This window comes from the organism of the source record quoted next, unplaced genomic scaffold (genome assembly GCF_019419815.1).
Source record: "Pyrus x bretschneideri cultivar Hongxiangsu unplaced genomic scaffold, Pyrus_bretschneideri_v1 Contig50, whole genome shotgun sequence".
NCBI classification, from domain to species: Eukaryota; Viridiplantae; Streptophyta; class Magnoliopsida; order Rosales; family Rosaceae; genus Pyrus; species Pyrus x bretschneideri.
In genome coordinates, this window is record NW_025999788.1 from 2,689,487 (window position 1) to 2,759,158 (window position 69,672).

The following is a 69,672-nucleotide window of genomic DNA, read 5'->3' on the forward strand; positions in this document are numbered from 1 at the left end:
CTACAACAAACTAGTATAAATATGGGGTCTTAGTATTCTGAACACACACCCACCTATAGATTTCCTCGAGTATTTGGCTTTAGACATCTTCAATTGACGTTCTGTTTGTTGCATAATAGTGCAAGCTTTAGTCGATTTTAGTGATCAAGATGTTTGAAGCAGGTTCAACAACTCTAACAGCCAAAGGAAGTAGATTAATGAGACTGTAAGATGTGTCATGCCCACCGGCATAGAAAAAGTACCAACCTCCTAATAATGGAGTTACTCCTAAGAAAACCCCTAAACGTGATTTGAATAAAAGCTTCAAAGAAGGAGCAAATTGAGTTAAGAAGTAATATTAGGCTACAAAGAGAAGGATGTGGAGTTCGAGTTAAAGTTAATTAGGATTTAAGAGTTCAAGTTGTTGTGTTTTCTTGGTTTGCTTATCCTATTATTAATTATGCTACTTTTTTATGATTACAATTTTTAATCTGTTATGTTAGTTTCAGGGAGCTAATAGTTATGAATAAAATTTTTACTTATAATGGGTTTCATATATCTATACATGAACTGATTTAATGAAGCTTAATGTTTTTGCATAATGTTGTGTGAATTCAGTTGGTGGTGGTACCATGGAATGGAGCTGCTGGTGAAGAGCCTGCAACTTTAATTTGATAATTTGTTCGGTTCCTCAGATTCATGCTAGCAGTTTTCTCTGCAGGCGTGCATCTTAGAAAACCCTTGACTAAAATTATGGTGCCACTGTTCAAACTTTCCAATACAAAGTACTGCACTTTACAATATTTATGAACCCACACCCAAATAAATTTGAACCAGAAAGCAAAAAGAAAGACAGTTATATTGCAATATAAGACAATACTCAACTGAAGTTTTTGCATGATGATCAACCAAGCTTGGAGCTTAAAGGGTTCTAGTACAACTTCGGTATTACCCTGCTCCATAGCATAATTGGTACGAACTCTTTGTAATTAATGGCTTTATAGAAGTTCATCCCGGAAATACCCAGTTTCGAGTCCAAGTCCTCCACTGATTAGCTCCAAAACGTTCAGAGCCACATCAGTATCTTTGAAATACATATCATATCAATCATTAGTATTTGTAGATACAGAAAAATATGTTACATATATGCAACAAAAAAATGGAGTTTTCAGAACATGAATCTGTATTTCTTTGGTACCTATATATCTACTAGGCTTTTGAGGCCTGCTGCATGTATTCTGCTAGAGGATGGCAAGGGTAGCGTAGGTAACCGCGCCAAAGATGAACATCTTCCCAATCAAAATACCCACAGCTGGTCGTCAGAGTAGAGGTTTGCCTTGTCCTCTACGGGCAACTCAAAGAACTACTTGAACACACCACTAGTACAAAAATATACTTGCGTGAAAGAGCAAATTACATTGCTCAAAAACGTTTTGTGCAACGTTGACAAAGACGCGTCACACAATGATATTTTGCGCAGCGAAGCTTTCCGTTGCGCAAAACTGTTTAGCGCAACGAAGGTGTACTTTCGTTGCGCAATATTTAGGAAAAAGCAGTAAGAGTCTTGGTTTGGCGCCAGAAAATTACGCGACGGACAATCTGCATTGCACAAATAGTCTTTGCGCAACGATGAACCCATCTCAACCTGCTTTGTAAATAACATTAATTGGATGACACTAACATAGTAATTGAAAATCTGAAGCTGAGGTTACTTGATAATCAAGAAAGAGTATTTAATTACCTGGGAAAAAAATATAAATAAATAATAATTTAAAAAAAAAAAAAAAACCAAATTCCTGGCTAGCCTTGAGTATTTTCTGAATTATATTGGTTTGATCACCGCCTTCTGCTCACCCAGATAAATCACCGGAATGTTGTTGCACCAGGGTTATTTTGGGTTGTTACTAACAATTCTGTACTTGCACAAACATTTGCCTTTTCCAATAAGCATTAAATGAGTGTTATGAATCTTGTTATTTGCCTATGGCGGACGCAAGGAAGTTAAATGCTTGTGATGGTGGACTCCATTGGATTTCAGGGGGATCGATGCAAATGGGAGGTCGACAAAGCATTACATGTTTTATGAGCGTTCAAGAAGCTACACTGGAAGATAGAGAGGATTGAAGAGGTCTCAGGTTCCTTTTCCAAATCAGGATGAGTATAAAGCTTGCGCTATACTAGTTTTCTCGTTTCTAGGTGTATTTGTTTCATGTGGTAATTTTTTACCGAGGTCCACTGCATCAGTGTACCAAGTGTAACTTGACATTTCCACGATATGATTGTAAACACTTGCATGTGTGTTTTTGTTTATTTCTTTGTTTTGCCCCATGCTAGTGTTCGGGTATAGCATCTTTTGACACCGCTTTTGTTCCTAATGCTTATGTTGACTTTCGAATAGAGTATTTTGAACTGTTAATTAGAGGATCTCATGGTGTTTGAATAAAACGTCTTATTCCAACCAAAAACAAAATTTCTTATATAGTCTCGACCCTCATAGTGCATAAAGAAGAAACAAGATAGTTGTATGAGAATCCGTCTATTTTCTTATTCAAGTAGAGTGTGTAATAAGCAATACAAAGACAACAGAAAACACGGATAAAGGAAAGGTAAGGCCAAAATGAAAACAAATGTGAAAAATTAAACTAGGGTTTTTCCCCTCTACTTATTCGTCTATTTTCCAATCACATTTGATGTATCTTATTAGGTTGGGATTTCTGTACATATTTTTAATCGACTAAATGATTTATGATCTGTAGCCACGCCGAGTAGTGATCTAGCCATGGCATTATAAGGGTATGCATCATGTGGAGAAGGCGGGGTTGTAGTGTGGCCTGCAAAGTTCCTTTGGTTGATCGTTGAACCGTCAAGATCAGTAGACCAAGCAGGTTTCGTTTCACTAGGTCCATTGGGAGGAGGATGGTCGACAACCCTCGTCTTCGACTCCATCAACACGATGTCTTTGCCCATCGTCGTCATCATCCTCATCAAGTTTTCTTTCTCATCATGCAACACCCTGCCTGCGCTAGCTAGCCTCATGCGAGTTCATGCTCATGAGAAATACAACTGTTGTAACTGTGAATAAAACATTAAGAAACCTCATGGTGATCTTATATTTGTAGATATTAAACAAACAGTGGGGGGGAAATGAGAGAGTCTGTTTGGGTCCTTGGTATTAAAGTATGTATGGAGTAAATACTCGATCAATCTACAAACCAAGAAACCGCATGTAACACGAAAAAGATTGATTAGCGCACAAGCAACAAACCTATATAACACGTCTTGGTATACATATATAAATATATCTGTTCTCTGAAAAAAAAATACAAATATATGAAACCCAAATGTATTCCACCTTAACTAATGACCACTTCACTAACAGTTAATTTATTTATCTCGGTCTGCTGTACATTCAAGACTATACAAATATACTAGCAGCAATGACCCCAGAGAACCAATATAGACGGCGCTGCACATCAATCGGTACAATTATCAACACAAGTACAAGCAATAAGAATCGAGATTCACAGGCGAATGGTGCTCATAACTGCAGTATTGAAATCCAAGCCGTAATGGAAAGGTGACTTTGTTATGAGAGATCTCCATGTCTTCTTCTTTGGATGGTAGATTTGGATGTAAAGTGTTCCTGCTCTCTGACGCAGTCGTGACCTCCGGATTTCTGCTGGTTCAACTGCCTTCAAAAGGGTTATTACATGCAACTCTCCATCCAATACAACGAATCCAAATTCTGAGTTGCATGGGACCTGTCTTGGTAGACGTGACTCCTCACACCAACGGTTTGAAGCCATGTCGTATCTGCAGTGCAGTAGACAGGAACACTTTTAACCATTATGTGGAAGCAACATAAGCAAAAACTTCAATAAAATTATCACTCAAAGATCAAATATTATGTGGAAGCAACAGAATTACTTGTACTAAACCACTGATAGTCCCAGAAAACCGTGCATCTCTCAACATTTTTAATATGTTACTTAAGAATGACAAAAAAAGAATTTCGCTTGTGTAAACCACAATCAATCAAATAGAAAAGTAAACTAAAACATTGCAGCATTATGTCCCGGTAGAACCTGTGCCATTTAAGTCATAAATTTAAATTGCCACAACCATCCAAATTAAGTCACATAATAAGTGTTTCGTAGTTCAATATAAATGAACACATAAAGATTTCAAGCTCTGTCTTCTGCATTCTCCTTGTGGTGAAAAATAGAGAGAAATTTCAACCTGAAAAGGTTGAAACACAAACAAAATCATGCCAAATCAGAATGAGTTCAAAACCACCCCTCTCTTAGTTGTTTCTTTCCGGAAAAATCCAAACACAGTATTAAAGTGGAATCATATATCACATATGATCAAGCCACCCGACAACTTCCAGAAAGCCACATCGCTCGGATCTTCTTACAAAAATCATCAAGAGCTAGTATTAGCACATTAGGATTCATAACCAAATAAAACGTTGATACTTTCAGTCAGATCTCTCTGTCTGACTCTCTCTCTCTCACACACTAACACATACAAAACATGTTTTGCCCATGGTGCAAGGAAACAATGGCCACACTCAATCCAAATTCTTATACCCTGATTTCGTCACTCCATTTACAACAAACTTCTTCAGGAATCTCCCTGGGTAGGTACTTGCTCTGAGCAACCCTGCACGCTGATTTCCCTTCCTCCCCAAGTTACGGTTGCAAGATCTAGTCACACTAGCATTTCGAACCCTATATTCCCAATACGGAAATCCAAAAAACAAGCTTTTGGCACACCTCTCGGTCAAAATTCCATTAACCAACAAAGATAAATTCAACACCCAGTGAGGTCTAAGAAAATGTAATACACATCGATACACCAGAACATGAGGCAGCACCAAGTATTCCCTATCTAGATCACACATAGTACATTCAAAAAACCAACTGTTACCCACTAAACTAAACTTAATTGACATCCAATTCAAACCAATCCAATAATGATACCGAAAGACACTTGAACTTGAAGCTTTGTATAAATATTTAATGCTGACACTAACATTGGATTGTCACTAGCAGAACAGAACAAGCAATGTTACTTCAAGCCCGAGATTAAACACAAAACCACAAAAGCTAAAGATAATGGAAAAACTACCTGAATATAACATTCCGATCAAGCATGAAAACAGCAGGTCGACCGCGATCATCGCCATCTTCCACGACAACAGTTTTGCCCAGTCTCATCCTCTCCCCTGCTTCCCACATATCTCCAACCTCTCGCCACCTGCAACCACCATTCCCATTCTTCAATTCCATTACCACGGCATCTCTGTAATGCTCGTCCACCGGAAAAAGCCCTGATATTGTTCTGGACTCGCCGTACCCACCCATAACCCAGAACTCCCTCTCCTCGCCATCCCCAACAAAGAACCCCGCGCACCCAGCCCGAAAACCTGGCAACCCGTCCATTGCAACCCATTCATTTCTACCAATGTCATACCGCTCGACTGAGCTCATTCGGCTTCCAGCCGCGCTGAACAGAGTGTGCCGGGATCCGCCGCCAGCGACGAGAATCTCTCCCGAATTTGGAACTGCGGCGCAGGCGAAACTTCCACGCGGCGTGAGCATCGGAGCGAGGAAGTCCCACGAGGAAGTGCTGAAGTCAAATCGGAAGACCGCGGAGGACGGCGAGGGGCGGTCGATCGGAAACGAACGAGTGTCGAAGAGCGAGCCGCCGATGACGTAGAGATGGGGCCCAATGGAGAGGGAGGTGAAGTTGCAGAGGCCGTAGACGTGGGGGTTGCAGGGCATGGGCGGGAGGGGGCACCAGGCTAGGGTTCGGGGATCGAAGAGGTAAGGGGCGGCGACGGAGGGGTCCTGGGGGAAGATGCAGAGGAGGTGGGAAAGGTTGCTGCGGTGGTGGGTCTGGCGGAGGGCGATTAGGGTTTTGGAGGAGAGGAAGAGCCTCCATGATTTGCAGATGGGTCGGAGACGGGCCTGGTGGGAGAAGGGGATGAAGGAGAGGATCAGCGCAGCGACATCGTTTGGGAGGCCGGGAATTAGGGTTAGGGATTCGTCGATCGGAATCAATAGCGAAGAGGAAGAAGAAGGAGGAGGAGATGGAGGTGGAAATCGGGTCATTTCTTCCTCTTCGGGTTCCCAGTGGGCGTTGAGCTTTTTACCTTTTTTTTTTTTTTTGGGAGATGCAAATTTTGCAGAATGTCCAAAATGCTACAGTTGAGCAACACGTGGATTGGCGGTTGATAACTCCCTCTATTTTTACAGCTCATAGTTTAAAGTTAATTTACAGCTCATAGTTTAAAGTTAATTTTTATACAATATAATAAAATATTATGTTAAAAATATGAGTTAGCAGAGAATTGATGGAGAGTGCCACTTTTTTTTAACAAACAATATCAACTACACTAAGAGGTGAAAAAGTAAGTTAAGCCTCAAAATGAACTAGCAATAATGTGGTTCAAATTCTTCTGCAACGAATGTCAAGTTGTCTTCTAATCTTCTTTGTCAAGAGCACAAACCAACAAGAAGCACAAATGAGTCACAATCTATGAATTGTTTGAAAGCATTTAAAAATGACAGAAAGTGATTTTTGTGAAAAAAATTTTAAAGCTAAACTTTAGTAAAAATGTAAATGAATTTAAAAAAAAAAAAAAAAAAAAACTTAAAGTACTTTTAGAACCTAAAAATATATATATATTTTTTTTAAAACATTTTCTAAACGAGCTTCTAATCTCTCTAAATTGATTCGAGATTGAGCAGTAAGTTTGGACCAATACGGAATTCATTTTCCAAGCCGTTGGATCCATTATTTGGGCCCAATAAAAAACCAAGGAATTTAACAGCGGTCGTCTCTTTCTTGTGAAGAAAGAGTGAGAGTAAGGCGCGAAGGGAGTGAGAGGGAGCCACAAGAATGGCGAAAATGTGGGAAGTGCGAAGACTGCCACTTCCACAAACCAAACGACACGAACAACGCAACCCCAAACCAACGAAGGACAAAAGGAAGAAAAGCAAAGAGTAAGCTACTTCTGCAAGTTTTTTCGTTTCCACTCTAAAAATCTCTGATTTTTTACGAGAAAATGGGATCCGAATCGCTGAAATCTTGATGGGTTTTGATTCTTGTGTAGAAGGGTATCTGCGTTTCTGGGTTTCTCGTTGAGAATCAATCGTAATGGTATTTTTAATTTCGAAACTTTGTTTACATTTCCGGTTTCTATTTGTGAATTTCCCATGGACATGTAATTTGATGCTGAATGCTGCTTCTGTAGTATGTGGAAAATGGGATCATTGTAATTTTTCTGAAAAGATGATATTTTGAACTGCTCTAAACTACGGGAGGTGGATTCGAACTTGGATGCAAAGGGATATCATTGTAATTATCTTAGATTGAAATCTTAGGGGGATAAATTATGAGATCCCATTAGTTTTTTTTTGTTTCGTGGTCAGTAATCCGATGAGCTTATTACCTACTATTACCTACTGAAGGCTTAAACTGACTATTGTGGTACATATTGTGCTAGCAAAATGTGAAAAAGGAGATGAACTGATTATGTGGTTAAAAACTTTTAACTGCTGCAGGCCAATCCAGTGACCATTGTTGTTGGTTCTCATATTTGGGTTGAAAACCCAGTTTGGATTGACGGAGAAGTACTAAACATTAAGGGTGATGACGCTGAGATTCAAACTAGTGATGGGAGTAAGGTAATCTATTATTTGCTAGTTTCATTTTCAAGGATTTTGGGTGCTGAATCTTCATTGGTATTTATATGATTTTGTATGTGTTTGGTTCATTAGGCAAAGATGTAGCAGTTTGTAATGTGATTTTTTATTTTTGTATTTTTGGCTTACTAAAGGGAGAGTTAATAATTGGAATTCAAGCACGATAAGGTTTTGTATGTGTTTGTTAACCCAACTTCGGGCAGGAGTTTTCTGCATCATTCTAGTTTCTGCTTAGAAATATCAAGATGTCATTTAAGAAGAGACCGAACCTGCTGTTATATGGTTCTTCTTCTGCATGGTCTATATCATTGTGGTTTGCCCCTTTTTTCCATCCTTTTCCTTCTCCTCTTCTTTTGTAAGATTATCTATATTCTCTTGGAAGATTTCATAGGCATATCCTTTTTCTTTTTTTTTAGTTTTTTGCAGGAAAACATGCAGTTCTGATATCATTTTGGGACTGACTAAAAAATCTCATTAGAAGCTTCTGTTCTATTTTTCAGTCATTAGTTTCCTTATAAAAAGAGACTCCACGAGTTATGTGCCAAAATATCACTTAGTGCAGCTGTACTGAAAGGCCAATTTGTTATTTTGTTAAGTCGACCTACTTTGTGTTGTCCAGGTTGTTGCAAAGCTGTCAAAAATATATCCAAAGGATACAGAAACTCCTCCTGATGGAGTTGATGACATGACTAAGCTATCATACTTGCATGAACCCGGAGTGCTTCACAATTTGGCAACTAGATATGAGATAAATGAAATTTATGTAAGATTTTTCTCATCTTCTGTTTTGTGTTAATTAATGTACACCCTGGTGAAGAAAGTGATTAATCACTGCAGCTATGGGCGTCTCTGTTATAATACTTTGGCATCATGGCAGACTTACACTGGAAACATTCTCATCGCCATCAATCCTTTTCAAAGTCTCTCACATCTGTATGATGCTGATATGATGGAACGGTATAATGGAGTACCATATGGAGAACTGAGGCCTCATGTTTTTGCAATAGCCGATGCTGCATACAGGTTAACTGTGTTTCTTTTGCATCCTACTCTTTATCCCTAAATGATGATGCAGTTACTTAAGTGAATTTCCCAAATGTGATCAGGGAAATGATTAAGGAGGGAAAAGGAAACTCGATTCTGGTTAGTGGGGAAAGCGGAGCTGGTAAGACCGAAACAACTAAAATGCTTATGCGCTACCTTGCCTATTTGGGTGGTAATGCTGCAGCTGAAGGGCGGACTGTTGAACAAAAAGTTTTAGAAGTAAGCTGTGTATTTTGGTATCTAACGTTTTTAGTGAGTAGAGTGAGATCTGAAACCTTGCATAACTATCCTTTCCCATATCACTAAAGAAAATGATGTTAAGTGCCAATCCTTTATTTATTTTCTCAACTGGGTAATATTCATTTTATTGTTTCCACTTGTACCATTCTAATTTGTTTTGGTTGTAACTGACATGGTGCAGTCAAATCCAGTTCTTGAAGCATTTGGTAACGCTAAGACTGTTAGGAATAACAATTCCAGGTGAGAAATTTTTAAATGCTTTAATATTTTGTGTTGTTTCTGCTGTTAGTACTTTTGTAGGCTCCGCATGACTTTTGATAGACTTTTACGTTTTAGATTCATGGGCATTCAGTGTATATTTATGTCAAGAGTGGAGAATGATACCGGTTTGCATGTACACTCAAAAAACCAGGGTTGCAGTTTGTTTGTGATGAGATTCCTGGTGGAAAAAAATACATTGAAATTCATAAAACCCTTCTTCTTCTTCTTTATTTTTCTTTTTATTGGGTGGGGGGTGATTATTTGGCAACATGATCTATTTTGAACTGAACGACAGTGAAACTTTCGTAGTCTGTAACTAACTTTTGTTCTCTTGAAAATATTGGTGAAGCCGCTTTGGGAAATTTGTCGAGATTCAATTTGATAAATGTGGTAGAATATCAGGGGCAGCCATTAGAACATATCTCTTAGAGAGATCTCGTGTTTGCCAGATTTCGGATTCAGAGCGTAACTATCACTGTTTTTACCTCCTCTGTGCTGCTCCGCCTCAGGTAGATAGCTCAATTTTCTACTTTAGTGCATGTATATGATATTTCCAAAATTTTCCGTTCACAGAATTTAATCTGACCAGGAAATAGAGAAATATAAGTTGGGAGAACCTAAGTTATATCACTATCTTAATCAATCAAATTGCTATGAACTTGATGGCACGAGTGATCAGCACAATTATCTCTCCACTCGGAGAGCCATGGATGTTGTTGGAATAAATGCAGTAGAACAGGTATTTTCTTTTGATTTGAATCTAACATTTGTTTACTGCTAAGTTAAGCATCATTATACAGAACTGGGAATAATTCTCTCTCTCTCTCTCTCTCTCTCTCTCTCTCTCTCTCTCTCTCAGGAGGCTATTTTTAGAGTTGTAGCTGCAATTCTTCATCTTGGGAATATTGATTTTGCCAATGGGGGAGATAATGACTCATCTGTTCTGAAAAATGACGAATCCCTTTTTCATCTTCAAATGACAGCAGAACTTCTCATGTGTGTCTCGAGCTTTGCTATGGACACAATTCCTTTTTCTTTTTATTTTTTTATGTCAATCAGAGTGCAGTTTTGATCTGTCTTATTCGTATTTCAGGTGTAATCCTCGGGCTCTGGAAGATGCACTGTGTAAGCGTGTAATGGTTACTCCAGAAGAAATTATTAAAAAAAGTCTTGATCCCCATGGCGCAACAGTTAGCAGGGATGGATTGGCCAAGACTATATATTCTCGTTTGTTTGACTGGTAAGATGCTAGCTTCTGAATCATTCTCACTCAAATGATTACCGTGGAAATGAGGCATCTAACAATATTGGTTTTATCTATTTATGTATTATTTACTTTTTTATCTTCAGGTTGGTGGATAAGATCAATTTCTCAATTGGACAGGACCCTAACTCCAAATGTCTGATTGGGGTTCTTGATATATATGGTTTTGAAAGCTTCAAAACTAACAGGTAATGGTTGAATACAGAAAATGTTTCAACCAGATTATGTTCTGTGCATGTGAAAAAACAAAAACTTTCTAATCTATATTTGGTGCACATAAGAAGACCTGACACTACCTAGCATCAGGTGACTTGAACTCCTGATCTGCACTAAGGTACTTGGGAAATCGTCCATATATTGCTGAATCCAAATTCACTCAGTTATAGATAATAAAAAATTGAGGAGATGAAATTAAATTTACCTAGACTCTCACTGAGTATTTTCACTCCTAACTTATTATGTCTCGTTAATGCAGTTTTGAGCAGTTCTGTATTAATTACACTAATGAAAAGCTGCAACAACATTTCAACAAGGTATGAGGTTAGTCATACTTGAAAACTTCAGTTTTAAGTAACTTTTTTTAATATATAATCTAAGTGGTATGATTTGATTCAGCATGTATTCAAGACGCTGCAAGAGGAATACACTAAAGAGGAAATTGATTGGAGCTACATAGAATTTGTCGATAATAAAGATGTCCTTGATCTCATTGAACAGGTCTTCTTCTTACTCTCTCTCTCTCTCTCTATGGGACATCATGTTTGTTGTTGCAACCCTTATTTTAGAACCCCGAATGTCTTTCAATGCCATGATAATAATTGGTAAAATTCTGCATGTGTTTCTGAATGGTACATTGAATTTACTCTCTTGGTTTTATTTTAATGTATTTCTGATTTGCTCGTCCAGCAGTTAATTTATGAGTAGTATACTGAATTAGCTGCCATACACCCATACACTCATCACTAGTTGATTTCGTTTCTGCAGAAGAAAGGTGGGATTATTGCTCTGCTTGATGAAGCTTGGTATGAACATCTCTTCATTCTTAACTGCAGTTACATGCACGCACACACTTGCTACAAAATGGTTCTTGCTCAGATACTTCATATTAGGTGAAGTTAAGATAGAAAATCTCCACTTTCTTCACTGAAATGCTCACACGGGCACAGAGATTCCTGCTCAGATACTTCATATTAGGTTGGATGGCACATACATGCACAGGATCTCCACTTTCTTCACTGAAATTGAACATTATTGTGTTGGATGGCACTGAAGTTTTCGGTTCATCTATATTTCTAATCACATTTTTCTTGGACAACATTTTCGCATTGCAGTATGTTTCCAAAATCAACTCATGAAACATTTTCAACAAAGCTGTATCAGACATTCAAAAATCACAAACGCTTCATCAAGCCAAAACTGACCCGCTCAGATTTCACCATTGTTCATTATGCAGGAGAAGTGAGCTTGGTTTCTGTATTTTGCACTGAAATCTATCTTTTGTAATGTGGTTTCCACTGAACTGTCTTTTCTTTTTACACTTTTTTTTTTTCAGGTACAATATCAGTCTGATCAATTTCTTGACAAAAATAAAGACTATATTGTTCCTGAACATCGAGATTTGTTAAGTGCATCAACCTGTTCTTTTGTAGCAGGCCTTTTCCCTCCACTTACTGAGGAGGTGGCCAAATCTTCCAAGTTTTCATCCATCAGTTCTCGTTTTAAGGTATCTTCTATTCAGGCCATCTGCCTACAATTGTGGTCTTGGAAAGAATGTGTATTGGTTGTTTTGGATTATACCTGACAAAATACTGGAAAAGCAGTTACTCATGTTTTTTCTTGTGTCATGAGATGATTTAATTCACAAAAGGTGAAACTTAATTTTTCTGACCGTGTTGATGCAGCTACAACTCCAACAATTGATGGAAATACTAAATTCTACAGAGCCCCATTACATAAGATGTATAAAGCCGAATAATGTTTTAAAGCCCGCTGTATTTGAGAATGATAATGTCATGCAACAGCTACGTTCTGGTGTAAGTATAATGTGAACTGTGTGTATACTACTATGACTTATAATGAATTGGTGGCCTTAATACTTTGTCATTTGCATAGGGTGTTTTAGAGGCTGTCCGAATAAAATGTGCTGGATACCCTACTTACAGGAGTTTTTCTGAATTTTTAAGTCGATTCTGTGTCCTGGCCCCAGAAGTTTTAAAAATGGAGTAAGTACCAACTTGCACTTTCATTTTTAATTTTTTTCACATTTTCATCTTCAATCTCGTTGGTATCTTTTCTGCTATTTCACTGGTATTTTGGTTATGTTCCCATTTCTGAACTTAATGCCTATATGATCAGTTGTCCTGAAAATGAAGCCTGCGAAAAGATTTTGGTGAAGATGGGGCTTAGAGGTTATCAGGTAATAAGAACATTAGTGCTTATCAATCACGTTTACATTGACAATCACACGACAAGTTCACAACAGAAAATTGTGGAACTCCAGATATACTTGGATTTGCCGTGGTGGTTCACTCACCACAACTATCATATAGTAGGAAGCTCCTAACCTATGACTATTATTGATTGGATAGCTATGATGCAGAACCCAATTGAAATAACTGAAAACAGAGAGAAGAGGGAATGAGGAGGGGAGGAAAGAAAATGGGAGGACCGATAGAAATTCAAGACACAAGATTCCTTTGCAAATAATGAAAAGCTTCCCCCAGATTTTGATCATGGCTTATTTATAAAGCCAGTGTGAAATCACCTTAAAATCAAAGATTACATCATTTAGTTGCAAGATATCTTTATATATTCAACTAAGCTTTATTTATGTATTATTTTTGCAGATAGGGAAAACAAAGGTTTTCCTAAGAGCTGGTCAGATGGCTGAGCTAGATGCAAAGAGAATACTCTTACTTGGCGACTCATCTAAGGTGATTCAAACGCGAGGCAGGACTCGTATAACTCGTAAAAAGTATGTTTCTACACGGGAGGCTTCTATTTGTGTACAATCATTTTGTAAAGGTGAGTGCATAAAAAGAAGAGGTAGCCATTTTCTTGAGATGTTCCTTTTTTTTCTCTCTCTTTTTAAGGCAAAATCCTGAAAACTTTTAGTAGATTTGATCCTCCTGATTTTATGTAGATTTGCATTACCCTAGCAGTTAGTGCACTTATCAGCTATGTATACTGAATACCTTTGCAATTATCTGCATATACTCGCTAGTTTTTTATATACGATATTTTACAAGTATTTCATTGTTATGATTCAGGAGAACTGGCTCGCAAGTTATTCAAGTTCAAGAAGAGGGAGATTTCTGCAGTTAAAATTCAGAAGACTGCCCGTAAACGCCTGGCAAGAAAAGACTATCTCAGAATCAAGTTCGCTTCGACTATCTTGCAGGCAGGTGTACGGGCAATGGCTGCCCGTGATGAATTTAGATATAGGGTTAATGCGGCAATTATTATTCAGGTGATTATCCAGCTTCCTGTATTGGTAACTTTCTATGGACAATATACGTAGTTTGTTGCTTTTCACTATTTTAAAGTTTAAACAAATTGTCTTAATGCCTGGTGAGGAAAGACTCTCAACTTTGTTCCCCTTGCTCTTACAGACAGGTTTACAGGCAATGGCTGCTCGTGATGATTTTAGATGTAGAACTAATGCGGCAGTTATTATTCAGGTGACCTAGTTCCTGTTTCTCCATTACATATTTGGTTGCTTTTCACATTGTGAAACACCTAGAGAAAATCTCAAAATTAAATTCTCCTCAATTGTCTACAGACAGGTTTACGGGCAATGGCTGCTCGTGATGTTTTTAGATGTAGAATTAATGCGGCAGTTATTATTCAGGTGGCCTAGTTTCCTGTTTCTCTAATTTTACATATTTGGTTGCTTTTCACATTCGCTAAGGATATGTGAAACACCTGGAGAAAATCTGAAAATTAATTTCTTCTCACTTGTCTACAGACAGGTTTACGGGCAATGGCTGCTCGTGATGGTTTTAGATGTAGAGCCCAATCTAAGCCTAAAGTTATTGTTCAGGTAATAAGAAACTTAAAAGAAGTATCAATAATGCAGCACCAAATTTTTTACTTCTAAGCTCTTGTTTAGAAATCATGCTTCACATGTGAATGTTAAACCTTGATGCTACGGTTAATGTGGCACCAAATATCTTCACTTCTAAATTCTTGTAATGGAACTATCCTATTTACAGACGACTATTGTACTTTCAAGTTCGTTAACTGGTTTGCTCATTTGTACAGACTGATTTGGAGACAAAAATAGCAGAAACACTGAAGTTGGAGTCCTCCGTGCAAGCTAATGTAAGCACAGTTGATGGAACAGATTTGTTGCTTTATTATCAGGTTTCACTGATAGAAATTAAGAAAGCGTGCCCTATTATTAAATAATACCCAATTCCTGATCAAAGTGCTGAAATCAATGGATGGCACTGACAATAATGTGGCACGAAGTATCTTTACTTCTAAATTCTCATGATGAAATCTATTTTCTTCAGACGAGTATTATACCTTGTACAAAATCAGGAGCATTATGCAAGGTAGTGTTTTTTAAGTGTTTTTACTTTTTACTGAAGTTTAGATTATGTTTGCAGACTGACTCGGAAAGAGAAAAGGTTGAAGAGGCAACAAATGCAGAGTCCTCCTTGCTTACTAATGTAAGCAGAGGGTTTGAAATAGATGCGTTGTCTAAAAGTCAGGTTGCACAGGTAGAAATTGAAGATGCATGCTCTATAACCAAAGATCTTTCAAGTCCTGATCAAAACGCTGAAAGAGTTAAAATTCTTACTGCAGAAGTTGAAAGTCTGAAGGTAATGATATTAAACATATAGATAAGAGAATTACCATTCTATTTATTCCGTTATTGTTGTCATCTTAAACTGGCTTAGGAATTACAGCATCTACAATTTGATACTCCTGTCTGTTTTCACATAGGTCATGTTGCAAGCTGAAAAACAAAGAGCCAATGAGTGTGAAAGGAGATACGTAGAAGCTCGGGTATCAAGTGAGGAAGGACGTAGAAAGTTAGAGGAAACTGAAAGAATAGTTCTTCAACTTCAGGAATCTTTGAACAGGTAGTATGAATTATACTCTATCAGTATTTCGGTTCTCATTCATCTTGTGTATGTGCTGGTCTAGTTCCTTCACAAAAAAAAAAAGGAATCAAATATAGTTTCTATGTGTTAGGACTATGAAAGCCTATTTTTGCAAGCGTGTTATAGGTTTTTCTTTTTGAAAAAAAAAAAAAGTAATTCAATTCAGAATCACTGTAATGAGATTCCCGATATAAATTTCTTTTGACCATTAATTAAGATTTTTTTTTTTTTCTTTGGGTACATGCTGCAATAAGCTGGAAAGCACCAGAGACAGCATTTCAGTGATGGGAATTTTGCTTCTAATTTGTTTAGATTTGTGCATATATGACAACTTGCAATCTTTCTGATGTTTGGAAAGCTGCTCATAAATTCATTTGACTAATACTAAATATAATTTAGTGTGTTTCAGGATGATATATTGCATGTCAAACCAAGTTTCCGAGCTGAAAACAATATTATCTACAGCATCCAAGTCAAGTTCAACAACTTCAGGACCTTTTGTTAGACACGAAGGGTTTGATAGCATTTCCAGTAACTCTGATTATTCATCCACGGACTCAGATTTCACTTTTCCGGCTCCAGCTACAAGTTCAGCAAACTTTTCTTCTACTGGCCCCAGTTCTATCCAGCTTATAGTTCAGGACGTTTCAGGCGGAGAAGTTTCAGGTTAGTTTAGTTGTATGTATTTTGGTTTTCTGGTCATATGTAGGTACTTTTTAATTCGGAACAACCATCAATATTCTAAGTAAGTTTGCAACTGGTCCCCCACTTTGTAAGTGATTTCACCAAAGACAGTGGTCCTATATCATACAAAACATGTAATGTTTCTATGGCGAGACTAATTTGCCACAATTCAATATGTTTATGACTTGTGAGTTGTGTTTCAGTGTTTTACGTTTTCATTTTTCCCTCGATGATACATTGCAGGATCTGAAAATGAGAAGGAGGGGGCTTTTGATGACTTCTTCTGACAGAGCTTGTTCTAATTATTTTCTTCTTTCTTGCTTAGACATGGGTCTCTCATTAACCGTCGGACTTCTGGCACTGTAAATAGATCACCAGACTTGAACATATACGTCCCATATGCTTCATACCGGTTCATAGACCAACAAGTTTCTCTCAAGAGTATACAGATCCATTGGCCAGGTAGTGTGTAGCAAGGGATCAATTGTAGTAAATTTGGAGTAGTACGTAGTCGGAGCTCATTTACTAACGTCCTTTGTGATTTCAGTGTGCCTTGTTAACTGGCCACGGCCCTAACGTGCACAAGAAGCTTCCTCCAATTTTACTTTAGCATTTCACTGTAATTGATTTTATTAGACAGCTTCAGGGTGTTAAATTATCTCAACTCAATGTATATATTGTGGTGCTTTTTTTTCAGACAACTGCTCAAGCCAAATTTCTCGTTTTCTCATAATTTTTTTGGTGTAACTGTAGCACCGCCATGTGAGTAAAATCTTAGAAATTTCAGGTTATAGTCAGATTTGATAACGGGGAACTATCCCGGATTTACTTGTAAAATTCTCTTATGTTTTGATTATATTTTTCAGCATTTTGGTTTTTGGAGTAAAATCCCAAATCCCTTTCATGCGTAGCATATAAGTGGCAACTTGTAATTATATGCGGTATAATCCTGTAATTCATAATTATAAGGCTTCAATCATTCATAATGCAATAATTAAAACCGGCATTAAAACTCAACTTGAGCCTGATGCTTAAATTTTGCTACTTAATCCCTTAAAAATCAAACTCGCATCTCACCTTGTCCATATCGTCAAAATATGTTAAAAATCCAGCAAAACTATTTTTGTGGCACACATCTCAACAACAGGTCCTATTTGTACCACGTAAACAGCTGCAACGGATTTGTCAACAAATTTGGACTGTAGGTAGTAAAGTGAAACACAAGTTGAGTTTCAAATACGTAAGTAACCAAATATGAATTTCAAGAAACTGAAGTTGAGTTTAGAGGAGTGTTTCTGTTTATAGGCCATATATAAAATATGGCTAAAAATTAATCACATTAGTGTATTATATTGAGTCCACCAATAGAAGTATGCCTACTAGAGAGGTTGTACACAACTACATTTGCTCCAACTTAATCATGTTGTGGAAAATCAACAATAATGAGATACAAAACTTGTTTGGGCCTTAAACAAAAATAAGGCATGCTACGCGGCCAATTTATTTTTAGGAAACTTTCATGAAAATGGTTTGAGTTAAGTTTATTTTAATAAAAAATTATGATATAACTTAATTTAATGAAAAAGAATTAAATAGTAATGAAAAACCCTTACATTTTAATAAAAAAAGACAAAAGAACTTAAATTATAATGAAAATGACATAATTTTAATATAAAAAGGGTAAATTACAAAAAACTATCTCAACTATGGGTCGAACATAATCTCATACCTCATGTTTGAAAAATGACAATATCATACCTCATTTTACGAATTCGTTTCAATGTAATACCTCCCTTAGTTTTTCTGTTAAGTTTGACCATCAAGTTATGAGCTAGCAGGCGTGAAACCCACATCCTTACCCAACTAAATTGAAAAATTAATTAAATACTAATAAATATATTTCAACAAAAAATAAAAACAACTAATAAATATAGAAAATCATTTTAAAAAATTATTAAGAATTTGTGGGACCCACCCTTATCCCCACCCTTATCCCCCACCTTTTCCCTTCTCCATTCGTCCTCTACCTTTGTCCCCCCTTCTTTCTCCAGAACCCCCTCATTTTCGAAGATTTTCGACCCAAACCCTAACCCTAATTCCCCAATTTCAAACTGGAAAACCCCAATCCCCCCCCCCCAAAACCCTAACCCTAAATTTCAATTCTCCATGCCAATTTCAAACACAAAACCCCAATTCCCCCCAAACCCTAACCCTAAATTTCAAATTGTTAGCCCCAATCACCCCCACAACAATGTCTACACCACCACTACCGTCGCCCACAGCCTCCGCTAAGAAGCCCCAGCCACTGATATGGACCCAAGAGGAGACGGTGCAGCTAAGGAGGGTCCAGCAAAACTCAAGTTAGTGGGAAGATTTAGTGGTGATTGTGGCGACTAGATGCAACTACGAGTACAACGAGCCGTCAAAATCCACACAGCATTTTCGAAGATCTTCAACCTATCCCACATCGCATTTGTTACCGTCGACTGGTACATTCTCGGCTAGAGGCTAATAGGCATTCGGGTATAACTGTTGTGCCCATCTTGGGCCGAATGCGGGTTTTCTAAAAGGGAAGAGAGAGTGGCGAGGATGGGAATGGCAGTGGGTGAATTGGGAGTGGCAGGAGAGGAAGAGAGTTTCCCCGAGGACCAAGAGAGGAAGAGAGCGAGTGAGTGAGTGAGTGAGGAAGAGAGTTTTCCCAAGGACCAAGAAGAGACAAAGGCGGTGGGTTTTGTTGTTGGGGGCTGCGGGGGATAATTGCAAAGGAAAAAATGGGAGGGGGTTCTGGAAAGCTAGGGGACGGATGGAATAGGGATAAGGGTGGGTCCCATAATTTCTTAATAATTTTTTTAAATGATTTTCTATATTTATTATTATTTTTTTTTGTTGAAATATATTTGTTAGTATTTAATTAATTTTTTTAATTTAGTTGGGTAAGGATGTGGGTTCCACACCTGCCAGCTCATAACTTAACCGTCAAACTTAACAGAAAAACTGATGGAGGTATGACATTGAAACGAATTCATAAGATGAGGTATGACATTGTCATTTTTCAAACATGAGGTATGAGATTGTCATTCAACCCATAATTGAGGTAGTTTTTTGTAATTTACCCAAAAAGAAAATTAAAAGCCCCGCCCAAGAAAGAGAATCAAGGCCTAATAGCCCTGCTAAATGGTGATTCTTTTGAAAGAAGCTATTCAGGAACAGATGAAACGTTGTCTACTTCAGGAACAAGTATAAACAAAGTAATTACTTTGAATCTTCATCAATCTTAATTTTATATAAATAAAAAGAATTTCAAATAAATAAATAAAAATTCGGGGTTCTTTTCTTGATAGTGTGCTTCTTCCCCTTTTGGCCACTAATGTGTGTGGTGCCCCTCTATTCACGTAATAGACTATTGTTATTGGGTTGTAAAAACCTGACGCGCGATACCTATGTGTCCATCATAGATACTGTTTATGAAACTGAACACTATTTATGAAACTGAATGGTACTACACTATTTATGAAATTGAACGATACTACACTATTTATTGGTCCAATTTCATAAATGGTGCTTGGTTCTTGGTTCACTTTCAGAAAATAGTGCCTAGTTCTTGGTCATGTTTCATAAATAGTGTCTAGTTATTGGGTTCAGTCTCATTAATAGTGTATAGTAATTGGTACAGTTTCATAAATAGTGTATCTTTCTTAGTCCCATTTCATAAATAGTGTCTAATTATTGGTTCATTTTCACAAATGGTGCTTAATTCTTGGTCATGTTTCATAGATAATGTCTAGTTCTTGGTCTAGTTTTATAAATAGTTTCAATATATTGGTTTAGTTTTAGAAATAGTGCCTAATTATTGGTTTTGTTTCATAAATAATGTCTGCTTATTGGTCTAGTTTCATAAATAGTGTCTAGTTATTGGTCTAGTTTCATAAATAATGTCAACTTTTTGGTTAAGTTTTATAAATAGTGTATAATTCTTGGTTCAGTTTCATAAGATTTGAAACTTAGACCATTTTTGGTCCTATAAAAGGGACCAGGATCCTCTCCTAATCTAAGGATGAGGATCTTCATGACCAAGGGATGTGGGCCGTTGGATGAAAATCCAACGGCTACAAACAAGGGGGTTCCTTTAAAGTTATAATAATTATAACCGTTGGATTTTCATCCAACGGCCCACATCCCTTGGTCATAAGGATCATCATCCTTAGATTAGGAGAGGATCTTGATCCCTATAAAAGCACCTATTACGCTGAAAACGATGAACCTATAAGTGGTCCTTTATATTAAAACCTTGAGAAGATTATTACGTTCTCAGTAATTATATTTAAAAATTATTTTCAATTACCAAATTAAAACTCCCTCACATTTTTACATACCTAAAATAATAAATGGAGCTCTTCATCCAATTTCTTGATCATGGGTGTCGTCTTAGAGAAATTTTTCCTTGTGCCGGTAACACAAATGGTACATCACGTGTTAATATATAAGTGGTGAGAAAATTTAATATTTTATTTTATCAAATTTTTAACAAAAGAATCTCACCAGTTATATAGAGACACTTGGTGTACCACCCACCGGTATTTTAGGTACATTGAAAAATCTCTCGTCATCTTGACTACTATTGGGAAACAACACCACAAAAATAAAACTAAGGAATGTAATTTAATTTGAAGTTTTTTTTTTCTTATTCTAAGCAAAAATAATAATAATCCTAATGCAACTGACGATGGGAGAAAAGAGGGAAGTGTGGAAAGGGCCCAATGCGAGTTGGATTTTTGGTGTTTCTTTTTTTTTTCTTTTATTATTGTTATTAAATAAAGTTAGTGGATGGTTTTTTTATTAAAACACAAAGATTTGAAGTCATTTTCTTTAGTTTTTCTTTATGTTTATGGTTTTTATCACAAATGATTTTTGAAATTGAAACAACCCATTAAGATAGTCCTTAAAATTGAAAATCGATCAATATAGGCCTTGAAATTGAGTGTTGCAAATTAATTTGGTCATTCCGTAATAATTTCGTTAAAAATTTTGTTATGTGCTGATGTGTCACATAAGTGGGTCCTACAACTCTAATTAAATATTACCATGGAATTAAAAATATTTAAATAATAAAAAATAATTTTTTATGTCAAAATAAAAAATAAAAAATTTAAAAAAAAATCTCCTGTCGTCTTCACCAAGCAAACTTGGTTGTCATGGCAGTCTTGCCCATCGTGGCAACCAGTGGAGGATCTATAGAGGGATCTGGGAGGTCCCAGGACCCCTCAGTGACCCTAAATCCCTACTAGAAATTTTTCAGAGGACCCCTCAAACACAAGGTCTGACCTGCTGTGCAGGATGCAGGTAACAGCGGAGAAGAAGACACCGCGGGGAGAAGAAATAAAATAGGGCTTTTTAACAATTGGTCCAAAACGACAGTGTTTTGGCCAATTGTTTTAAGTTAAAGAAAAAAAAATAGGGAGACAAACGATGTCGTTTGCCATGCCTGATGACTCAATATTATTTTAATTTTAAAGCCCAGCCCCTGAGCCCCGCATCTTTCCCCAAAGTTCTCTCTTTCCCCGCTGCTTTTCCCCCAATTCCCCATTATTTGGTTCCCTCTTTCCCCCCATTTCAAAACCTTAAATTTCTAATCCCACCCGTGACCCAATCCCATGTTATAATTACATAAGTCCAATATCATACCTCCACTTGTTTTAATTCTCCACTCCACCACTATTTGGTTCAAAATTCAAGTAAGTTTTTTGGAATTCTAATCTAATCTCAATTAAATTATATTAGATATTGATGGAGATTTTTAGTCTATTATTGATATGATTGTTGATATGTTTATGTCTGTATACTCATTTTATCATTGGAATTTAGATGGAATTTTTGTTTATTGGTTAATTGGTATATGCTTTGTGTTTTTGGTTAAATGTGTAGTTTAGAAATAAGAAATATGGGAAGATTTTTTTCCTTCCAAAGCCAATAGCACCATTTATTTGTTCGGGTAGTTCGAGCTCAAGACAAAATGAGTATGACATTGATTTTAATAATCTTGAGAGAGACCCAGGAAAAAGAATTCGAATGAATGACTATTCTTCTAATATTCAAGATGAGGTTTGAAGAGCATATTTGCAAATGGGACCTTGTATGCCTACAAAGCATGAGTTCCCATACACTTTGCATGCAAAGAAAAAGCGATGATTTGTTGTTTCGTGATTTTATAGCTTGTAATGTTGTTTTGTGTATGATTTTGAATGAAATGTATTATATTTAACTTTTTAATGTTATTTTTATCTATAAATTTTTTGACATTTATTCTTGGGACCCCTCGAATTTAAAATCCTAGATCTGCCACTAGTGGCAACCCTGCCCACCATGGCTCAATTTTTGGCACTCGACCCATTCTAACATAATCGGCGCCACCTCACCACCCAATCGAATTACCACGATAAAAATCTAGTCGAACCAAACCATCTTCTCCGTTTCCGACTCTAGCATTGCTAACACCAACCTTCTCCCCATCATATCCTCCGATCTACTGCCGCACTCGAGGCCTAGACTAATGGCCCCACACCAATCTTTCCAACGAGTAGCAGAAAATTTTGGCAAAACCCTCCACACCCATGGGATTTTTTTTTATTCTGCTAGGAGTGGGCAGGGCTGCCATGGCAGCCAAGCTTGCTCGAGGAAGACAATGGAAGGAAAAAAAATATATATATATTTTTTAATTTTGAAATAAAAATTATTATTTTTTATTATTTAAATATTTTTAATCCATATGCTAATATATTATTAGACTTGTGGGACCCACTTATGTGACACATTAGCACGTAATAGAATTTTTAATGGAATTGTGACAGAAGGACTACATTGAATTGCGACACCCATTTTCAAGGACTACATTGATCGATTTTCAATTTCAATGACCATCTTGATGGGATGGTTCAATTTCAGGAACTATTTGTAATAAAAACCCTTAGTTTTATTTACTCAAGGTCATGCAATATCAACCCACCAGCTTCAAAGCCCAATCTAGGATATCTCCCTAGGACTCGAACAACTACCTCTCACTACTCCACTGTTGTCTTAGGGCTTGGACTCGACCCTCCCTGAAGAGCATCTGCCACATCTCACATGGACGACCAGACACAGGAATCTCTTGCTTCCTTAAATAACGAGGAATGCATCACCAGACAAGATGATGTCATCATGCCAATTGTGCAATACACCGTAAATCTTAACAGAAGGCCAATAACCACAAATTGCAGTCATTATCAGCATCAAATGACTAATCTACTCCTGCTTCAGGTCAGCGATCCGATATGATTGAGGTTACTCCTTCAACTGCCTATAAATAGAGCCAAAGATCTTCAAGCTCAGGACTTTCGTCAAATTCAATCTCTATGAATATACAAACCTCAAGGGATTCTTCTATAATACAACCACAATTATTGGGATTAATGCAAAATCCTGTGGAGGGACTTCATCAAGCTATATATGCTATTATATACTGCAAGTCCTGTACAAATAATTACACACCCTTCAAGTACGTAGTGTGCTTTTAAACGTCATATACTTTTACATATTCCCATATTCCTCCTATTCCCACTGACCACAAAACCTTCGCATCATGTATTTAATTTGTAGAGTAAGGCACATTTGCTAGACATCTATCTCCTAGAATCGGCGAAAAGTTAAAACACTGTCTTTTAAGTCTGTACACTTCCATTGCTAAGTAATATCCAGATATAGTATCAGCATTTGCCCTTTATTATTTAGTAGTTTCATATCAAATAGGGTCTTCTTTATTTCAGTCTCAGCTCAGCTAGCTTTCCTGGATCCGAACTACTAGTTCTCTGATCCAACAGCTCAGTGAGTCTCTCTCTCTCTCTCTCTCTCTCTCTCTCAAGCTGTGAAATTGAAAATGGGGTTTTCATTTTACTCATTGTAACATGATTATAAATTTGTTTTATTTTTTATTTTTTTTTATGTTTCATTTGATGAACTGAAGGATCACTTGAGTACTTGTGGCAAGATACTGAAGAGATCGAGATCAATGAATTGTATCAACTTCTTTGAAGGAGAAAATTTATGTGATATTTCATGGGCTACAAGAAATTTCGCATGTAGCTTTTGCAAGAGAGAGTTCAGGTCTGCTCAAGCTCTTGGGGGTCATATGAATGTCCATAGAAGAGACAGAGCTAGGCTGAGACTCCTTCCTCCTACCCTTTCTTCAGAAATATGTCCTCAAAACCCTAACCCTAGTTCTTATTTTGCTACTTCATCATCCTCATCTCTTTCATCATGTCATTCCTTGTTTTCTCCTTCTCTGAGGACTCGGGTCTTTGCACCTTCATCAGCTTCATCTATGGATGAAAATAAGAAACCGAGATACGACTACTGGCCGGAAAATCACTTTCCTGATCTGATTCCCAAGAAAGGCATGGGAGGTGGTGTTGATCATGAGGCTGGACACATATTTAAGGGTTTTTCACAAAGAGATGATGAGTACTTCAACAAGATTGATCTGGAGAAAGAGAATAATATAATTCGGGTTGACTTGGGGTTGGACTTGGATTTGGACATAGGGTTGCTCAAAGATCAGAAGGAGGAAGTGGATCTGGAACTTCGACTTGGGCATCTTTAGGTGCAATATTCTTCACTACTTTTGGGGTTTCTCTAATTACAATGAAATTAGATCAGATGCTTTGAGAAGGCGGAGTTTTTAGAATAGATCTATTGCGATGATTAAATTATATGTCTGTGCAACCTTCTATTTCTGCTTTTTTTGTCTTTATTTCTCAGTTAATTTCTTTAGTACTTAAGCTACTAATCTACTTCATGGCATGCTTAATTTCTGTACAAATTCAGTCCTGCAAAATGTCCTTAGTCTAATTAATCTTGAAATTTTCATTTTTTTTCTTGTTCTGAGATTTCATGTGGTGGTATATTGTGGGGTTACTGGCTGGTCCTTGTTTGGGTGATCGTGCAAATAGAGCTTAGCTGTCTCATAAAACGGCATTGGATTGATACACTGTTTGAGATATATCATTAATTGTTGCAAAGAAAAGGGATGGTTGTATAGTTGATATTCTCTCTTGTGATTGTTCTCTAGGAAATGCAAACCTGCATCTTCTTTCTCTTTCTTTTTTTTTCTTCCTTTGCTTCCTTGGAAATGGGAAAACTGGAAGCAAAATTGTATGGAAAGAGGGCCTTTTGTTCATAATTAAATTTAAAAGTTATAAGTTCCTGCAAGCTTAGTTATTTGATCTTTGTTGCTCTATCCCTTCTTGTGCAAATGAGCACAAATTTGATCATGTATGTTAAGTGCATATATGTAGTACGGTTTGTATATAATGTTATATAACCACATATATAATTAATCTTCATCAATAATACTTACATATTGAAAATATTAGATCTGCACGTATGTACTTTTGCTTTTTTATTCAATTATTCCAATGTTGAGCAGTTTAATTAGCTAACTAACTAAGTTAATTCGGTCAAAGAAAAAGCCTAGCATAGTTAAACCAAGCAGAAGATTCAAATCTAATTATTTAGGGTTGGTTTGGTATTGCTGTGCTTTGAAGAAAAAACCACTTAGGTTGTGCTGTGAGAATAAGCTCATTTTTGCTGCTTCACATTTTCAACTTTTTCTTCACCAAAAACTGTGAAAATAAGTTGTTTTTAAATGTTTACCAAACACCTTTTTGAGCTCAGTTTTTTTTATACCCACTTTTTATAAAAGCACCTCAGTACCAAACCAGTACTTACTACACTACATAGTTGCAAGTAATTACCGTAACTATAAGTAAAAGAATATTAGTTTATAAACTGTAAGATAGTCAAAATCGCAGTTCTAATTTTACTTGAAGGGAATGAAGATTTTTTCAGGCTACGCAAATTTAAGAAGCAGAAATTAAGCACCAATATTTTTATTTTCCCTGGCTTTAACCTTTAACAAATCTGTGGTTTACAAAAAGGAAAATTGGATTTACAAACGAGTAGTACTATATATTACAATTTACAACCGGAATAAAACTTGGTCCTGCTTAAATCAGAGCTGTACGTGCACTCCATTGGATTCAAAATATTTTCATGAAAATATATGAGAAAAAAGAAAGAACAACATTTATGGCTATAGCACATAGCCAGGATATTGTAATGACTTGTCAGCAGCTGGAGGGAACATTAACATGTAATATCTGCATCATGATTTGATCCCCTACGTACGTACGTCAAATATTACAGATATCACAATTGCATGTCAAATTAATGCAAATTAGAGCAAGACATAATTATGAATGCAAAATAATCAATATTTTTGCATGTCACGTATGTGTTGCCTTGTCGAATGTCCAACTCGATGCAACAAAGTGGTGGTTAATTTTAATTAGAGCAAGACATAATTATGAATGCAAAATAATCAATATTTTTGCATGTCACGTATGTGTTGCCTTGTCGAATGTCCAACTCGATGCAACAAAGTGGTGGTTAATTTTGCGTTTTTGCCCTCTTTCTCTCTCTGCTGCAGAGAAATCGGGAGATCACTCTCACCAGGGTCCAAAGATTTGCATTTCCCGACTTCTGATGTTTTGCATGTTCCCCATAAATCCCCAGTCTCGCAGTTGCATGATGGCCTTCCTTATTTGGAACCTCATAATTTGCCCAATGCAACCCAAAACTAGATAAATGACACCCAACACACACACACACACACTCTCTCTCTCTCTCTCTCTCTCTCTCTCTCAATCTCCACTATACTACTACTATTCAAGATTTTTATTTAATAAATTAATAGATATTGTTTCAGGAAAGAAAGATGAACAGTTAACGGGATATTTGTGAAAAGGAAATTGGTAAATAAAAGCTAGGGTGGTCATTGGGGGAGTTGGATGGAGTTTGAAGTTTGAAATGAGGTGAGAAGATTAAAGTTTAATTTGTAGAGAAGAAAATGGCAAGAAAAATGGACATCTGGGTGAGTAGGACAGAACCTGCCGAAGTGCTTGATTTTGTGAAAGATGAGGGCATGGGATAAAGTAGGCTAGTCGGCGCACGTCACCATCCCCACCCTCTTAATTCTTTCTCCCAAATCAAATGGTACATACACCTCCTTCCTCTATTCATTATATTTCTTACTTCTTTTTCTTTTTACCAAAAACAAAATCGAAATCCTTTTCATCAAATGTTTTCATTGTATTTTGTACTAGTCTTATTAAAGATATGGAGATTTCTTATAGTTAGATATTGAATATTGAATCTTTGACAAAGGAACTCGATGTATATAGTAAATTGAAGCATAATAGAAAATTAAGATAGGTTAATATAGCGAAAATGAGAACAAGGCTGAGGATGAGAGATTTTTCAATGTGTCAGAAATGCTAGATTGGTTATGTCTTTTGTTTGGGGGGGGGGGGGGGGAGGGGGGACCGAACTGAGAAATAAATTGAAATCAAATCAAATTGAAGAACGTTGAGGTTTCATCATAAAATCAATTGGTAATATAAGGAGTAGTCCAACTCTTTATAAGCTCTTGTATGGTTTGGCCATTCACCGATATGAGAATTTGTCCTCACATTCTCACATGCCCCTCATGTGTGGCGAACTTTCAAGCTTAACACGTGGATAACATAAATTTGATGACTTGAAGCACGTGTGACTGTTGGGCTTCACATGTGGGTTAGTCTTCTTTGATACCAAAAATATTGGTGTTCCCCCATAAAACTAATATGACAATATAAGAAGTAACACAACTCAATATAAGTTATTACATGGTTTGGTCTCACATGGATATAGAACTTTGTCCTTGCATTCTCATACAAACTCACCATAAAATGACGAATATTTCAATCTTTTGGATTCTTTTTTTCCTTTCTCCAATTCTCCCCAAAACACAACATTGGGTTAATATTAAATAATAATAACAAACATTATATTGTTTGGACGATTGTTTTAGGCTAATCAAGTGCTCTCCTTTTTTTTTTCCTCTATCTAAAAGGGATTCAAATTCGAAATGTCTTTTAATATTGGGAGAAAAAAAAATACAATTAGACTGAAAAATCTATTGACACTAATCCTAAAACACTTCACAGTACTATGCTACAATCAGGAGGGAATTAATAGATCTTTGTAGCCAAAGAAAAAAGGAAGAAGAAGAGAAAAAACGAGAGTAATTAGAGTGTCCATCTATTTAGTTCTAATCATCTTTCTTTGGGTTCTTCATGTATAAGTTATAAACTACTTAGAGTGTTAGACACACTAAGCAATTAATCTGACATTTTGTTAAATATTCTTGTTGTATTCATATGTTTCAAAATTTCTTGACCGTCTAGCATACACCATTTCATATCCACAGCAAAACAATGAATTAGTTAATTACAAATAATTAAGGTTAAGTACCATCTTATTATTATTATTATTATTTGAATATAGGAGGTATCCCACCATATATTCGTGATAGACTAATCTCATTATTCATGCAACTTCGGTAATGCATGAGACAATAACATATTTTTAGTCTCCAGGTACGGTGAAGCATATCTGTTGACCCTAAAAAATGTATCCGTTGGAGTTCGAACTCAGTTCAGGGCTCCAAACTTTTGCTCGCTTTCTACTAGACCAACCCGTTGATGTTTAACTGTGGAACATTTCTTTTTTCTTTTTTCTTCCTCAAAATAGCTTTCATCTCTTCTCTTTAGAATTAGTTTGAACTTTGAAAGATATTCCCATTTGAAAGCTTGACTATTTGAGAATGTTTCCAAACTGCAAACGCCAAGGAATCCATCAATTTCGGTCTAAACCACGAACTTCAGCAAGAAACTCAATAAAATTCCAAAAACTTTATTTATATGTTAATGTTATTGATGCAATGGGTCTGGAAGCCGGTGGGTCAATTGTTGACAGGCAGTCCGTCTGCCGACTTTGGTTCTAAAGTTTTTGTAAATATTCATGGCTCTGTATTTTTTTGTTCAATTTTAAAGTAATCCTAAGAGCAGAAAAAAAGTGTGATTGATACACTGTTATAAAAAGTTTTAAAAAATAATTCATGAATTTCTTTAGGAAAAAAGATTGAGTATTGTGAAGATTTAGAGTTCGATTTTGGTCGGATAGAGGAAGTACTAATTAAATTCCCTTTTTTTATTAGCTAAAAAATTAAAGGCAAACAAACAAACATAAAGGTCATTAAAACTCAAATTAAAAGATGCAAATGATTTTGATTGAGAATTGAGGTTTGTTGCAGCATTACTCACGTTGTTGTTGTTGTTCATGTTCATGATCATCTTCTTGCTTGTCCATGAATGTATGTAATTCCATCTTTTCTTCTTAGAAATTTCCCTGCAGACTTAGTCTTAATCGTCTTCTTAATAATTCTTAAACCCTTCGTCTTCTACTTGAAGACAAAATTCAACAATAAAGATTAACATGAACTGAGGTTTTTTCCACTCTTTATTTTAAACTATGCACCTTTTTGTCGCCCACATCAGAAAAGGATATGATACAGTGATTAATTTGAATTAATCAAATATAAAAGAATAATGCTTAGCTACTAAAAGAAAGCAACAATTTTTTCTGAAAATCCAATCACTAGTCTAAATAATTGAAATTAGAAACTATGAGAAAAAAAACACCACTATTCCAAATGACTAGGCCAAGAACCAAGGCTCGACCTCTAAGGCTCAATCCGGATTTCAGAATGTGTTGGGAGGTCGAAGAAGAGCTTTGATGTGAGGAAGTCAGATAGAGGTGGTTGTGTGGGGAGGACATCTATGAGAGATTACTTCTTAGCAGGTTGTTGATATTTTTTTCGGGTCCTTTGGAGTGATGTTGGTTCAAGTTTTAATTCTTTAATTGTTTAGACACATATTCCTTTGTAATTGGACACTTGTTCATTTCAGAAGTACTTCCTACTTTTTTTTTTCAGCAGCCAAACACTATACCATAAAAAATAGAGGTATTCATCAATTTCCCCCCTGAACTTGTGACCATTAGCCAATTTCCCCCCTCAACTTTAATTTTGGCCACTCTTCCCCCTTAACTCTCATAATTAGTCAATTTCCCCCCTCAACTTTAATTTAGCCAATTTCCCCCCTCAACTCTTATAATTAGTCAATTTGCACCCTACTGTTAATTTTTTAATTTGATCATAATTAAATAAGTGTGTGTAAGAAACTAAATAAGATGTATGTTACTCATGTTCCTATATCTTTATCCTATTACAAATAGATTAAAATTTAGAATTTTACAATTTATCATAGATAGTATTATTAGTCATAATAAATCAGCATGGAGTAATTTTATTTGATTTTTTACCATACAAAATTGATAACGAAAAGGATTGATGTGTAAATTTTTGTATGTGAATACAATTTTCTTTATAAAAGTGAAAGCTAAGTTCAAGTAAATTGCGGAGAATCGAGCTTTAGTGAAAAAATGGCTAGTCTATTCATAATTTTCAACTCCTTATTAAGAATAACCCATTTATTGAAATAGGTCTAATCCATGAGTTTAGGATTATTATTTCTTTTTGTTATTATTTCTTCTTCTACATGCTTTAAACCCGATTCATAACTTTTTCTTATAATCAACCCATATCACATACTATCTGTATTATGTTTTTGTACATTTTACCCTATATTATGCAGGTGAGTTTATGTTAATTTTAGTACTTTGTTGGAAGTTATTAGAAAGATTGAAAATTAAGAAAAGAATAGATGGAAAATTTAAAAAAAAAAAAAATTAACTGTAGGGTGCAAATTGACTAATTTTGAGAGTTGAGGGGGGAAATTGGCCAAATTAAAGTTGAGGTGGGGGGGAATTGACTAATTATGAGAGTTGAGGGGGGAAATTGGCCAATGGTCACAAGTTCAGGGAGAAATTGATGAATACCTCTAAAAAATAAGGAAAACTAATGAAAAGAGTTTGAAAACTTTGAGTTTTAACGATAAAGACAAAATAAAGAGTAAAGTGAATAGTACCAAGTTTGACTTTTTAGTGTAAAAATGTGGTTTTTCATTAAAGTGAACAATACCACGGGCTTTTCGTTAAAACTTCCTAAAAAATAGTGTGTTCTTCGGTTGTTTTCATACATATTCAATAGTAGGATAACAAGGTAGAACTTGTATGACGGATTCATAGTAAAAGCGTGGACTGAACATCTTATATATTAAGATGTTTTTGTCCACGTATATTATATAGTGACACAACATGTTCATTCACGCATATAGAATGAATTTCATTTTTTTCAAGAAAAATATATAATTGCAGAAGATTAATTATTATTAACTAATAATTTGTGGAGTTAATGCAGTCCAGTCATTTTTCATGTAAACCTCTTGTGCTAATTTGCAGACGACATATACCTAATGCCAGTAACCTGCTACACTAAATTATTACATTTTGGCCTGCATTCTTATACATATTATATACACATGATGTTATACAATATTATATATATATATATATATATATATATGCGCAATGGAGAGTTATGTTTAACATACCACGTACGTATGGTATCACCATGAGTCATGATGAACGAACCAATATTAACAATTTCATATTATAAACATTTTATGTTGCAAAGCAATTCGCTGAAAGAAACATGTATATAGAAATATGTACCTGTTAAATCCAGTCGTGCTCAGAGTTTTTCTTATCACTTTGAACAATAATATACAAATTAAAACCAGAAGCATGAGCTACTGAAATTAGGGCACGATGTTGATTGTGATGACACAAAACTGATGTATGTTTTGTAATTGATTTACACAACTATATGGTGTAATCAGTATATGCTTACATACAACTGTAAGCTCCAAAAATGCACTGTTCGTTGCTTATTTTATATATATCATGTGGAGGAAGTTTCCTACAGCTTTCCTCACGAATGCGATGAGTAGCGTCGATCAGTTCAGCATGAAAAATTGTTTTCAATTATTATTTTAATTTGTTTTTGTATCTGCATGTCATCATTTAATTTGTGAGATTGTTCAAACTCGACTACATCTTAATTGGTCTCTAATGGTTAAACCACATATTGAAATACGCTTTACTTTTGAACTAAAAGTTTCAAAGTTATATGTGTATATATAATCATCTGGTGCATTAATCTAAAAGGGTTTGTTTCTATTTTGAAAGGGAACTGTTATTAACACTTCAAAAATCTCAATCTACACTTCTTACAAGTGTAACTTTCTTTCTAATTATAAAGAAAGTTTGAAATGTCAAATGAGATTTTTGGAGTGCCAATAACAATTGCCTTTTGAAAATATAGTTTTACTACGTACCATATTGTAACTCCAAGGGTCACTAAACCATAATAATTGATGTTTTATTATCGAATGTGTAAATTAGTTTAATGTTTTATATTGGTAGGTAGTTAATATTTTGGGGGTTTTGAGTGGAAATGGAAGTTAGACAAGTATAAATAAAACGAGAAAATCATGAGGGAATAGTTGAGTTATAATAGGGCATTTAGTTGCCATAATTGGGCGGATAATTAAAATGATTTAACATAATTAGGACATTGTGGCATAAGTTGTGCTAGCTCATTGTGAGGCTAAGCCCACCCCTCTCCACTAGTGTAAATAATATCGTTGGTTAAAAAAAAGGTTTCTTTTGTAAAAAAAGAGACCAATTGGTGGTTTCGACACAACAATCTACCCATTCAGGTGCAACTCATAGGGATATTTCAGCCTCCTCAAACCACTATCATGTGATTTAACAACACCAAATAATTAAACTCAAGACATGTCTGTGGAGCCAAAAATAATCACAAGGCGACACGTGGATTTTTGGTAAAAAGGACAAAGTTACTCCTGAGACACACTGGTTGTTTTACACACGAGCAGTGGACAATCATTCTTTAATCAAGCCAAGAGTGTCCAAAATAGGTAACAAATTCCAAATTATCTCATCCATCCTCATCTTAAGTAATTACTTCATAACCTACAAATTATTCCATATAAATGGAGATTAATTGGCTAATTAATGGATTAATTCCTAATTAAACCATTAATCACCAATTAAATCACCCATTTTCACACAAAAAACCTCTAAGGGCCGGCGACCTCCATTCCCTATAGATATGACCATATTTTCTCTAAAAAGCTAAGTCCACACTCTTGCTAAAATTTTCCAAAACTCTCAAACACTTTTCTTTCTAAATTCTAACTTTGGCATCGGAGGTTCTTCGGCCAAAGCACACCATCTCCCCTCCCCCCCCTGGGGCCTAATTTCATTGTGGGCGCGTGAGACTCTTGGCCTTGACCTAAGGTGTTATTTGTTTTGTAGGTGCAATTTTATCCAATATCAAGGAGGAAGAAATTTGTATCCACAATGTCGTGTGAGCCAAATCACTGAGTTCACCCGTAGTAATTACACGGACCAACATCTAAAAAACCCTAAATAATATACATGTAATGACTAATTTATCACCTTCCTTGTCTAATCTTATTTCATTATATTATTTTCTTATTCAACTTGCATGTGACATGTCAACCACTAGACACAAGAGTTTCACCACAACTCAAAAGAAAAAACATTTAAAAGCCCAAAAACTCAAGCCACATTAGATCCTAATTACTGGTCATTCTAAAACTCTAAACCTTTATTTCACATTCTAAATTTCAAAGGTAATCAACCACAACTTAACTAACTTTGTTAATCCCAAATTTACCAATTCCTGAAACCTAAATGCATTAAAAGTATTAAAATTCAAAATCTTGATTAATGTACTAGAACTCCAAATTTCACTCAAAGTATTTATATTACAATTCCACAATCATCGTACTAATTAAAACCCAATATATAATACTAATTTGACTCTGCACATAGTCTGAATCTAAGTAACTGCATAATAGAAACCGCACGGCAGTTTATGATTTCAACTTTCAAGTCTCTATCAAATTTTTAAGGATAGAAGAGTCATTTCCAACTATTACCAAAGATTATATTGATTTTTTTTCATTAAAAAATTTTATATTGATTTTACCTATATTTTCTTAAAAGTTATACAATAATTTCATTTTGACACACAAAAATAACACATACTTATGTGCTTTTTAATTCTCCCTTTTAACAACATAACTTTTAAGTGTAAGTCACTTGAGAACTGCGCATGCAATAATTTCTTTCAAGTAAAAAAAGCAAACATTAAGTGATGACTGTGTGACAATCACACCTACAATAGAGATGTGACAAAGAAAGACCCTCCCAAATTAAAGACAAATAGAATAAGGAAATAATATTAAATAATTAAGAAAACGCGTGTTCAATTAGCAGTAAACAAGAAGAATCCAGTTTCCGCCGGCTTAACAGAAAGTACTCTGAGCAAAGTTTTAAGATTTTTCCCCAACAACACCTTCAGTCCAAAGTTCCCAACCCTCTCATGACAATACCTATGCCTTGTGCTTGTTTCCTCTCGCCCCCTTCACCAACACCTCCTCTCTATAATTACAAACCCTAATTTCCGATATCCATATTACCTTCATTTATATCCAAGAAAACCAAAACTTGAAGGTTTTTTTTAGGATGGAATCCAACCATCCGGATCATCAAGATTCGAAGACCTCTAGTACTGATGAAGAAGCTGAACACCGACGGGATGTGAACGATGACATGGGCACAGGGCGGTCTTACGAGTGTGTGTTTTGCAAGAGAGGTTTCACAACGGCACAGGCCTTGGGAGGACACATGAATATTCACCGGAGAGAGAGAGCCAAGACCAGACCTAGTTCGGATCCTACTAATTTGGCTTCGTCGACTAGCAAGGCAGTAGAAGATCAGAGTAATCCGAGGGCAGCGGTATACCATGCAATTCAAAGCTACCCGCCACATTATTTTATAGCTCCTCCGGATGACCATATGAACTATAGAACATATGTGCCTGCACCTAATACATCAGGGGTGTTAAGGCCCCCACATGCAAATCATATTAGTGATGAGGACTTGTGTGCAAGAAATTATTTCCCGAGGCATCGGAATTTGCTAAGAGATGATCATCAGGATTGGAGATCAGGGAGTAGTTCGAGCTTGGGAATGGGCCGGCCATCAGATGATTACAAGGAGAGAGTGTTTAACGGTGGCAGTGAAGAAGCGGATGATGAATTGGATTTGGAGCTTCGACTCGGTCATGATCCCTAAGTATATATGTTATTTTTATCAAACATTTGAGAGATTATAAATTATACATTTTTATTAATTAATTTGTACACTACTTTTTGGTTGTGAGCGCAATTATGGATTTATCTGTACATTTTTCCATGTTTTCTGTTTTTTTTTTTTCATGGCGAAAACGTGAGAAGTTTTTAGAATATCCCAACATCCCAAATTTTCTTGGCAATTTTCTAATGACCGGCAGGATTTAAAGGCAGGAAGAAGGAGCAATTATACCCAGATATAGTAAAAAAAAATGTATTTTGCTTCATCCATAAACACACCTAGCCCTAATTTTTGGTAGGTTTCTGTGAGAAGTTTTCTTATAATGTATATGTCTTCTTCTTCCTTCCATTGTATCTGTTTCTTAGTTATCCCCCCTTTTATTTTTCACCTAGCTAGCTAGCCCAAGTTTTGCTTACAAATTATTGCTGCTGTACTTATATCATATTGTATGATTGAAATTTCTAATTATCCAGCATTACATAATTAATTTGCTTGAATTCTTGCTTCACTAACCTATATGTCAGTTATGTTTAATTGCTTTTTTTTTCCAAGAAAATGAATAGGTACAGGAAACTGTTAACACTAACTGGGGAAGCTTGCTTGATTCACTTTCAAGTGCTCTACATGAAGTTTTTCTTGTGCCATATGATCTGTGCCAAATGGTCCTGTGTACGTCTAAATCATCGCATACCATTGGTCATTGTACCTCCATTGTTCAACCCCAACTTGCCATTCACATTTCAGGTGAGCTCTGAGATTTTAGATTAAACTATATATTCTTTTTTGGTTACATTAGAGAGATTTGGAATCTGGAGTTAGGATTTTCGACCGTATATGAATTGATATATGAATTTTAGGTTGCACACATAAGCTTTGTGCCGAGGAAATTTGTTTCATACCGCAAATTCTTGGGGAAAAATATATTTTCTTGTAGTGTGATACATAAGTCTGAATAATTAATTGTCTAAGGTTTTCAACTCGATTTTAGTGTCACTCTGTATACCTATACAGTAACAAATTAATTTTCACTCTTAAGTTGTAGCTGTCACTCTCCTCTAATAAATTTGGCACTCTTTTAGATTGTCTGTAATATATCTCCACTTTTTTGATCATTTGGGAAAACGAGTGGCATATTTTGTGGGGCTTTGGGAACATTTTCCAAGGTTAACCTACAACGATGCAGCTTCTAACTTTTCATTACATGATAAAACAATCAGCAGCAGTACTAATTTACTCACTTATAAAGGAATCGTAAAACCAAGAATGAAAGATCCTTTATTTCATACAAATGATAGTGCCCACACGTACATAGAGATGAGAGTCGAACTTAGCTAAGACATTTGGTGCAGAAGTAAATGTTGTAATAATATTTTCTTGCATTTGGGTATATGTATATCTGCAGACCGCAGACTGCAGTAAGGATTAATTTGTGATATATCTGCAGACTGCAGTACTGTTTATATTCTTGATATATAATGGACACACAAATTAAAAACCGTAGGGGGAATGTAGGCTGAATATATATTAAACTATATAACAAAATATTATACGTACATAATCGGCTAAACGTATTAATACATATATATATATATATATATATATATGCGTGTGTGTGTGTGTAAGAGAAACCTGACTTGACCAAAGAACTAATATTTGAAGAATTTTCTGCATGCAGGCCATGGCCGCCATGGGACTACATGCAGTGAACGATTTCATGATGACTATGGAGCGGCTTTGACCCGCTCTTTCTTCAACAACAACCACAAGATCAACACATATCGTGCTAAAGAAGGCCGTTCAACCTGCAGCCCAGGGAATATCTTCTCAGAATGTGTTTTTCTAAATTGCTTTGATTTACAGTAAGGGAATTGTTATTGATACTTCAAAATTCTCATTCTACACTCCAAACTTTCTATATTTAGAAAAAAAAATACAGTTGTAAGGAGTGTAAAATGAGATTTTTGAACTGCCAATAACCTTCTCTTACTGTAATCGTATTTTGAATTTGTTTACAAATTTACGGTAATAGTGATTCGGATTTGGCTGCAAAACTCTTGTTAACTCACCTAACGGTCCTAACCCAATATCTTTTGAACACTTGTAAATTGCATTTTAAGGTTCTAAATTACTTTACCGCAAGGTTAAATGTTCCCGAGAGTTAACTTCATGCATGTAAACCTGTCATTGTACAAACAAAGGGAAGTCAATCAAGTGCATTTCAATATTCGATGAGAGGATTTTAAGGATTTTAAGCCCCCATTTTGTTCTTAAATTCAGGACGTTTAGAAGTCAAATAAAAGAAAAAAGAGTCAACTAAAAGAGGTTTGACGAGAGGATGCGAAAATGAAATCGTAAGAGGCTGATCGCCGTCGTCAACATTAGTGGTTCTCTTATTGTTCTGCGAGTCCACAACGGCGACAGCTTGTTCAAATCTTGTCTTTGAAAAAACTAGCCGCAATATTACTCGACTTAAAGACCGTACAACTGTAGAACCTAGGTGGAGCTTGAAGGACACAGCAACTGATTGAAACAGACTAGCCGGAACAAAGATTTATGCACTTAATTAGATCTGCAGCTAAACATAATTAGAAGATCGATAATCTTTATACAAACATACGAGAATATCTTTACAAGCAGAATTTAAACATCGGATCACGGCTAAGAGCAAGCATCTCCCATATTCAGCTTAGAACTAGCGGCTGTACCAAATCCATCATGGATTAATTACCTAGTGAGATAGTATATGACTAGAAAAATGACCACAAACGATGCGACTAGTGTAAACATTCTCTGGCTTGACTTGGTCTCAAAAACCTGAACAAAACGAAACCCGTCAGGACATCAGTAATCAGAAAGGGACCCTGAGAAGGATGAATGAGGGAAAGAACCCTCTAATCTCAGAAGGAAAAGGATCAATTTGGAAAGGAGTACGTACCATCTTAAACTTGTCCATTGTACCAGATAGCACTCCCCTCGATGAATCCATATCATTTCCCTGAATTAGACAATGCACGTTATTAAAACAACTTGTACCATTGTCCGACCAAAACAAATGTAAATTAAATTCTATGGTAGAGAACGCTGTAATAATAATTGGGCTAGCAGCAGCATACATACCATTCTGTCTAACATGTGATTATGAGTCTCCACCTCCTCATGTATATCACCTGACAACTGTTTGAGAGAAATGGATAAGTATTTGGCGGGGATATATTAAAACCTATGAAGCTATAAAAATACTGACATCAATTGCTATAAGATAATATTTTGTCAAATCTAGCTTATAAATGTTTAGTAACTTTGTTAAAAGAAAAGCCAAAGAATCATACAGACCCGTATTCCTAATCGAAGGATTTCATAGTTGCTTTATTTGTTCCCAATAAAGCAAAGGTAAGGATCAAGACGTTATGCAAGATTTCAACACATAATCATACTACAAATGCTACAATCTTCCTCCTCGAGGTATAAAAAAATTTGACGAAATCATGCACTGACTAGACAACAACACAAAATATTAATATCATGACTTAAAAACCATGTATATCAAAGGTAGTAAACAAACCGGAACAGTAAGACTTGCATTACAACTTTCAAGGTTTCCAGGCATTGAAAGACAAGGGAATGAGGGGTAAGGAGAGCAGAGCTTACTCTCTTCAGCAAATTGACTCTATCTTGCAATCCGTCCACTGCCCTTTCGTTATCATGTTCATCAATTTCATGTGAGTAGGAAGCTGAGGACCTGATGCCGCCCTCCTCAATGCCATCAAAAAGAGCAACTTTGTTGCCACGGAAGTCCCTAAACATAAAGAGATAAGTTCATTTTAATGTAAACGAAACATGCCACATTCATAAGAGATGTTTCCTACAAATGTAACATGGGAAAGCTCCACAAAATTTAACAGAATCCTTTTTTCGGGTGAAAAAATAACAAAAGCTTCGGTAACAAGCACCAGTAATCAAAGAGGTTGCAGTATCGAATCAATCAAACCCTTTTCTCATCAAATTATTGTTAAGACATCCCAAACAGGCAACTCCATGCCGAATGAAAGCTTACTCGAATACAAATCTCGTTTTACTTTGTACAACCGAAAGCAACTCGTACTCGAATCGGTCCAAAACAGCTTAAACATAACTCAACAGAAACACTGACTGAACCCGAAAACTAACCCAAAAATGATCACAGACCCAATTCCAAAACGGGTTTTCGAGTTCACGAAATTCTCAACGTTTATCACTCGGTTAGTAATCAGCACACACACCAAACATCAAAATCGCATAGCGAAAACCACACTACATACACAGATCTAAGTACAAATTTACTATTTACGTAACACAATCAGGTAAATTTGCTTCAGAACGTTCTAGAAAACAAAAAACTAAAACTTGAAAAGACCAAATGAATCGGATTCGTATCGGAATCGGAACCGAGCTAACCTTCGAGCATTCATGGGTGAATTCGATCCCGGCGAAGCTTATTTGATCTTTGAATTTGATTTACTGCAAACAAATTCAAATTTTTACAAAAATCTAAAAAAAATTGAAACCCAAAATTAAAATATGATACGAGCAGAGGAGAAGGGCGATTCAGATCTGAGATTGGGAGCAACGAAACGTACCGTTTTGGAGGGAAGCGGAGGATTTTTCCCTGCGGAGTAAGAAACGAGGGGAAAATTGGAGGGGCGGAGTGGAGTCGCTGGGATTTATATTCTGTAACAACTGATCTAGCGGGGGAAGGAAGGAACGTTACTTTTGTGGGTCCCATTTGGGTTGTGAGTAAGAATATTGGATAAGAAGTGGAATGTTTTTACTGTGCTGGGTCTTGTTGCAGTAAAAGGATTTTTTACTGTTCACAACGTGGCCGGTTACAAGTGCGTATCTATTTTGCATTCACGTGAGTTAAATTTAAAATTTATTCGATTAAATGTAAATGAAAACAATTATCAGGGTAAAGATCAGCTTAAATGGTTCGATGATTCTGGGGATGATAAGTTAATCTTCTTCAAAAGATCACATCGACGTAAATGATTGACAATTATATGTCGGTTTTTTGCCATTCAAGTTGTAGTATATTTTAATGGTTAAATTGTTCGACTGTTAAAATGATATGTGAGTTGGACGTACTTAAATAAAATTACAAAACATAAAGAAGAATTAACGGCTGATATTTTTGAGCACGTGACAAACATTTTAATGGACCGGGGATGCTTCAGCAACTAGTGGGCTGGGCTGGGCTGGGCTGATCTAAATAGGGTTCTTTTGACCCGGACACAGCCCATTCTATATAAAGTGAAAAATGTAAAAAACAAAAAAAAGGTGGGAACTTCATCGTCGTCTTCGATTGGCGGGCATCCGATTCTGGTCTGACTGTGACAAACAAAACCCTAATCCGAAAAAGGTAGGGCTTGTTGGAATTCGAATACCTCACATCTCAAGCTCAATGGGTTCATTGAATGATGACGCCGCCGCCACCACCGCCACCAGCTTCGAGTCCTCACCGGAGATGGTGAAGTTCCTATGCGACCGGTTGCTCGACACGACACAGCCCATCTCGGAGCGCTTCAGAGCCTTGTTCTCTCTCCGCAACCTCAATGGCCCTGCCCCTCGCGACGCCCTCATTGCCGGTTTGTTTTCTTTATTTGTCTGCAAGTATTTCTTGTTAATCATTATATTTGCGGAGCCAATTTGCTTGGAATTTCAGGACTTGTCTGGATTTTCAGTCTCTAGAAAAAGGTTAATTATTTTATGGATTGGTTAGAAATTTGGAAGTAGTTTGATTCTTAAAGCAAAAATTCACTATCTTTGAGCTGAAGTAAAAGTTTGGAACTTTGGAGCAAAGGGCTGGTAGCTCGGTTAGTTAAGAGCATTCATCCGTGCACCCATGGTCTTGGATTTGCTTTGCCCCCTCCCCCGCATGTATTACAAGAAAAAGTTTAGGACTTTGGATGAATATTACGATGGTGATCGGTTTTACTAGATAAGTGAACATTGATCATTAGGACATTAGGTGTTTGTTGATGGAGAGGGTGTTATGCTGCACCTCCGGCATTACAATTATGAATGCTGGGAAAAAGGGTTGGAAGTAAACATGCTATATATTGTGGTTTTGTTTTGTTCTTCGGTTAATTATTAAAGGAGGTTTTACCTTCGTTGATCTCCTGACATATGTTATTGTATATGTTGATGATTAGTGTTTTTCTAATCGGATTATGGATGTGTTTTCCTCTGCAGCAACAAGAGATTCTTCCAATTTGTTGGCACATGAGGCGGCATTTGCATTGGGTCAAATGCAAGATGTGGATGCAATCCCTGCCTTGGTAGCCGTTCTCAATGATCTCTCTTTGCATCCCATTGTTCGTCATGAGGTGAGTTTACGTTGCTCTACTCTGCTTATATTCCTTGTCTTCTTATAATATGTCTCATTATTCTTGTTGCATTTTATGCAGGCAGCAGAAGCTCTTGGTGCAATTGGTTTAGAGAGCAATGTTCCTCTTTTGAAGAATAGTCTAGCACTAGATCCCGCTCAGGAGGTCAAAGAAACTTGTGAATTGGCCCTTAATCGGATTGAGCAATTGAAGGATGCTAATTGTCAATCCAAGGATGAAAAATCACCTTTTATGTCAGTTGATCCTGCTGCACCAGCTACTTCTGGTTCTTCTGTCTATCAGCTAAGGTGTGCCTGGTTATCATCTGCGGCTTAAATTTTTGTCCACTTATTTGAATAAGTTAGATATCTGACTTGTGTTAATTCTTTTAAAGGGAAGTTCTTCTGGATGTAAACAGAAGTATGTATGAGCGCTATGCGGCTCTCTTTGCTCTGCGGAATGTTGGTGGAGATGAAGCTGTCACTGCTATAATTGATTCCTTGGGTTCAAACAGTGCTCTCTTGCGTCACGAGGTTTGTTTATTACCTAATCGAATCATACTGAAAAATTATAAATGTAGACCGGACATGCACACACACACAAGGATGTTTACAGATTAACGTTTCTAATTGCTTTTAGAGTATTGATCAATTAACACCCATGCAAGACAAGAAACTTTTGCACCACTTAACTGATGTAGATTTTTTCAGAAGTCGGTGTCATGTGATCTTCATATCTTCTTTGGTGTGATTTACAGGTTGCTTATGTGTTAGGCCAATTGCAGAACAAAGCTGCTTCGGCCGCTCTTTCCAACATACTTATGAATAGAAATGAGCACCCAATGGTTAGACATGAAGCTGCAGAAGCTCTTGGTTCCATTGCAGGTATGACTGCTATGTTCCCAAATGTATCTGTCTGTAAATAGAGTGGTAGCATATCGACGTTTTGGGGCTATTTAATTGAGTTACTGCTTTGTGTGTAGATGACCAAAGTGTATCACTTCTCGAAGAATTTGCGAGGGATCCTGAACCAATTGTGTCACAGAGTTGTGAAGTTGCTCTAAGCATGCTGGAGTTTGAGAGATCAGGAAAATCCTTCGAGGTATGCATATCAAACTACTGTTTGAAACCAATCAAACTATAGATTTAGTGTATCTTATCAGGAAAACGACTGAAGTCTCCGTTTTGTGTGCAGTACCTCTTCATGCAAGCTCCTCTAGTGCAATAGATAATGACATATAGTTTCCATCACTGGCGCGTTTCATCCATACACCCCGAATAGCTCCAACGGAGGCAGTTCGTCCATGTTGTGCAGCATGGAGTTGGGGAGAAGCAGAAGGAACCAAGTTTTTTACTTGTCCGAACCGAATGAATTAAGCTGTATTGTTATACATGGCTGTTCTAATATTTGGTTACAAAGTTAATTTGGGATTATTGGACCTACACGATCATTAACAAATAAAATCACATTGATATGCGGCATTGCATAGTGTAATATGACGAATGTGAACCTTTTGTTCCTTTCAAGTGCCGCCCACGTGTGAGTGGACGTTCGACATGATGTGAGCGGTTGCCTAAACCATTCACGCGATGGACCGAACCAAGCACAGCTCTTAAATAAAAGGAAGTTTTAACGAAAAGTTTACGGTATTATTTATTTTAACGAAAAATTATATTTTTACATTAAAATGTTAAATGTTGTACTATTTACTTTATTTTTTATTTTGTCCTTATCGTTAAAACTTAAAGTTTTCAAGCCATTTTTATTAGTTTTCATTAAATAAAAAGTATCGACATCTACAGCCGAATTGAATTTGATTGACTTGGTTCCAAAGGAAAAGGATCCTCGTCGAATCTTTTCTAGGAATTCCGTGATCGTGATCGTTTATCGTATATTATACGGTTATAAATCATTTTAAAATTTAAAATTAAATATCAATAGTATTTAACAAAAATTAACGCATAATGTATGATGAATGATCATGATCGTAAGATTCCTAAGAAAAAGATCCAAGATTGACAAAAAGCTTCTTCAGCACGAAGTATTGACTTAAAAAAAAAAAAAAAAAAAAAAAAAACCAATGAAGCTTCTTCAACACGTTGTGATGATTCGGGCCGGGTCGGGTGAAAAAGGGACGGAGCCCTCGGTCAGTTGAAAGCAGACAGACAAGGAGACCGTGTGAAAGCACGTTACTCTTCTTCTTCAAAATCGCACTGCGTCTCACTTCTCAGTTGTAGAGAGAGAAAGAGTGGAGAGAGAGAAAGAGAGAGAGAGAGAGAGAGGAATGGAGAACCCGCAGCCCCAAAAGCCATGGAAGGTGGAGTACGCCAAGTCGTCGAGATCGTCGTGCAAGACCTGCAAATCCCCCATTGAAAAGGAGACGCTCCGCCTCGGCAAGATGGTCCAGGCCACCCAATTCGACGGCTTCATGCCTGTAATTCACTCCCCTTCTCTCTTTAACCCCCATTTCACCTGCACTGTTACTCTCATTGCCATTGGTCCATTGCCAGTAACCCAAAACAGGAAAAAGTTTAAGAAAGAAAACGAGAACCTTGAAAACAGCGATAGTGTGAGAATTTGAGTTTCTAACATTTGGGCTTTTGTTGTTTTTTGTGCATTTCCAATTACTTCGCATGTTTGGTAGTTAAAAGTTGGGTACTTTTAGTTGGGTTTGTTCAACGTTGTTTAGCATTTTAGTTACTGTTATGCAATTGGGAGCTTAAGCTTTGTTTGTTTTGAAGCAAATAATGCTTGTGTTAGTCGTTGGTCGTTAGTCGGACAGTGTTCTTCGGCAGAAAGCCTTTCGAGATTACATAAGGAAATGCTTGTCAGGAAATGTTTTTATTTTTGAGTTTTAGAAAGGAGACAACTTTTACAGCTCTAGTTTAAAGTCGAAACCTGGTTCAAACCATAATCAAGAAAACTTAATTCTATTTCTGCTCGAACAAAATGGATACTTTTGCTCTCTTCGACACCCCTCGTATTTTCTTGTTTGATTTCCTCTAAAGTACTGCATATGTAAATGTTTCGACTTGTTTTTGTTTTCTGAATCAGATGTGGAACCATGCTCATTGTATAATGAAGAAATCGAAGCAGATAAAATCGTACGTGTAGCTGTAGTGTTTATCATAATCTCCTTTGGATTTAGTGGATGAATGCAGTGATTTAACTGATTTGCTTTTGTCTTGCACTTAGAACTGATGAGGTTGAAGGCCTGGAGCTCCTTCGTTGGGAAGATCAGCAGAAAATTAGAAGTTATGTACAAAGTGGTGGACCCCCAGATACAAGACCGGCAACAAGCAAGTTCGCTACTAAAGAATGTGGTATTTCAGTTTCACCAACTTCTCGCGCTACTTGCAAGCAATGCAGCCAAAAGATTTTAAAAGCAGAGGTTGGTAATTATTATTCAGGAAGTAAATTTTTGTATTTGTTGTGTGACAAGCTTTCGTCTCAGTTTATTCATAGAAACCCATCATCATCATATACAAGATACAGCATATTTCTGCAATTCTAGTTAATATGGTGTAACTGAAGTTGACTACTCTGCATGATTTCATTTTATTCCAACTTTAGGTCCGTATATCATCCAAGCCTGAAGGTCAAGGGCCTAGGGGCCTGGCATGGCACCATGCCAACTGCTTCTTGGAATTATCACCATCCATCGAAGTGGAGAAGTTGTCTGGATGGGAGACCCTCCCAGTTTCTGATCAGGACGTTGTACGTGCCTTGGTTAAGAAGGTTCCTTCTAATGCTGGCACAAAACGAAGAAAAGACGCTGGTGATGATCAGAAGTTAAAAGTTGCTAGGTCTGAAGGAGATGTGTCAACGAGCAGGGATGTATCTGTGAGGAATGCTACTGATGTGGGGAGTAAACTGGAGGCCCAAACTAAAGAGCTGTGGGCACTGAAAGATGATCTTAAAAAGCATGTGACAAATGCAGAGATGCGTGAAATGCTTGAAGTCAATAATCAAGATTCAACAGGATCAGAGCTTGATTTGCGTGAGTGCTGGTAATCCTCTACATTCTTCTTAGTGTGGAAATTGGCTATTTTCTTCTCTCTTTAGTTTCTTCTTTTTTTAATTTCACTTTTAAAAAACAGTTTTTTCAATTAAAAAAATTGTTTATCCATAAATGCTTTTATGCATATTCCTTGTTTTGTTAAGGTTCTCATAGGCTTGTTAGATTTTGTTGCCTGATTTGTTTCCGACCCCACTTAGTGGGACAAGGCTTTGTTGTGGTTGTTGTATTTGTTTCCATAATGTAGACCTTTTTTCTGTTTTCTAGACGTAACCAGCTATGCATAAATATATGTGTTAATTGTTATTGGGTAATCATCATTTCTAAGTGGAACATTTTTTTTTTTTAATCTGATTTACTTGAAGATGACATTTTTTTATTGCTGTACTTATTTAGTGCTGATGGAATGATGTTTGGAGCACTTAAGAGCTGCCCACTCTGCTCTGGTTTTCTTCGATATTCTGGAGGTATGTACCGGTGCCAAGGCTACCTATCGGCATGGAGTAAGTGTTCTTACTCTACTCAGGAACCTGAACGTCTTGATGGGAAGTGGAAAATCCCAAAAGATAAGGATAATCATTATCTTAATAAGGTATTCAACTATGGTTAATTTCATGTTGGTTTTGGACCTTTGGTAGACAAGTTATGAATTGAGTTTTATTTATTTATTTATTTTATTTGAAGTGGTTTAAATCACAAAAGCTTGCAAAACCTGTGCGGATACTGCCTCCATTAACACCTAGCAAGCCTTCTGGAAGTCAAGGCCAATCTCAGTCATCTAACAGTACAAGCTTGGCGGATTTAAAAGTTGCCTTTCGTGGATTACCAAAAGAATCAACAGTATGGTCTTTTTTGTTCATTTTAATTTGCATTTAGTTCTTATTATCTGTGGAATTATCTTTTTTCCTTAGTGTCAGTTCTGTCTATCCATCTCATCGAGGGTGATATTGCAGGAAGAATGGTGTAGAAAAATTGAGGGTGTAGCTGGAGTGGTTCATTCAAAGATAAAAAAAGGCATGTGCTTATAATTTTGATTTAGTGCTTTCTTTGGGTTACGGCTGTGTTGGTAAAAGATGCATAACTTTAGTTATTCTTGCTTAACAAATTAAAGTGCAGATACTAATTGCTTAGTTGTGAGTGGAGCATTTGATGATGATGCTGAGATGAGAAAAGCAAGGTTAAGCTGCTATTAAATTGCTGGTCTTGACTCTTGGGTATATTTCTATATCTGTTCCTTTTTATCTAACTGGGTTAGGTTACGTTTTCAGGAGGATGAAGTTACCAATCGTTAGGGAAGACTATCTGGTTGATTGCTTTGAAAGACAGAAGAAGCTTCCATTTGATATTTACAAAGTCGAAGCTCTCCGTGAATCCTCTAGCTTGATCACTGTCAAAGTGAAAGGTCGAAGTGCTGTTCATGAATCTTCTGGTCTGCAAGATACAGGACATATTCTTGAGGATGGGAAGAGCATCTACAACACAACTTTAAGCATGTCTGATTTGTCAACTGGTGTTAACAGGTGTGTTCGGTTTATTCTATCTTTCTTGCTCACATATTTGAGCCTATTATCTCTCAATAAAAATTCACAATATGCGATATAAATTCTTCTGTATAACCCTCTCTTGCTGTCTCTCTTTTCTATGTAAAGTTACTACATTCTCCAAATTATACAAGATGATAAGAGTTCAGACTGTTCTGTGTTCCGTAAATGGGGAAGAGTGGGGAATGATAAAATTGGAGGAAGTAAACTGGAAGATATGTCGAAATCAGATGCGATCCATGAATTTAAACGTTTGTTCCTTGAGAAGACTGGGAATCCGTGGGAAGCATGGGAGCAAAAACAAAATTTTCAGAAGCAAGCTGGAAGATTCTTTCCATTGGATATTGTACTTCTTGTTCTTTTCTTTCTTGTATATTTTCCTGAACTCTGTTTTTTGTTCTTAAATAATATCTGACTAAAACTTGGATTTTTCAGGATTATGGAGTTAATAAACAGGTTTCCAACAAAAACCAGAACAATGCAGACAGCAAATTGGCTCCTCAGTTGGCAGAATTGATGAAGATGCTTTTCAATGTTGAAACATACAGGTTAAACAAGTTCATTTCTTTAAATGTTTGTCTCTCCCCCACTCCGTCTTTTTATTTATCTGTAACTCTGAGACTGAGTACTAAGTTTTGCAGAGCTGCCATGATGGAATTTGAGATAAATATGTCAGAAATGCCGCTTGGAAAACTGAGTAAAGCCAACATCCAAAAGGGTAAACATTGAAAAGAGAATCTCTTCAATTTTCTGCAGAGCTCAAATTTAAACTGTTCTATATTCAAATTTAATTTCTAGCTGTTTGGATAATAAAGTATTGTCGTTTAACTTCGTCATTTCCTGTTCTCTCTGTTCAGGGTTTGAGGCATTAACGGAAATACAGAATTTATTGAATAATAATGGTCATGCTCCTTCCACAAAAGAAAGCTTGATTATAGATGCAAGCAACCGTTTTTTCACTGTGATCCCTTCCATACACCCACGGGTTATCAGGGATGAGGATAATTTTAAGTCAAAGGTACATAAGGATGTTTTGCATATGCTCAACCCAGTGGTTTCCTTCATGCCTTTCCAATACCAAAAAGATGGTTTTTCTGCTCCTATATTTCATATGCATGTATTTAAATGATGTCATTGAGTTTTTTTTGTTGATGATACCAATCTCTTCCATGATGGGTTGCTTATATTAATTTTTATGATAGCACTTTAATATTAAATGTTTCATAGTACAAATTTATCTTTATAACCATGATTATTTTGATAAGTTATTTACTTCAAAATATGTGATTTTGGTATGAAAATATATTTAAAGTTTCATTACTTATCATACGTTAAAAGATGAACTCATGGAAAAAGAAAAAGTTCATGTAAATGGTGGGAAAGTGGAGTTACTGCTGCTATGTTCACATTGCAACTGATATTGGCAAGTTCACATACTTACAAGCAAGGGATAAAATGTGCCTTCATTTATCCTTGGCAGGTGAAAATGTTAGAAGCTCTCCAGGACATTGAAATTGCTTCCAGATTAGTTGGTTTTGATGCTGATAGTGATGATTCCCTTGATGAGAAGTATAAGAAGCTCCAGTGTGATATTGACCCAATCCCTCATGATAGTGAAGATTATCAGTTGATTGAAAAATATCTTCTTACTACTCATGCCCCTACACATACGGTGGGTTTCCATCTTGATACTCTCGAGTTCTGAGCATGCTGTGCTGGTGACCTATCTTTATATACTCAATATTTAATATTGATTTATTCCCTAAATCTTGTGTCTGGCATCTTATTTTATTATCAGGATTGGAGTCTTGAACTCGAAGAAGTTTTTGCACTTGAAAGGGAAGGCGAATTCAATAAATTTGCTCCCTATCAGAAAAAGCTTAAGAACAAAATGCTTCTTTGGCATGGTAAGTTGCACCACCTATAAAATTTAATGTAATAAAATTTTTGTGTTGTGAGATGGGATCGCCTATAGTTGCTTGCAATCTTTCTCTTGCCAAGGTTGATAGAAATGTGCTTTTAAATGTAATTTCAGACCTATAACCAACATTAGGAATAAAACTGATTACTTTATCCTCCCAGGTTCTCGGTTTACAAATTTCGTGGGTATACTTAGCCAAGGACTGAGAATAGCTCCTCCTGAAGCTCCAGCTACTGGTTATATGGTCTCTCTCTCTCTCTCTTGCACATTTATGTCTATATATGTATTACGCGTCTCTTCATGTGCATAGCAGTAGTGTATTATTTTTTTTTCCGCAAGACTAAGAGTGTAAACATTTTGCATTACAGTTCGGCAAGGGAATTTACTTTGCTGACCTTGTCAGCAAGAGTGCACAGTATTGCTATACAGATAAGAAAAATCCTGTTGGCCTCATGCTTTTAAGTGAAGTTGCATTGGGGGAGGTCTACGAGCTTAAGAAGGCTGCAGTGAGGACATTTTCCATTATCTTCTTATGTGCTTTGATTGTGTGTTTTGATATTCTATCTGAAATTTAACATTGTGTGTCCACTCATTCGAGCCCGTGGTATATACTTGCCATGTGTAACTTAAGCAGTAGTTTGTGGTGGTTCTTGTGCATCCTAAAAATATCTAATTTTGGTGTCTGGAGCCAAAAAATAGCCATTTCTGATTTGAGTTTTGCCCATTAACTTAGTGTTTATGCCACGATCTTTCAGTATATGGACAAACCTCCAAAGGGAAAGCACTCTACAAAGGGGCTTGGCAAGAAAATACCTCAGGAGTCGGAGTATGTAAAATGGAAGGACGATGTCATCGTGCCTTGTGGCAAACCAGTGCCATCAAATATCAAAGCTTCTGAGCTCATGTATAACGAGTACATCGTTTATGATACAGCTCAAGTAAGTTCTAAGCTTTGTTTTTGTTATCTCTGGCACGTGCCACTTTTGATACTATTTTCACTTCTTGTGCTGATTTAAACAAATAGTATAGAAGTAAAACTACAACTGTAGTTTTACAGTTTTTAGGAACATAGTAACTTTACCGGGCAATGACATGTGGACAGGTGAAGATGCAATACCTGTTGAAGGTGAGGTTTCATCACAAGAGGTGACGGAGACGTATTGATGTTCAGTATTTTGGCTGCGGTGTACAGTAAGGTGGTGGTTTGCTAAGAAACTCACACGATGTTGATGTTGGATGTTTATAGCGGTAAGGTCTATTTTGGGGATTTGTGTGAGATCTTTGAACTTTTGCTTCCGGCATTGTAAAGAATGTTTTTATGCTATGGAATCAAATCCTCTTCGGACATTTTGTTCACTTTTGCTATATGTTATCAATGAGGATGTCATCGTTCTACCTTCTTTCCCCACGATATCCACAATCTTTCTATAGCAAAAAATGCCTAGTGTTTGAGACCAACTTACGTGAAACAGATTTACTGTCATTGTGGCGTCTCGGTCCAATATTGAGACACTGGATGGACATGTTGCAATCCAGCAGGCAACTGGAGCATCTAACTGGGCTGGGGTATCAGACCAAAAAACAACTGGACTGGGACCAAAGGGAAAAATTAGAAAGAAAGATGGACTGCTTCTAAACGTAAATGTCAAACCATTCCCAATTGGACTACAACTTGGTGTAAGTTGGTTTTCTTTTGGAGAAAGACTTACCAACAGACAATCTGTCAACCTGGCACTCAAACAATGGTACACAACAATGGTATAAAGGTAATGTGTTCTCACTTTTCCACATAACATTGTTTCATTGATTAATTGTTTCAAGGTGTAGAATCATCATTTAGAGTTTAGACTTTATGGTTCTAGTCTTGGATTGGATAATCTCTTCGGTTTTAGTTTAGTATAGAATAATGTAGAATATCGCTTGTACTAAAAGAGAAAATGAACACATGAGATATAGATATTTTTTTTTGGGTAATCTAAATGCTTTGTAACGGTAAAAAGAAATAAACTACGACCCAAAGAAGAGAAAATCGTAACCGATGTGGGATCTTGCAAACAGCTTTGCATGTGTGCCATGTGCTTTGATGATGATCAAAATTTGACTCCAACTGAATGTTAAGCTAAGCTGCCAACGTCATGTGTGAATGGATAGGAATTTTTTCTTTATATATTACACATTTTGCATATTAATATACTACCGATCGTCCATTCACATTCATATGTTTTCATATTAAAATACCACCGATCGTTCATCCATTCATTCATGTGCTCAAGTGCTTTCGTGGTAAGAGCTTGTCCAGTAAGCTGATCTGCATGCAGAAGCAGAAGCTGAAAGCTGAGCTCAGAAGCATGAATCTGTGACATGGGAGTGTAGCTTTTGTTGCAAACAGCCATTTTCCTCTGTTAGGATGACGACCCTTCTCATTCATTTGAGTTGAAACCTCTTCTCATGCACCAAAAACATTTTATATATGCACCCAAAGGAGGTGGCAGGTCAAAGTAACTCAGACCTCACTGAAGCACCTGTTCTATGATTCATATCCATGCATTCATTCATAGAACTTTCCCTTGGCATAAATTGGGTCATATATATACTTGGATTGACCAAGTTCCATTTTAGGTTGGTAATTGTGTCTTGTAAGTGACTCATACTAGTTGAAGCCAAGACTAGGGTTTTTGCCCTAATCGACCGACACGTTGAGAAAATCTCATTTTTACTCATTTTTCTTCAAGTTTGATTGCCTAGTGTTGGTATTGAAATCACCATTGAAAGCTTAAACTTGAGAGTTTACAGTCTAATATTTATTAATTGCTTAGATATAAGATTTTAAAGCGCCAAAATATGAAACTTAACCTCAAAAAATCCATTTTTTACACGTCAATCCTTTGAACAAAACGAATCTCCTAAAAATATCTCTAAAGAGACGTTACTTGTTAGTTGATGCTAACTGAACTAGGTTTTTTTCCCTAAGTAGCAAAGTGTCTGGACTGCAGCAACAAGATCGGTAAAAAAATCCCCAATTTTGCAGTTCTTGTGGTTCAAGTTGAGGCATTTAATTTGTGTCGGGTGAGATTTTGTGAAAACGATGGCCTTATTGAAACCACTTTTGACTAATTTTCCTTTTTGTCTGATGTGAACAATGGTGTGTTGCATAACGCACGAGGATAACACAACTGCACTCACTCACTTCATTATAGACTTCTAGCTCAAATTTTCAGCTACAAGAAAGCACCAGCCTCATCATTTTCTGACTACCTGACCAATTTCCAAAATCTCGACCAAATCGGAAAAACCAAATCACAACGGGTTGCATTTTCGTGTCTGTCTCACTAATTAAGTTTTTAATCACGTGACGAATGAAATAGAGACGTGCATGATGTACCGTCAGAGATAAAAGTTCTCCTAATTACAAACAGAAAAACCAAACCAAAGCAACGCAGCACCAATTTTCTTCACCAAGTTGGAGAATTGGGGTGTTGAGCTTGAACAACATGACTGACTAATTAGAGAAATATCGTACGTATTGAATAATGAAACCCTATTTAAACCATATTGCTCAAGGTAACTGAATCATTAGTAATTGTCGGTAGAAAAATATACCAGAAGAGCTGTGGCAAGTAGCAGTGAGTGAACCACAATGTCACAAAACGACAATTTGCAGCAGTTCCCAGGTGCGGCGCCGTTCGGCGGAAAATATAAACTTATTCAAACCCTAAAATCAAACTTTGCCATTAAAAATTTACTAATCAAACTCAGTAGCCATTAATCATCCACACTGGAAAAAATATAAAGAAAAAAAATAATTGTGTTACAAATAAGATGAAGGCTTCCAAAAAAAAAAAAATGTAGTCCCCACTATATTACATAAACCATTAAAGATTGTCCCCTTAGAACCCTACATACAGACCTTCCTTTGTCCCCCGTTCATTTCTTATAAGACTCCCCCTTTTATGTTTCTCAATGCCCCACTTTCCTCCTCCAACTTCATCACCATTTCCTAGTGTGCTCGTGTGCCTAAATTCTCATTATTTTTACTCTCTTTTTTCACCAATTTTAGTCTCTCTCTCTCTTTCGCTCGGATCTCTTTGTTTGTCTACCAAAAATGGCTTCTGGGGGTGCTGGCAGCGCTGGGACTGGCACTGGGTCTCCTTGTGGGGCATGCAAGTTTCTGAGGAGAAAGTGTGCTTCTGATTGCATATTTGCACCTTATTTTTGCTCCGAGCAAGGACCTGCTCGTTTTGCTGCCATTCACAAAGTGTTTGGCGCCAGCAATGTGTCCAAGTTGTTGTTGCATGTTCCTGCTCATGATCGTTGTGAAGCTGTTGTCACAATTGCCTATGAAGCTCAAGCAAGAATTCGGGACCCCGTTTATGGATGCGTGGCTCACATTTTTTCCTTGCAACAACAGGTGATTAATTAAACTCACCCTTCTCTTTTATCTGTTGAATACTGAGCTAACCCTTTTATTTTGAGGTTGAATTAGCCAACCCTCATAAATCCTTTCCTCTTTTTGTTGAATTAAGATAACCCTTTTCTATTTTCCGTTGAATTAAGCAACTGCTTTCTCTTTAGGTTGAATTAAGCCAATCCTTTTGTTTTTAGGCTGAAATAAGCAAACCCCTTTTGGTTTTAGGTTCAAATAAGCAAACCCTTTTCGGTTTTAGGTTGAAATAAGCCAACCCTTTTGTTGTTAGGTTGAATTAACCAAACTCTTTTCATATCATTGTCTAAAAGTTAGTATTCATATGTAGGTGGCATGTTTGCAAGCACAATTGATGCAAGTAAAGGCTCAACTGGCTCACCAAAACCTCATTGATTCAAGGAACATGGAGAGTACTCAGTGGCAGGGGAATGTGAATGGATCAGTCTCAAGCTTTCCAAGTTATCCGAGCTACGTGAATCCTATTTCACCTCAGAGCTCGCTGGACTCCATGGACCCCAACAGTGATATTGCCATGCATATGCAGGAAATTCAAAGCAGCAGAGAGTTCTCGTATCAAGGTTGTTCTATAAAGAGACCATATAATGGTGACTTGGGAGAGCTTCAAGCTTTGGCCCTCAGAATGATGAGAAACTGATCAATCCCTACATCATGTTTTGTTTCAACGATATGACGGTGGCCTTTCAGACGTTTCTGTGACCAATGATGTATATACTGAGCCTGTTTTTTTTGTTTTTTGTTTTCTTTCAAGAAAAAGAAATTAGTCCCATTAATCATATAGTCTCTCTCTCTCTCTCTCTCTATATATATATATATATATGATAGGAGAGATTTTTCAATGTAACCGGTACACGGAATGGTACACCACGTGTCATTGTACAAATGGTGGGATATGTGTGCTAAAAAGTTAATAACTTAAAAAATGAAATTTCCTACTACTTCTAAAACACGTGGTGTACCACTTGTGTTTCCGTCACAATGAAAAAATTTCTCCTCTGATATCTCACTAAAAATATTACTGCAGTTGCATAAATTACTGGGCTAATCTAAATAATCAACTTTAATCTTATGAAGATAATGTAGTTTTTACTGAGGGGCAATAATAGAATACACCACATTGAGGTAAATTAATCTTGAAATCTGAGTCCTCTTGAATTGTTAATTACCTCATTTACTTATCAAATTCAACAATGAAGACGTTCGGCCCGGCTTACAACTTTAGTGATGGGGCATTATTTCATGCCACCTTCAAGTAAAAAGTTTAACTATTGTCCTCCCCCTCCATTTAATACAAAAGATGATACTTTGGGACACTCTGGCATTCAACCATCTAAATAATTGACCAATTTTTCATGGATTTAGCTAAGATTCAAGCACTCTTGGTGTTGTCCCATTTTTCAAAAACAAGAAATTCTATATATGTACAAACTTTCGCCTGAAGTTGCTTCTAGATACAAATGGTGTCTATTCTATTAATTATATATATGATATTTGGATTGACATGCAAAGGCATGTAAAGGAGAACACCTACACCTCTGGAAATCCCATGATTAGTTTAATCTTTTTCCTTATTAACCAAGATTGTTGGTCCAGCTGTCCCCTTTTTTTAAACTTTTTTTTACTATTATTAGGAGAAAGAAGAGATTTTGAAACTATTATAATAATTTAAGGGTTGGGGAAGTTTCGAATCCAGAACGCATGAGTGGAAACCCAACACCTTATCTGCTAAAATATTGAATCACATGCATTGGTCCAGCTGTCAGTCATCACCAAAAACAAAATTAAATAAATAAATCATCCATCCTAATGTACCATGTTTCTTATTTTATAACTAATTAAATTAAACTTACCAACTTAATTAAGCAGCTTTAATTCTTTATACTGAAGTATACTCCTAGCTAACAAAACTACAAAGTGTTTCACTGGGATATACATCCCCGAGGAGCTAGGGTTTGACATGATGAGTTTGCTTTGAAATCTATCATCTCCTAAAGGTGGTGTGATTAATTAGGGGAAGATCAAGAGAATGTTATCATTGTAGTTAAAGTGCAAACACACTCTTGAGCTTTGAGATGATAATACTTAATGGCCCCACTTTGCTGGCTTAAGGTTTTTGTTATAATAAGTAGGTTCACCTAACATTAGTATACTAATCCAAATTTAATATTCTCAAACCTATGATTTTGTATTCCTATATATAGACAAAGTGTCCCCTTGATTGAATCCACAAACCTGCATCATTAGTTAGTACATTGGCAACTTTAGGTTTGTCAAACCAATTAACCAAATTGTTTCTCCAAAATCTTGTAATTACAAAGAAGATTAAGACATATTAATCTTATTTGAAACAAGTTATAAGAAGAAAAAAGGGTTCATTGGGAAGAATAAATAATAGTAGTGAAGCCGCATTAAGTGAAAATTAATCAATTTTTATTTCTTCGGGCCCATAACTGTAGCGTATACACTAAATTTGTAGTCAGTCCAGTCAAGTGGCCTGTAACCACTTTCACACTATCTTTTGCCTCTTTGGCATTAAACAATTGCATTGTGTGAAAATAATGGAAAATGCACCTATAAAAACATATGTTCATCGACCTCTCCGCTCCATCAATTGCAATTACAGGGCTTGTTTGATGGACCGGTTGGAATATGTTGTGACTAATTAAAATTGATTCGAGTTCATCTTTTGTTTGTTGTGTCAAATATGATGAATCCACACTAGAATAAGTTATCTAACATGTCCTTATACATGGTTACAACTTACTAATCTTGTCTTACATGTCCTTGCCAATTTCATTTCTAATGCTCAATCACATCTAGCCAACCAAACCACTTAGAAAGTAAATGTTCCACAAAACATTAATTAAAAAAAGGGAGATGAGCGACCATTGAATGGGAGTACTTCAAATAAACAAAGCTATTACGACAAATGTGAATTGAAAAACAAAAATAGAAGACATGAAGAATTGAACTTGGGTAGAAAATATAAAGAAAACTAAGAGCTTCAAAAGTAGTTTGGTCTATTTTCCTTGGCATAGTCTTTTCTTAAAAGAAAAGGAGATGAAGAAAGGTTTGCTATGTGTTTGAATCTTTGGACTTTTACAAATGCTTCCCAAACACTACGTTTCTTTTTAATTTTGCTCATATATTTCATGTAAAACCCCGTCCCAAAATATTTAATTTCGTTTTAATAGAAATAATGAAATTACGATCTTGTCTCCTATCCTTACCCAATATGGTTTCCTTTTTAGATTTTCTCTCAAGTTCTCCTGCTCTCTCTGCTTGGCACGTGGCAGACCCCCACCTTTTTCCTTCCTTCTCCCTCCTTCTCCCTTAAGTCAACTCTCAACTCACTCTCTCTCTCTCTCTTTCTCATTATTCTCTCCTTCCCGGTGACAGACCCCAAACACCCACACCCGAGGAAACACGATAGCACCACCATCACTGTGGTGGATCTTCTCTCCCTCTCCATCGTCTCTGTGAAGCACAGAGAAACCGAGAACCCATGTCCGGTGAACCTGTTGTGTTCGAGCCCAGAATCCGGCCAACTCCAGCCACTTCACGGTGTATTGCAGGTACAAATCTCTTCTCCTCCCTCATATCTTCATTTTAGTAAGAGGATCGTAGAGTAGAACAGTGAGACGGTGTCGACCAGAGCTCGAGAGGCTCTGGCTTTCATTCTCGACGAAACCGGGTCATTTTGAACCAAACCCGGAAAGCCAAAACCCCAAACCCATTTAACCCAGGCCCTTAGGGCCGCGCCAGCTCGAGCCTTTGGCTCGCTAAACCCTCGGCCTAAACCCCTTAAAGCTAACCCATTGGGTCGTGCTAGCTAGGGCCCTTGACCCGTTTAACCCTAAGCCCAACCTACTAAACCCCTAAAAACCCTAGGCCGAACCCTTGGACCCCAGGTTTTTGGGTCATGAAAACCCAAGCCTTCGGCCCGTTGACCTTAGGCCCATGAGGTCTAAACCCTTTAAGACTAGAAACCCTTGGCCCCAAGCCAGTAGGCCGCGCATAGGCATGCGTGGAGCACACACGCCACCAATGACTTTTCGGGCAACCCACGGTGGCGCGTAAGGGTGTGTGTCGGGCATGTGGAGGTACCCAAGGACCCCTTTTATGTTTTTCGACATCCAGAATCCACTTATGATGTTCGTTTCCCGAAATTCAATCATTATGATATAGTTTTGTTAATTGGACCCCTTATGTGCTTAGGTGCGATTATTAGTGGCGATTCCGTTCTTCCTATTTCACACGACTCTTCGACGACGAAGTATCTGTGAGTGAACCCCTTCTAAAATGCATGTTTTAATAGTATAAATGCATACATGAAAAGCATGATTTAATGGTTATGTTTTACGAAGTGTTTATGAGTAAATTAGTTTTACACTTTATGATTATCATGCTTTACTGAGAATATTTTGGAATACCATACTTTATCAAATTTATGTTCTTTGTAGTATATATGATGGATGACTATATACTACTTATGAACATGTTTTTACACTCTTGGTAGTATATATGATGGATGATTATATACTATGAAGATGTTTTGAGATATATGTACGTATGTTGGAAAGATTATATTCAATGTTTTGTGTTTATCTAGTGGTCATTGTTCTACCTACAGGCGATGAGACTTATTGGTCTACGGGTCGGGTGATGTAGGGGCCTACGGGTTGGAAGATATTATATTAGCCTACGGGTCGGGTGATGTAAGGGCCTACGGGTCAGAAGATATATTATATTTGGCCTAGGGTCGAGTGATGTAGGGGCCTACGGGTCAATTATGATAGCACTATATAGCACACTATATATGATATATGTTTTATGAAAGGTTTTATGACATGCTAGGGTTTCCAAAAAAACCTATCACATATTATGCTATTAGTTTTCATAAAACTTTGAGGTTAGGATGTTATTGAATAACTGTTTCAGTATTATATATGTATATATATATATATCAACTTGGTCCACTCATGTTTGTTTTGCGCCCCCTAAGGACATAGGAACAAGGCTTACGATATGAGCTACGAGGCATTCCTCTACCAGTGATTTCATACTATCCTCTTTGACTTGACATTATTTGTAATAGCACATTCCACTCGTATTTTGAATTAGATGTATGCTCTAAACATGTCATGCATTATCGCTATGTTTTCATTGTTGGCAGTTGAATAATATTATATTATTTTAGTAGCTTATATTTGAATATTACTTTGCATAGTTACGCATGAAATTTATATGAATGTTTCACATGTTCTCGGTATATGCATTCATTAAATGGCTTACGTCACCCTCAGGTGTCGCCCAGCATGTGGCCATCCTGATATCCCTCGAACATTGGGATCGGGGCATGTCAGATTGGTATCAGAGCATACTTAGGACTTCATTATTCCATTTGGTAATCATAATCTTTCTTGTGGCCATAATCTTTCGTTCTTCTAAATCTTATTTGCCTCTTATCAGAATTATGGATCATCATGGTGAGAATGTACCTCGGCGACCTCGTTCTGGTCTAATGAGAGAAATTCAACAATTAACCTCCATTTTACGGAATGGTTTTCCTCGTAGTAGCAGGCCGAGTTGTAAATATATGGAGATTGCTCATAGCCATGGTGTTACGGAACTTAAGGTAGTTGGAGCCTGTGAGAAAGTTAAGGATTGGTTAGAAAAGATGGAGGATACCTTAGAGAGCATGAGATGCCCAACGTCTGAATGGGCGAATACCGCTGGTTACTTCCTTTAGGAGGACGCGAGGTTTTGGTGGAAGTCAGCGACAGGCTCTCGTCCATGTAATTCTTTAATGACTTAGGCTATATTCAGGAGACTTTTCAGCATACACTTTTTGAGCCTCGGTTATCAGTTGAGGAAGAGATAGGAATTCCTAGAGTTTCACTAAGGCAATCTGAGTATTACAGAGTTTGATAGCACTTTTCAGCGCCTGTCGAGACATCATGGGGGAATCTATGGGAACTAGCGGGAGATGATGATTCAGCTGCAGATTGCTATGAACCCAGACTATTGCGAGCTTCTGGCACCATAAAGGCATGCTTCCTATGAGGATATGATTAAGGCAGCCTTGAGGATCGAATAGTCGAGATGGGAAAAACTTAACCAAGATCGACCTTAGAGTCACAATTAGCCTCGGAGCCAGAACCAGCCTCGGAACCGGAATCAAAGAGGTAGTGGTTTCCGAACCCGGAGTACGAGAGAGCTTTCTACTTCTTCTAATTCATTTAGCCCTAGACACTCTTAGTCGTTCAAGCGACTAAGTCAAGGTTTGGGATCATCTAGTAAGGGCTCAGGCAATGAATCGACGAGCTGATATTTCAGTCACTTTAACCCCGGTGCGGCTGATTCAAGCTTGTGTTACAGATGTGGCGGCTTTGGACACATGACCCATAATTACGCTACTTCACGTCCACCTGATAGTTTTACGTCAGGTTCGGGTTACGGTGGGAGTAATAACCCAGGTACTTCGAGTTACGGTGTGGGTAACTATCCAACTACTCAAAGTTATGGTGGAAGTGGTAGACAGAGTACTCAATTTTCTGCTAAGAGGCAGCCGTATCATTCTAGAGCAGCTTCAGGCAGTAGTGCCTAGGGGAACCGAGCCAGTTGCAATAGCTAGGGTGCTAGGACTCGAGGCGACCATAACAGTGGTTCGGGACATCAGGTCCATAGGCGTATCAACGCCATGACTCAGCAGGAGGCGGAGCAGGATCCCAGAATCATCATTGGTATATTACTTGTTTGTGGTAATTAAGCTAGTGTAAGATCCCACATCGGCGGGGTAGGGGTTAGTCCCTGGCCTTATATGTATATGCCCATTTTTTCTTAACGAGACGTGTTTTGGGATGAGGCCCAAGAACAAATCCGTGATGGTGTAGCCCAAAGCGGATAGTATCTTGCTATGGCGAAGGCTAGGATGTGACAATTTGGTATCAGAGCCAAACTTACCGTTTGTTCGAATGTGCCGACGAGGATATCGGGCTCCCAAAAGGGGTGGATTGTAATATCCCACATCGGCAAGGTGGGGGTTGGTCCCTGGCCTTTTATGTACATGCCCATCTCTTCCTAGTGAGACACGTTTTGGGTTGAGGACCAAGAACAAATCCATGAGGGCGTGGCCCAAAACGGACAATATTTTGCTACGGCGGAGGCTGAGATGTGACAGCTAGAGTTCTGATTGATTCAGGTGACACTTATTCATTTGTATCTTCACAATTTGCACGGGTTATAAACTTGCAACCTACATCGCTCAAATATGATTTGTTTATACAAATGCCACCTGGAGATCTGTTTTGTGTACAATGGGAGTTTAAGGATTGCCTGGTTATTGTTGAAGGGGAAATTTTGGAGGCCAATTTAATTTTCTTCAAACTTGTGGAGTTCGATGTCATCTTGGGAATGGATTGGCTATCTAAGCACCATGTTTATGTCAGATGTTGGGAGAAATTTGTGACATTTAATCGGCCTGGATGACTGTCAATCATGTTTCAGGGCGAGCAACGAATCTTTCCAAATAGTATCATTTTTGCCATCCAGACAACTAAGTTATTACAGAAAGGTTGTGTGGGATTCTTAACTCACGTAGTCACATGGGGTAAACCTTCTTTGTATGCTGAAGATGTGCTAGTGGTGAATGAATTCACCGATGTATTTCCTGAGGATTTGCCAGGGTTACCACCTACGAGGGAAATCGAATTCACCATTGATTTACTCCCAGACAGCAACCTTATTTCCTTAGCACCATACCGGATGACACCAGCTGAGTTGAGAGAATTGAAGATCCAACTTCATGAGCTAGTGGATAAGGGCTACATCCAGCCCAGCATGTCTCATTTGGGTGCTTATGTACTGTTTTTCAAAAAGAATGATGGGTCGATGAGACTTTGCATCGACTATAGGCAACTGAATTGGGTGACGATGAAGAACCATTATCCCCTGCCTCAGATTGATAATTTATTTGACTAGCTAAAGGGTGCTTAGGTGTTCTCTAAGATTGACCTTCGTTCAGGTTACCACTAGTTACTGATCCAAAATGAAGATGTACTGAAGACTACCTTCCGTACTAGGTATAGACACTATGAGTTCCGTGTCATGCCTTTTGGGTTGACAAATATGCCTGTAATTTTTAGGGATTTAATGAATAGAATTTTCAAACCGTATCTGGATCGGTTTGTTATTATTTTCATTGATGACATCTTGATCTACTCCAAAAGTAATGTTGAGCACATGAAACATTTGAAGTTGGTGCTGGAGAGGTTGAGAAAACATCAGCCGTATGCAAAGTTTAGTAAGGGTTAATTTTGGCTAAACCAAATCAGTTTCCTCGGACATGTGGTTTCTACTGAGGGAATTAGTGTGGACCCTCAGAAGATTTTGGCAGTGTCTATATGGGAGCAACCTAGAAATTTTACTGAAGTAAAAAGCTTTTTGGGGATGGCAGGTTATTACCGACGTTTTGTATAGAACTTCTTGTCAATCGCCCAGCCTTTTACTAGGTTGACTCGGAAAGGGGTCAAATTCGAGTGAGATGAGGATTGTGAACGAAGTTTCCATGAGCTTAAGCAGCGTTTTACTCAAACTCCCATCCTTGCTTTTTCGAACGATGGTGGTAAGTTTAAGATTTACAGTGATGCATCTTCGTCGGGATTGGGTTGTGTTCTGATGCAACATGGGAAAGTTATCGCCTATGCTTCCAGACATCTCAAAACTCACGAGAAAAACTACCCTACTCATGATTTGGAGCTCAGAGCAGTGGTCTTTGCTCTAAAAATCTGGCGACAGTATTTATACTGGGAGATATGTCGCATCTTTATTGATCATAAAAGCCTGAAATATGCTTTCACTTATAAGGAGTTGAATCTGAGGCAGAGAAGGTGGATGAAACTCATTAGTGACTACGATTGCCCTATTGAGTATCATCCTGGTCACGCCAACGTAATAGCAGACGCACTTAGCTAGAAATCTCATGGACAGCTTGCCTCCCTTTAAGCTATCCATGTTCCGCTATTGTTTTCCCTTCGAGAAACCAGCGTTACCGTGACACCAGATTCACATGGAGCTTTGTTAGCACACTTCCAAGTTAGACCTGTTTTGGTGGATATGGTTTGGAAAGCTTAGAAGCTTAATTAACAGTTGTACAAACCTAAATGAGCAGGTACTGAATAGGTCGAGGCGAGATTTGAAAATCCAAAGAGATGGAGCCTTGGTGATGGTAAACAGGTTGTTTGTGCCTAAGGATAATAAAGTGGTAAAGAAGGAAATTCTGGATGAAGCTCACATCTCAGCATATGCCATGCATCCGGGGAGTACCAAACTGTATCACACCATCCGTCCGTTCTATTACTAGTATGGAATGAAATGAGATGTGGCAGAGTATGTGAAAAAATGTATTATTTGTCAGCTAGTGAAGACATATAGATAGAGACCTGAATGGCTAATGTAGAATCTCCCTATACAAATGTGGAAGTGGGAAGACATCACCATGGATTTCGTGTATAGTTTGCTGAAGACACAGTCGAGGTTTGATGGCATTTGGGTGATTGTGGATAGACTCACTAAGATCGATCACTTCTTACCTATCCGACAGACCAACACACTGGAGAAGTGGGCACGGTTGTTCATCAACAATATTGTCAAACTTTATAGTGTACCCATTAGCATTGTTTCGGACAGAGATCAAAGGTTCACCTCTAGGTTTTGGAGAGCATTCAATGACACCATGGATACTCAACTGTTGTATAACACTGCTTATCATCCACAGACCGATGGTCAAAATGAGATGACGATTCAGACCTTGGAGGACATGTTGAGAATGTCTGTTCTCCAGTTGAACATTAATTAGGATAGCTATTTGTCTCTGATTGAGTTTGTTTACAACAACAGCTATCACTCCAGTATCGGCATGGCATTATTTGAGGTACTGTATGGGAAGACATGCCGAACACCTTTGTGTTGGACGGAGGTCGGCGAAAGGGTGTTAGTGGGACCAGAAATTGTTGACATTACTAATGTTAACATCCAGTTAATTAAGAGGAACCTGAAGGCAGCATAAAACAGACAGAAAAGCATTGCAGACCGATATTCTAGGGATCGAGAGTATAAGATTGGTGATTTTGTATTCCTGAAGTTGTCCCTACCAAATTACAGAGAGAATTGGTTTAGTTGCTAATAGGTTGGAGCTACCACCAGAGCTGTCGCAGATTCACAACATATTTCATGTTTTCATGCTTCGGAAATATGTACCAAATCTATCTCACATCATTCAGCCGAAACCATTAGAAGTGAATCAGAATATGAGTTATGTCAAGAACCAGTGGCGATCATTGATCGACAGGATGAAACTTTGAGGAACAAAGTCATCTCGTTGGTAAAAGTGTTATGGAGAAACCATGCAGTTAAGGAAGCGACATAGGAAATAAAGAAACCGATGAGGAGCCAGTACTTGTATTTATTTATTTGAGGTTGTAATTTCAGGGACAAAATTCTTTTAAAAGGGTAAATTGTAAAACACTGTCCCAAATTATGTAATTTCGTTTTAACGAAAATAATGAAATTACAATCTTGTCCCCTATCCTTACCCAATCTGGTTTCCTTTTTAGATTTTCTATCAAGGTCTCCTTCTTTTTTTGCCTGCCAAGTGGCAGACCCCTGCCCCTTTTCTTCATTTTCTCTCTCATTCTCCCCGAGTTAACTCTCAGCTAACTCTCTCTCATTCTTCTCTTATTCTCAACGACACACCCACCCACACACCCTAAACACCTACACCCAAGGAAACATAATAGCACCACCATCACCGTGGTGGATATTATCTCCCTCTCCATTGTCTCTGTGAAGCATAGACAAACTGAGAACCCAAGTCCGACGAGCCTGTGGTGTTCAAGCCTAGAATCCGACCGACTACGGCCACTTCATGGTGTATCACAGGTATGAATCTCTTCTCCTCCTTCGTATCTTCATTTTAGTAGGAAGATCGTATGGTAGAATGGTGAGATGGCGACGATCGAAAGTTGGAAGGCTCCGACCTTCATTCTCAACGAAACCGGGTCATTTCAACCCAAATCCGAAAACCCAAAACCCCAAACCCATTTAACCCAAGACATTAGGGCTGCCCCAACTCGTGCCTTTGACCCGCTAAACCCTCGGCCCAAACCCCTTAAAGCTAGGCCTTCAGCCTGTGCCATCTAGGGCCCTCAACCCGTTTAACCCTAAGCCTAACCCACTAAACCCTTAACTCAAAAACCCTAGGCCGAACCCTTGGATCCCAAGCCTTTGGGCCTTGAGAACCGAGCCCTCGGCACATTGACCTTATGCCCATGAGGTCCAAACCCTTTGGCCAAAGCCCAGACCCGAATTCGGCCCAACCCAACCGAATCCTAGGAACACAGACCACGCATGGGCCTGCGTGTAAGCACGCGTGAAGGGTTGCCGATGATGGCTCGGTGACTTTTTCAGCGACGTGCGACGGTGCGTGGGGGTTCCCAAGGCCCCTCCTCATGTTTTCGACATCTTGAATCCATTTATAACGTCCGTTTCCCAAAATTCAATCGTTATGATATAGTTTTTTTAATTGGACCCTTTATGTGCTTAGGTGCGATTATTAGCAGTGATTCCATTCTTCCTATTTCGTACGGCTCTTTAACAACGGAGTATCTGTTAGTGGACCCATTCTAAAATGGATGTTTTAATAGTAGAAATGCATACATGAAAAACATGATTTAATGGTTACGTTTTACGAAATGTTTCATGAGTAAATTAGATTTGCACTTTATGATTATCATGCTTTACTGAGAATATTTTGGTATAACATACTTTATCAAATTTATGTTCTTTGTAGTATATATGTTGGAGGACTATATACTAATTATGAACACGTTTTTACACTCTTTGTAGTATATATGATGGATGACTATATACTATGAAGATATTTTGAGATATATGTACGTATGTTGGAAAGATTACATTCAATGTTTTGTGTTTATTTAGAGGTCACTGTTCTGCATACAGGCGATGATACTTATTAGCCTACGAGTCGGGTGATGTAGAGGCCTATGGGTCGACTATGATACCACTATGTAGCACACTATATACGATATATGTTTTATGAAAGGTTTTATGACATGCTAGGGTTTTTGGAAAAAACCGATCACATATTATGCTATTAATTTTCATAAAACTTTGGGGGTTAGTACGTTATTGAATAATTGTTTCAGTATTATATATATATATATATATATATATATATATCAACTTGGTCCACTCATGTTTGTTTTGCGCCCCCCTCAGGACATAGGAATGAGGCTTACGTTTGGAGCTTTGAGGCATTCCCCTACTAGTGATTTCGTATCATCCTTTTTGCCTTGACATTACTTGTAATATCACCTTCTGCTTGTATTCTGAATTAGATGTATGCTTTATCACTGTGTTTTCATTGTTGGCAGTTGAATATTATTATATTATTTTAGTAGCTTATATTTGAATATTACTTTGCATAGTTACATGCGAAATTTATATGCATGTTTCACATGTTCTCGGCATATGCATTCATGAAATGGCTTGAGTCACCCTTGGATGTCAGCCAACACGTGGCCATCCTAATGTTCCTCGGATATCGGGATCGGGGCGTGTCATTTTATAACCAACAAAATTCGACAATGCTCCAACGACTACCAGTGTCAAATTGGCCAGAAAATCTGGTCATAACGTCATGACCTAAATTTGCTCTTTTTAATTCTTTAACAAGTGTATTTCTTGTTTAAAAATGCAATTCCTCATCGAAAACTTGATAAAATAAAAGGGGGCGTTTTGATTCAGATGCCTAGCTTTTGAAATTTTGAGGTTAAACATCCATGCCTTTTAGAATTTTGACTAAACATCTTCCTACAATTTAGGTGCCACATAATACAAAATTATATGATTTGTCATTATATGTAGTGTATCAAATTATCTGTAAAATCTCTAGTGGTTATGATTTAGTATTCAATTTCAACATAAATTTTTTTACAATTTTTAAAAACAACTTGATATTTGCTTCTATTTCTTACGTACCTTTTCCTTCCAACTCCACACTGTATTGGAGTACACACCAACTCTTCCAATTGATGTGTATATCGTACCACTGTTTAAGTTAATTTAATGACTGTTCTCCACCAACTTCGATGGTGGTATGATATATCACACCTTCAAATTTGAATATTGATACCATAGGGTAAGCCTTTTGTTTTACCGCACTTTGTATCCATGTGTTCATAATTTTTCATGTACGGTACAGTTGGAAAGTTAATTTCGATTGGTGCATTGCCTTCTAAATATTATAGTGGGTACATTTCACTTTAACATGAGGTACATTTCAAGTAGCATGGTACGTTTGGAAAGTTAACTTCGATTGGCGCATTGCCTTCTAGATATTATAGTGGATACATTTCACTTTGACATGAGAGGTACGTTTCAAGTTGCATGGTACTTTTTTATTTGACATTTGTACGTTTTAATTCAATACTAGTATGCTTTAATTTGACTTTGGTACGTTTCAATTTGACATTGGTACGTTTCTATTTGAAAAATAAATTGTAATGATCCATGTCAAGAGATGATCACGGAACATTCGTAAGCCAATAAAATAGATCATTGTTTATGAACACCTAATTTCTCTATCTCCCTAACAAGTTTCGGCTTATTTTCAGTAGCTATTCTATCTCTCCCTCTATCTCTTTCGCTCTCCCCTGCAAAAATTCTCACGACTGTATCTCTCTTTTGATGAACTGGGTGACAGAAACGAAAAAAAAGGAAAACTGTTCTCTAATTTTTAGGGAGATAATTAAAAATTAATAATAGATATTAAGGGATAAACTGGAAATGAGTACGTATCCTTTTACATTAATAAAAGATAATGAATTAAATAAGAAAATGCTGATGTGGTCATAATTAAAGCATCTAATTAAAATTTTAAAAGTTTAATCAAAACTTAAAATACTACAAATGTTTAGTTTAAAAAATATGAAAAAAAAAATGTAGAATCTAATTTTCCCAAAATAAAATTACAACTTATATTGAATGATTATGTTATTTGCACTCAAACATTTTGCGAAAAAATCCAACCGAACTTGAAAAACTACAGTGCTTAGAGTAGTTGGTCAAGGCAAATATATTGATAACCTTTAAAATATTTCGGATTTAAAATGGGATAATATTTTAAATAGAAAATGGAATTGAGTAGGAAAAGCACGAGGGGACATTGCCTCTTGGGTTTAAAAATGCCAAAATTTGACTGTTGACTATGGATGCACACACGTGCAATGTAAGCCATTCAATCTTAGGGATCAGTGACAGAAACTGGAGGTGGGGCTCTGTCCAATTGTCTTTACACCAAGTGCGTGCCGCTCTACTTAAAGAAATGCATTATTGAATCGAAACAAACGAAGTTTTATGACAAAGAAAAAGATAGAAGGGATGAACAAGAAGAAAAGAAGTTTGGCCGCAGAAGAACGAAAATGGGATTTAATTAGATCATTGAACTTTGTGCTGAGCTGCTTCTTGTGTGAAAATGACCAATTTTTGCTGCATACTTTGGAGTGTTTGTTAGAACTTTTAGTGTACTTTGTATGGTTCACTAAAGTTTAGTTAAAGTTCAGTTATAATGTGCATGATAATTTTGTCTTCTCATTGTAAACAAATGAATCGAACTCATCAATATGTTCGTTTCGTGTTATAATCCTTTTATGTAGTTTGGCAATGATTTTGTTGTAACAAAACTTGATGGGGTCACTTACAAAATTTGGTTAAAATGATTTTCTAAATGCACAATAATAGACGTTTCGATGCACGCTTTTTTATTTTTTTAATGTTTTTTTTACACCAACAATATTAAAAATGAAGAGAATCAAAACATAATACCCTAAATGCAGAAATAAATATTTTTAACCGCATGAGTGAAACCTTATACACAATCTTTTAAGCTTAAAAAAGCCAGCTATGGTTGGTTTTCTTTTCTACTAACAAAACATTTCTTTTGTATATTTTGACAAAGTAGTTTGCATCCTTTAAAATAGTTTATTTTATTTTTCCTCAAAGTGGTCAGATGGACTTGAATGGATTTGATGCGTTTGTGGGCTTTTACCATGACTTACTTAGGGTTTGACAAATAAAAAAGTGCCCATAGAGTTGGGTCTACATACCAATTAAGGAGTTTGGTCCAACTTAATTGGGAGTTTTAATTTTCAACTGAGGAAAGCAAGACTAGTTTTTCTGTTTACTTTTTACTTTTGACTTCTTCAAGGGTAAGCCATGAACCCTAACCCTAAACCCTCGAGAATCATAATGCAGCACTAATTTTCGTTTCGACTTCAAATGGTTGTTAATTGTAACTAGTTTTGTGTGCCCGAAACACCGAAACATGTCCTATTTACGTATGAATGCCAAAAGCACAAGAAACTGGCCTTCAACGATCAGGAGAAGTACGCATACAAACAACACAAAATTTATAAATTAGGTACCCTTCACTTACATTATAGTCTGGCTGAAAATATTGACAACTACCTAGCTACAGTAATTGTCTGAACTTCTGAATCCTGGATAATGCACGCCCTAAAAGAATGTACAGTGTACGCGCAATTTTTTCTTTTTAACTGTAATCGTAATGGTTCTTGGACTTGAGCAAGAATTTAATAGTACAAAACCAGTTCCCCTTTTTATGGAAGGATTAGAGCACTCCTGATTAAGCAATCAATAAGCACCAGTACTATAAATCAACGGAGTTTTGTAACCCATCAAATTTGGGGTGATGGAATCTGCATCTCATTATGTTTGATATGATAAAGTGGCTAAAATAATAGTTACTTGTATATAGACAGCCAGGGTTTTGGTTTGTTCTGAAGATAGCTAGGGTTTTGATCCCATTACTAGCTACGAATCATGATGATCACTGCAAAA

The 69,672-nt window shown here is 37.0% G+C and overlaps 8 protein-coding genes across 19 annotated transcripts; 6 read left to right on the forward strand and 2 right to left on the reverse strand.

The window, feature by feature from the left end:
- Positions 1-3,241: 3,241 nt before the first annotated feature.
- On the reverse strand, positions 3,242-6,171 carry LOC103946025 (F-box/kelch-repeat protein OR23). Its single transcript, XM_009356643.3, has 2 exons — positions 5,113-6,171; positions 3,242-3,792 (listed from the first exon to the last, which is right to left on the reverse strand). Exons 1-2 carry the CDS (start codon positions 6,096-6,098, stop codon positions 3,501-3,503), a joined length of 1,278 nt encoding a protein of 425 aa, XP_009354918.2. The 5' UTR covers positions 6,099-6,171; the 3' UTR covers positions 3,242-3,500.
- A 563-nt stretch (positions 6,172-6,734) lies between these two features.
- On the forward strand, positions 6,735-17,179 carry LOC103946024 (myosin-16). 12 transcript variants are annotated; one of them, XR_007252824.1, is made up of 31 exons: positions 6,739-6,992; positions 7,103-7,149; positions 7,554-7,676; positions 8,314-8,457; positions 8,572-8,717; positions 8,801-8,957; positions 9,160-9,218; positions 9,589-9,748; positions 9,829-9,978; positions 10,099-10,235; positions 10,333-10,479; positions 10,590-10,691; positions 10,979-11,036; positions 11,119-11,220; positions 11,488-11,525; positions 11,835-11,961; positions 12,056-12,226; positions 12,405-12,536; positions 12,616-12,725; positions 12,859-12,919; positions 13,350-13,527; positions 13,773-13,972; positions 14,115-14,183; positions 14,285-14,353; positions 14,471-14,545; positions 14,767-14,826; positions 15,117-15,332; positions 15,457-15,596; positions 16,027-16,283; positions 16,627-16,763; positions 16,849-17,179. XR_007252824.1 is itself a non-coding variant. In XM_048569742.1 (30 exons), the coding sequence occupies exons 2-30, from the start codon at positions 7,147-7,149 to the stop codon at positions 16,665-16,667; spliced, it is 3,432 nt and encodes a 1,143-aa protein (XP_048425699.1). In that variant the 5' UTR covers positions 6,739-6,992; positions 7,103-7,146; the 3' UTR covers positions 16,668-17,179. The 12 variants fall into 12 exon arrangements, 10 of the variants coding, with proteins under 10 accessions (XP_048425705.1, XP_048425706.1, XP_048425699.1 ...); XM_048569742.1 differs by having other exon boundaries at positions 16,627-17,179; XM_048569740.1 differs by having other exon boundaries at positions 6,741-6,992; positions 16,545-17,179.
- A 6,697-nt stretch (positions 17,180-23,876) lies between these two features.
- LOC103946073 (transcriptional regulator SUPERMAN-like) lies at positions 23,877-25,356 on the forward strand. The gene is made up of 2 exons (XM_009356694.3): positions 23,877-24,158; positions 24,298-25,356. Exon 2 carries the CDS (start codon positions 24,343-24,345, stop codon positions 24,931-24,933), a length of 591 nt encoding a protein of 196 aa, XP_009354969.2. The 5' UTR covers positions 23,877-24,158; positions 24,298-24,342; the 3' UTR covers positions 24,934-25,356.
- A 9,260-nt stretch (positions 25,357-34,616) lies between these two features.
- On the forward strand, positions 34,617-35,549 carry LOC103946026 (transcriptional regulator SUPERMAN-like). Its single transcript, XM_009356644.2, has one exon. It carries the CDS (start codon positions 34,818-34,820, stop codon positions 35,427-35,429), a length of 612 nt encoding a protein of 203 aa, XP_009354919.1. The 5' UTR covers positions 34,617-34,817; the 3' UTR covers positions 35,430-35,549.
- A 2,480-nt stretch (positions 35,550-38,029) lies between these two features.
- LOC103946027 (bet1-like SNARE 1-1) lies at positions 38,030-40,205 on the reverse strand. Its single transcript, XM_009356646.3, has 6 exons — positions 40,064-40,205; positions 39,882-39,944; positions 39,096-39,243; positions 38,565-38,621; positions 38,383-38,442; positions 38,030-38,261 (listed from the first exon to the last, which is right to left on the reverse strand). The coding sequence occupies exons 2-6, from the start codon at positions 39,893-39,895 to the stop codon at positions 38,172-38,174; spliced, it is 369 nt and encodes a 122-aa protein (XP_009354921.1). The 5' UTR covers positions 39,896-39,944; positions 40,064-40,205; the 3' UTR covers positions 38,030-38,171.
- Positions 40,206-40,743: 538 nt separating this feature from the next.
- Positions 40,744-43,290, forward strand: LOC103946028 (deoxyhypusine hydroxylase-B). Its single transcript, XM_009356647.3, has 7 exons — positions 40,744-41,068; positions 41,676-41,809; positions 41,891-42,117; positions 42,204-42,342; positions 42,567-42,693; positions 42,792-42,910; positions 43,004-43,290. The coding sequence occupies exons 1-7, from the start codon at positions 40,885-40,887 to the stop codon at positions 43,034-43,036; spliced, it is 963 nt and encodes a 320-aa protein (XP_009354922.2). The 5' UTR covers positions 40,744-40,884; the 3' UTR covers positions 43,037-43,290.
- Positions 43,291-43,944: 654 nt separating this feature from the next.
- LOC103946029 (poly [ADP-ribose] polymerase 1) lies at positions 43,945-50,645 on the forward strand. The gene is made up of 19 exons (XM_009356648.3): positions 43,945-44,243; positions 44,864-44,913; positions 45,005-45,200; positions 45,383-45,819; positions 46,224-46,419; positions 46,512-46,667; positions 46,781-46,841; positions 46,944-47,004; positions 47,096-47,347; positions 47,477-47,714; positions 47,804-47,916; positions 48,010-48,086; positions 48,226-48,386; positions 48,849-49,040; positions 49,167-49,275; positions 49,451-49,533; positions 49,658-49,795; positions 50,045-50,227; positions 50,392-50,645. Exons 1-19 carry the CDS (start codon positions 44,094-44,096, stop codon positions 50,437-50,439), a joined length of 2,901 nt encoding a protein of 966 aa, XP_009354923.2. The 5' UTR covers positions 43,945-44,093; the 3' UTR covers positions 50,440-50,645.
- Positions 50,646-50,778: 133 nt separating this feature from the next.
- Positions 50,779-54,503, forward strand: LOC103946030 (LOB domain-containing protein 16-like). The gene is made up of 2 exons (XM_018647142.2): positions 50,779-53,697; positions 54,041-54,503. Exons 1-2 carry the CDS (start codon positions 53,392-53,394, stop codon positions 54,365-54,367), a joined length of 633 nt encoding a protein of 210 aa, XP_018502658.1. The 5' UTR covers positions 50,779-53,391; the 3' UTR covers positions 54,368-54,503.
- Positions 54,504-69,672: the final 15,169 nt, after the last annotated feature.

What these genes read in the sequence shown, in the direction of transcription:
- LOC103946030 (XM_018647142.2), top strand. Translation starts at nt 53,392, where the DNA reads ATGGCTTCTGGGGGTGCTGGCAGCGCTGGGACTGGCACTGGGTCTCCT. An exon ending in TTTTTTCCTTGCAACAACAG is followed by an intron (nt 53,698 to 54,040) that starts GTGATTAATTAA and finishes ATTCATATGTAG; the next exon opens with GTGGCATGTTTGCAAGCACA.
- LOC103946025 (XM_009356643.3), bottom strand. Translation starts at nt 6,098, where the DNA reads ATGACCCGATTTCCACCTCCATCTCCTCCTCCTTCTTCTTCCTCTTCG. An exon ending in GATCGGAATGTTATATTCAG is followed by an intron (nt 3,793 to 5,112) that starts GTAGTTTTTCCA and finishes ACTGCACTGCAG; the next exon opens with ATACGACATGGCTTCAAACC.
- LOC103946026 (XM_009356644.2), top strand. Translation starts at nt 34,818, where the DNA reads ATGGAATCCAACCATCCGGATCATCAAGATTCGAAGACCTCTAGTACT.
- LOC103946027 (XM_009356646.3), bottom strand. An exon ending in GAGTCAATTTGCTGAAGAGA is followed by an intron (nt 38,622 to 39,095) that starts GTAAGCTCTGCT and finishes TCTCTCAAACAG; the next exon opens with TTGTCAGGTGATATACATGA. An exon ending in CAATGGACAAGTTTAAGATG is followed by an intron (nt 38,262 to 38,382) that starts GTACGTACTCCT and finishes CGTTTTGTTCAG; the next exon opens with GTTTTTGAGACCAAGTCAAG.
- LOC103946073 (XM_009356694.3), top strand. Translation starts at nt 24,343, where the DNA reads ATGAATTGTATCAACTTCTTTGAAGGAGAAAATTTATGTGATATTTCA.
- LOC103946029 (XM_009356648.3), top strand. Translation starts at nt 44,094, where the DNA reads ATGGAGAACCCGCAGCCCCAAAAGCCATGGAAGGTGGAGTACGCCAAG. An exon ending in AAAAGATTTTAAAAGCAGAG is followed by an intron (nt 45,201 to 45,382) that starts GTTGGTAATTAT and finishes TTCCAACTTTAG; the next exon opens with GTCCGTATATCATCCAAGCC. An exon ending in TCGTTTATGATACAGCTCAA is followed by an intron (nt 50,228 to 50,391) that starts GTAAGTTCTAAG and finishes ACATGTGGACAG; the next exon opens with GTGAAGATGCAATACCTGTT.
- LOC103946024 (XM_048569740.1), top strand. An exon ending in TTGTTCATTATGCAGGAGAA is followed by an intron (nt 11,962 to 12,055) that starts GTGAGCTTGGTT and finishes TTTTTTTTTCAG; the next exon opens with GTACAATATCAGTCTGATCA. An exon ending in ATGCGGCAGTTATTATTCAG is followed by an intron (nt 14,184 to 14,284) that starts GTGACCTAGTTC and finishes AATTGTCTACAG; the next exon opens with ACAGGTTTACGGGCAATGGC.
- LOC103946028 (XM_009356647.3), top strand. Translation starts at nt 40,885, where the DNA reads ATGGGTTCATTGAATGATGACGCCGCCGCCACCACCGCCACCAGCTTC. An exon ending in TCTTCTGTCTATCAGCTAAG is followed by an intron (nt 42,118 to 42,203) that starts GTGTGCCTGGTT and finishes ATTCTTTTAAAG; the next exon opens with GGAAGTTCTTCTGGATGTAA. An exon ending in GATCAGGAAAATCCTTCGAG is followed by an intron (nt 42,911 to 43,003) that starts GTATGCATATCA and finishes TTTTGTGTGCAG; the next exon opens with TACCTCTTCATGCAAGCTCC.